The 72,089-nt window shown below is 37.6% G+C and overlaps 2 protein-coding genes across 2 annotated transcripts; one reads left to right on the top strand and one right to left on the bottom strand.

Moving 5' to 3' along the window:
• Window positions 1–13,358: 13,358 nt before the first annotated feature.
• On the bottom strand, window positions 13,359–52,352 carry HMMR (hyaluronan mediated motility receptor). The gene is made up of 18 exons (XM_047729001.1): window positions 52,212–52,352; window positions 46,957–47,055; window positions 46,413–46,492; window positions 42,699–42,746; window positions 42,344–42,532; window positions 40,872–40,958; window positions 40,682–40,782; window positions 39,200–39,274; window positions 38,854–39,032; window positions 38,266–38,414; window positions 32,643–32,857; window positions 29,066–29,182; window positions 23,371–23,517; window positions 22,491–22,643; window positions 22,312–22,411; window positions 21,075–21,251; window positions 14,909–15,071; window positions 13,359–14,213 (listed from the first exon to the last, which is right to left on the bottom strand). Exons 1-18 carry the CDS (start codon window positions 52,255–52,257, stop codon window positions 14,194–14,196), a joined length of 2,145 nt encoding a protein of 714 aa, XP_047584957.1. The 5' UTR covers window positions 52,258–52,352; the 3' UTR covers window positions 13,359–14,193.
• A 282-nt stretch (window positions 52,353–52,634) lies between these two features.
• Window positions 52,635–59,000, top strand: NUDCD2 (NudC domain containing 2). Its single transcript, XM_047729008.1, has 4 exons — window positions 52,635–53,097; window positions 55,124–55,172; window positions 55,399–55,550; window positions 58,511–59,000. Exons 1-4 carry the CDS (start codon window positions 52,909–52,911, stop codon window positions 58,592–58,594), a joined length of 474 nt encoding a protein of 157 aa, XP_047584964.1. The 5' UTR covers window positions 52,635–52,908; the 3' UTR covers window positions 58,595–59,000.
• The last annotated feature ends 13,089 nt before the right edge of the window (window positions 59,001–72,089 follow it).

The following is a 72,089-nucleotide window of genomic DNA, read 5'->3' as shown; positions in this document are numbered from 1 at the left end:
CATAAAATTCAGAAACCAAAAGTAAAAATAACGACATAGACTATATAGATTTTTGTAAATCTCTGCATACTATTGTTGGTATGCAACAATAATAGTGATCATTAACCAAGTCGAAAGACAAAACTGGGAGAAAATACATATGATGCATGAGAAATCCAGAGCTAATTGCAACGCTATATAAGGAAATTGAAAAATCAATTCAAAAAAATCAATTGAGGGGCGCCTGGGTGGCTCAGTGGGTTAAGCCGCTGCCTTCGGCTCGGGTCATGATCTCAGAGTCCTGGGATCGAGCCCCGCATCGGGCTCTCTGCTCAGCAGGGAGCCTGCTTCCTCCTCTTTCTCTGCCTGCCTCTCTGCCTGCTTGTGATCTCTCTGTCAAATAAATAAATTTAAAAAAAAAAATCTTTAAAAAAAATCAATTGAAAATTCAACATTTTAAAGTGTAGAATTCAATGGTTTTCAGTATATTCGGAGTTGTGCAACCATCACCACTATCCAAGGGACACTGCCAAATTCTCTGAAGTGGCCACTGGACTTGGCAGGTTAGTGGAGGACTGGTATAGAAGTTCAAGTAAAGGGTGAGAGAAAGGACTGGAAAAAAAGGACATGGGACTCAGTATTGTCAAAAACTCTTCCAAACACTGCTTCTGTGATGAGATCAAGGTGTGGAAGGGTGGAGGGTGCTATATGATCCAAGGAGGACTGTGAGTTTTGTTTGGCCTTGTTTTTTGTTCAGGTTTAGAAGGTCTACTACTAGAGCACGTTTGTAGGACAGTGGGGATGATCCATCAAACTAATAGGAGGTGTGTTACAGGTTGAATTGTGACAATGACATGTTGAAGTCCTAATCCCCAGCACCTGAGAATATGACCTTGTTTAGAAATAGGATTGCGGTCCAATTCACATTTACAGAGACAGAAATATAGAATTCTCCTGAAAGGAGGGGCACCGAAAGTCTCATGGCCCAGCCTGCCATCAGTGGAGTGGAGGATAATCCTCCCCTTCGAATTACTGTCTTTCAAACAATAATATAAGGTACTACAAGGAGTAAGAGAATATAAGAACACATGGTTTCAGATTGGAAAATTTAATAGAGGGAAAATGAGGAAGTCCTGTCTGACTGCTTCAATTTTCAGTTAAGTATGTGGTAATGCCATGAGTTGAGGGTAATGAGGAAGGAGGGATACATGAGTCCTAACTTTGAGGATAGGACTGAACTAAAATTGTACCTGTGTAACTTTTTAGCTAATGCAGGAGGATTTTATAAACTTTTTATTATAAAAATGTTCAAACTTACAGAAAATTTTAAAGAGCTTAATGAACATCCTTATACTTACTACCAAACAATTGTTGGTATTTTACTATAATGGCTTTCTCTATATAGATTTTATTTTATTAAAGATTTATTTATTTATTTTAGAAAGAAAGAGCACACAAACAGGGAAAGGGGCAGAGGGGGAGGAAGAGAATCTCATGAACTTCCGCTGAGCAGGTAGAGCCTGACACGTGGCTCGGGGCTTGATCTTACCACCCCGAGACCATGACTTGAGCTGAAATCAGGAGTCAGTAGTTTAACTGACTGAGCCACCCAGGCACCACTCTCTCTATATATTTTAAATTAAATTTGTTTTCCTGAAACATTTCAAAATAAGTTGTAGACATCATGACATTTTACTTTTTTCCCCTTAATGTCATGACATTTTACTTTTTAAAACATCAGCATTCATTTTCTAAGAATGAGGTCATTCTCTCATATGACTACAATACCACTGTCACACTTAAGAAGATTCACAATTCCATAACATCATCTATATTTAAATTTCTCTAATTGTATCAAGAATGTATTTTATAGCTTTTTAAAAAAATCAATATATCCCCAAAGTTCCCACATTTTGTTTACTATTTTCATCTTTTTTAAAAAGCTTTAAATTCGTGGGAAGGTACAGAGATCCCTCATATTGGCTGTCCTGTCATCCCCCACCCCTCACACTTGCAAAGCCTCCTTAGCAACAACCCAGCAAGAGTGATACGTTTGTTACAGTGATGAACCTACATTGACACATTGTAATCAATAAAAGTCCACAGTTTACATTAGTAAACTCTTGGGGTTGTACATTCTGTGGGCTTGGACAAATGTATAAGGGCATATAGCTGTCTCTTGGCGTCATACAGAGCATTTTCACTGCCCTAAAAATCCTCTGTGCTCCGCCTATTCATCCCCCCCCCCCCCCCCCCGCCAGCCAGCTCCTGGCAACCATTGATCTTCTTGTCTCCAGCTTTTGCCTTTTCCAGAATGTCGTATAGTGAGAATCACACAGTACACAGCCTTTTCAGATTGACTCTTTTCACTTCGTAATATGCATTTATTTCCCCCATGCATTTTCATGCCTTGATAGCTCATTCTTTTTAGCACTGATTAATATTCCATTGTCTGGATGCACCAAAATTTATTTAAACATTCACCTACTCAAGGATGTCCTTGGCTGCTTCCAAGTTTTGGCAATTATGAATAAAGCCGCTAGAAACATTTGTGTGCGGGTTTTTATGTTAACATTCATATTTTCCCCCCATCACATTAGCTTTTTGAAGAGACAATACCAGTTACCTGATGATTTTCTTCAGGGAGTCATATAACATTCCACTAAGCCTTGTATTTTCTGTAAAGTGATTTTTTTTTTTTTTGAGACTTGATTAGATCGATAGTGCTGTGCATACATATTGTATCGTATCAGGAGGCACCTGACAAAAGGTCATCCTAATATGAATGGTGTTTTACCATTTGGTGTGGTGGTCCTTCTCCTTTTCACCCTCCTTTCCTCCTTCCCTCCCTTTCTTCTTTCCTTTCTTTCCTTTAGTAATCTCTGCATCCAATGTGGGGCTCCCATTCATGACCCCATGATCAAGTGTCACATGCTCTACCGACTGAGCCAGCCTGGTGGCACATTCTTTTATCCTTTGCAATTAATAAGTAATCTTTAGAATCCTACTTTGGGACCTGTGAGTATCCTGTAACCTAACAACATTCACCTAATTGCCTCCACTGATATTCCTCTTCTAAACTAGTGATTATGTTGGAAGGGGCAAAGTCCCGAACACTTAATGAGGTCACCTAGGGAGAGAGTGAGTGTAGCTAAAGAAGAAGAGAGAGTGGGTGTGGCTAAAGAAGAGAAGAGAATCCAGGTTCAACTCCTTACTCTAGTAATTACAAACCGGATACAGGACAGTGCAGCAAAGGAGTGAGAAAAGCAATAGTTAGGTGAAAGGAAAACCAAGTACATGGCATCGGCTCTCTGAACAAAGAATTTCAAGAAAGAGGAAGTTCTGTTAGTATAAGATGAAATTAGAGAAGTGCCCATTGGATTTGGTAAGATAGCAGGAGCTTTGCAGAGGACTAGGGACAGAAATCAGACTACAGTGAGTTAGGATGAGAAAGACAAGGGAGAAAGAGCTATAGCATGTACTTTTTTAAGAGTTGGATTTATTTATTTATTAAGATTTTGTTTATTTCTTTGAGAGACAGAGCGCGTGCGTGTACGCACAAGGTGGGGAGGGGTAGGGGGATAAGACTCCCCACTGAACAGGGGAGCCCCACTTGGGTCTCAGTCCCAGGACCCTGAGATCATCACCTAAGCCAAAGTCAGACACTTGAAGGACCGATCCAGGCACCCTTCAGAGGTGGCTTTAAATATCTCTAGCACGTGCTTGTCAATAAATATTGTTTTTCACAAATTGTACACTTACTTCTCTTCCTTTGGTCATTTCTTTCAACATGAGCTTTGAAATACAGTGTAGTGACAGAAGATTTTGAAATATTAATCTTTGTATTTTTAAATTTCTTACAGCACCCTCCTAATTTTCTCCTACTCACTTTGCAGCATTCATAGAGCCAGGAGGAGAATTAGGATGGTTCAAGTGAAAATACACAAAAACAGCAAACAGTTGTCCTGCTATTGTTATTCTCTAGAATCTAAAGCTAATGAGGACTATGAAGTGGATGCGGGGGAGGTGGTGACAGATCAGTCCTTTCTCCCTGATTGAGGGAGAAGAGATAAACATTATTGTGACTGAGATGGGAAGAGAGAGTATTGGAGCCACGCTTTGTATCGTAAGAGTCTCCAGCAAATCAGTTGACAAAATTTGACAAAATTTGTGATTAAGGCTCCAGTGACTCCTAAGTTGAAGGAATATCAGACTTGGAGTCTCAATGAAAGCTTTTGTAAGGAGAATGAATGTCTCCCACATCTTTGGGCTCTGGGGCCTTCTCTCTTACTTTGCCACTACTTTGGGGGCCCCCGCCCTATTTCCAGGAGATAGTCCCATACAGTCATGAATAGCAACAAGAGATCTGGAGTGAGGGTTTCCAGGGATGGTGAGGAAGGAGGTCAGGGCATCCCACACAATGGTGCTCTCTTGTCAGTAGTGTGAACATGGACAGGTATTCAAGGTTAAGGGCTAATGTGGATATACAGGGCCTGAGTGGAAGTAGACATGGCCCTCCGTTCTGAAGCCCAGGCTTCCTATCACTTGGGTTTTTACCTGTCAGCCTCAGCACACACAGGCCAGGTCCTGCATGTTCCCTGGGAGGCAGCATGTCAAAAATCTTGAAGCAAAACTTGAAGGGTCAATAAAAAGTCGAAAGTTCAGCTCTTTCTTTCTAAAGAAAACTCATCCACACCTTCAGTACACACTAGCCTGGCACTCCCTCAGAAATGTAGTCCATTCATTTCACAGCTGACTTCTGAAAGGTCTAAAATTTCTCCCTTCGATATCCTCCTCCTTTGAGGAGAACTGGGACTGTGATGATGATGATGATAACGACTTTTGGCAACACTTTGGAAAGCTAACATCATTGGCCGCTCACTCATGTAGTCTTTGATGTAATCCATTGCTGGTCGTTTATTATCCTCCATATCTCTATCCTCATATTATGAAAGCTGTGCTACTTTTTCTTCAGCATAATTAAATCAGTTTGTAACTTTATGTATGCCTAAGTGTGACTGTCTTTCTTGCTAGACTGAAAGCTCTGTGAAGACAGGAACCACCTTCATACATTTCTTTGGCCTCTAGCATAGTAGTTATTTAAAAAAATCTTGGTAGTTGTTAAATGACTCTAACACTGGCAAATCTCACTGATCCATAAGAAACAGTTACCATCCACACATTCACCATTCCCAGATGTATCCTTTTGTTCAGGGCCTTCTCCCAAGCCACCTGTATATGCAATGTTCTGCCTGACATCGCCACTCCACCTCAAACTCAGTGTGTCCCAAACTGAATGTGTCCACCTCACTTGACAAATGTGCTCTTTCATCCAAGTACTTTATCTCAGGGAACAAGCTCATTCACCCATTGTCCAAGCCAGAAAGCCTTTAACTCTCCCTCAGGCTCATCTTCTGTTTTTACCTGCCTTACTATCTTTTTTTTCTTCTAAAGCAACTAGACGGTGTCTAATGGATACTAGGTCCAAGTAAATATTATTGGATAAATGATCTGACTTCTGGTTTATTTCCATAGAATTAATTTCCCACTCAGAGGTCAATGCAACATTTGGAAACATCTCATGTTGATCCATTGCCCTTTAATGGCTCACTATTGTCACAGGTTAAAGTTCAAATTTCATATTATACATTTTTCTCTTTATCATTCACACAATCAGATCCACTTATCCTTGCAGTTCAACTTCTTGCCACTTTTCTCCTGGTGATACTGAATGTTGTTTATCAAAAGGGGCAAACTCTCTTACTTTCCCATTTGATAATACATTTCCATTGAATCCTCATATCTCTGATCTTCCTGACACTCCTACCCATTTCTTCAGGTCCTAGCTTAGTACTCATCTCCTGACCTGACCTGGAAGGGTTGGAAACTCCTGCTAAGTACTAGATCGCTAAGTACTTCGCAAACCAAGATCTTAGTTAACTACTTAGCTAATCAAAGACCTACATTGTCTTTGCTTCCAAACAATTTTGTAGGGGGCATTCTTACACTGAAGTCTTTGCATAGATAGCTGAAAGACAAAGCCCTGGGAGAAATATTTCTGGATCAAAGGGCCAATGATTTTTTATTTTAGCAGATACTGTCCAGTTGATTTTTATATAGTGATATACCTATAGTGTATCATCATTGATCATTGTTAATCTGATATAGAAATGTTGGAATTTCATTTTATTTTGCATTTTCTTGGATGATAAGTCAGATTATCCTTTCCAAAATAAAGAACCCTTGCATTTCTTCTGGGTTCTATCTGCATAGATATTGCCTACTTTCAGACAGTTGGTGTTATCCTTAATTTATAAAACTCTCTAATCAGAAGAAATTTGCTTTGTTGGTCATATGTGCTTGTCAGTTGACCATGGAATTTTTCTCCATTTGGATTCTTTTACTTTTTATGAAATCACAGCTGTGTTTTGTGGCTTCAATCTTCTTTAGAAAATCTCTCCATTTTGAAATTATGAAGACACATTATTATGTACTATGATTATAGTGGCTTTTAAAAAAAAATATTTTAGTTATTTATTTGAGAGAGACCATGAGTTGGGGGAAGGGGAGAGGGAGAGAGAGAAGCAGACTCCACTGTGCGAGGAGCCCGATGTGGGACTTGATCCCAGAACACTGGGATCACGACCTGAGCATCACTGAGCCAGGAAGGCGCCTGGTTTTTTTTTGTTTTTTTTTTAAGATTTTTTAATTTATTTGACAGAGAGAGAGCACAAGTATGCAGAGTGGCAGGCAGAGGGAAAGGGAGCAGCAGGCTCCCCACTGAGCAGGAAGCCTGATTCGGGGCTCGATGCCAGGACCCTAGGATCATGACTTGAGCTGAAGGTAGACTCTTAACTGACTGAGCCACCCAGGCACCCCCCCCTTCTTTTTAAAAAAATTTAAATCAGTAATTTATTTTTGGTTTGAAAGTGACACAAAAGATACAACTTTTTCCCCCTAAATGGAAAGCTAGTTATCCCCAAACTACTTATTTTTTTTTTTAAAGATTTTATTTATTTATTTGACAGAGAGAAATCACAAGTAAGCAGAGAGGCAGGCAGAGAGAGAGGAGGAAGCAGGCTCCCTGCTGAGCAGAAAGCCCGATGTGGGGCTCGAACCCAGGACCTGGGATCATGACCTGAGCCGAAGGCAGCGGCTTAACCCACTGAGCCACCCAGGCGCCCCCCCAAACTACTTATTGAATAACCTGTATTTTGTAGACATTCCACCATTGATTATTTTTCTCTTTGTGAAGTGGAAGTAGCTCTCATTGGCTAAGGGTGGGGCTGAAGTCTGAGGTTTGAGAAAAATTAAAAATGGGAAAGAGGGGTGCCTCACTGGCTCAGTCAGTAGAGGATTCGACTCTTAAGCTTGTGAGTTTAAGCCCTACATTTTTTGCAGAGCCTACTTTAAAAAAAAAGTGGGAAAGAAAAAGAAACATAGAATTAGGTGACTTCAAGAGTCTAGTTAAGGTTGGAAAGCAGGACCTTGCCATGGCTACTAATTTTGATATTAGAGGATTTTATTTAGTACTTTTCAACAGCCTGGGTACAAAATCATAAGATGCAGACAGTTCAGTTTGTACATGTTGAATTTTAACAGGAAGGTGAGAGGAAATAAATGGAAAGATAGAGTAGTGAGCCATGACATCTAAGTAGTGAAGTGAATTAAACAGAAGGTGGTCTGGTAAGAATTTTAGGATCAATTATTGTTATATTTGATGTTATTTATTTTGCCCATGAATCTGTAATTTGGGCAGGGCTTGGACCAGGCCATTCAGTACTGCTCCACATCCATCATCATCCATCATCCATCACCTGGCTTTAAGGCAGGGAATCAACTGAAGAAGGCAGGATTCCAAGAGTGAGTGTTCTAGAACACCACAGAAATGCTGTAGCATCTTTGATGACTGTGGTAAACAAAATAATGGCTCCCTCAGAGATGTTCAGATCCTAATCTCTGGAACCTGTGGCTATTACTTTACATGACAAAAGGAATTTCATAGAGGTTGTTAGAGACTTTGATGATTTGTGTGGGTCCAATATAATCAAAAGGGACCTTAGAAGAGGGAGGAAGGAGTGTCAGAATAAGAAAGGTGTGACAACAGAAGCAGAAGTTGGAGAGTTATGCTTTGAAGATGGAGGAAGGGGCTATGGGCCAGGGAATGTAGGTGGTCACTAGAACTTAGAAAAGACAGGGGGCACCTGGGGGCTCAGTCAGTTAAACGACCAACTCTTGATATCAGCTCAGGTCATGATCTCAGGGTCATGAGATTGAGCCTTAAGTGGGACTCTGTCTAGTGGGGAGTCTGCTTGAGATTTCTCTCTCTGCTCTCTCCCTGCCCTTTCTCTCATATCAATCAATCAATCCGTTAAAAAAAAAAAATTTAGAAAAGACAAGAGAACTGATTTGTCACTGGAGCCACCAGAAGGTAGGTAGCCCCACCAATACTTAGATTTTAGCCTTATAACATTCATTTCAGACTTCTGACCTCTAGAATTGTTGGATAATAAATCTGTGTTCTTGAAAGCCATTAAATTTGTGTTAATTTGTTAGAGCAGCGATAACACTAATGTAGATGAGTTAGCTGCTGAAGTTGAATAGTGCCACTTCCACTGTAGTTATAGGCCCCACCCAGACTCATGGGGAGGAGAGACCACCATCTATCTCCCAATGGAAGTGTGTCAAGGTCACACTGAAGAAAAGCATGTTGGGTGGGAGATAGTAGTATAGACCATCTGTGGGGTGCCTGGGTGGTTCAGTCAGTTAAACATCTAACTTTAGTTCAGGTTATGATCTTGGGGTCTTGGGATCGAGCCCTGTGTATCAGGCTCCACACTCATGGGACAGTCCGCTTTTCCTTTTCCCTCTCCCTCTGCTCCCGTTCTCTCAAATAAATAAAATTAAAAAAAAAAAAAAGGAAAAAAATATTGTCGTCAATAGGAGGAAAACTGAGATCAACTCGATCACTTAAGGCCTAGATCAGAAGAAAGAAGCCTAGTCTTTAGGAGCGGAGTATCTGTAAATCTTCATTAGGCCTTAACTATAAACACTTTCCAATATGTGGAAGACTAGAAGCTTCTCAGAAGTTACTGAGGTAGTGTTAGCAAAATGCTAGGAATACACTTTAATAAAACTGTTCCAGATATCTACTATGGTATTTTCTTTAATGAGATGAAGATATTTATATCATACTTGAAGGATTATAATGTTGGGGATGATGAGGATTAGGAGAGGACAAAAAATAAAGTTTGAGACTCAACCTTCTCAGTCTGAAGCCATCACAAACGTGGTATTACAGATTCCTCCCAACAAGCTGTTCCATTTTCTTCATAATCTCAAAAGGGAAGAAACTGTTAGCTTCATATTGTTTATAGTCATTTTTGAAAATGCAATTTTAACAAGGGCATATTTTCTTTTCTTGAGAATTTTCTTTCAATGATTAAAAAAAATTTTGAAACCCTCCTCACAAAACTCAAATTAAAAAAAAAAAAATGCAAGAAATACCCCCACATCAGGCTCCCTGCTGAGTGGGAAACCTGCTTCTCCCTCTCCTTCTCTCCTTGCTCGTGTTCCCTGTCAGATAAATAAATAAAATCTTTTTTAAAAAAATGCAAGAATGCAACTTAATTTGATTTAAAACAAATATTAACAAAAAATAACACATACAAAAGTAAACAAGTCTTCATAAATAAAGCCATTTTATACCAGTAGTCCAAAAAATAATCCCAACATTAAGACTTTAGTTTGAGAATAAACTACTTAAGAGCTTTATTGAGGTATAAGTGACAAATAAAAAACTGTATATATTAAAGATACACAATTTGATGTTTTGACATATACATATACACACCCCCATGAGACCATCACCATAATTAAGGTAGTAAATATATTCATCACAAAAATAATACCTCTTTTATTCCTAATATTGGCAGTTTTTTCCCTGATCAGTCTAGCTAGAGGTTTATAAATTTTATTGATCTCAATAAATAAACTTTCATTGACTTTTCTCTATTATTTTTCTGTTTTCTAGTTTATTGATTTCTGCTCTGATCTTTAGTATTTCTTTTCCTCTACTTAGTTTGGGTTTAAGTTGCTTTTCTGTTTCTCATTCCTAAATTAAAAGCTGAGGGCATTGATTTGAGACCTTTCTTCTTTTGAAATATAGGCACTCACTGAGATAATTTTATTCTAAATCTGCTTTAGTAGATTTAGATAGAGCAGCATTCCCTATATTCTGATACACTGTGTCTTCATTTTGATTCTCTTCGAAATAGTTTCTAATTTCCCTTTTGATCTTTTCATTGACCCATGGTTTATTTAGAAGTGCATTATTTAGTCTCCCAACTATCTACTGGTTTCCCAGAGATCTGTTATTTCTCAGTTAATTCTATTGTGGAAGAGAATATACCAGGTATGACTGGAATCCAATTACACTGAGAACTGGTTCTGTGGCCTAGGATATAGTCAATATTGGTAAATTTTGTATGTTTACATAAAAAGAATGTGTATTCTACAGTTGTTGGTTAGTTTTTTATAAATGTCAATCTAATCAAGTTGGTTCAGGGTATTGTCCAAATCTTCAATATCCTTTCTGATTTTCTATATATTTATTCTACCACTTATTGAGTGGGGCTTTTTTTCCCCCCAACATAGGGCTTGAACTCACGACCCTGAGATCAAGACCTGAGCTAAGATCAAGAGTCAGACACTTAACCAACTGAGCCACCCAGGTGCCCAGAGAGAGGGTATTGATATCTCTAATTATAGATTTTTCTGTTTCTCCCTGCAAATCTATTTTTGATTTACACAATTTGAAACTATGAGTGGGTGCTTTGTTTACATTTTGTCCTCCTACTGATCTGACCCATTTATCATTATGAGATGAACTTTATATTCCTGGTTATATTCTTTGCTCAGAAATCTGTTTTATTTGTTCTTAATAGAGTCACTCTAGCTTTTTGTTTTCAATTGGTTTACATTATCCTGCCCTATCTTTTTTTTTTTTTTTTAATTTGTGGTAAGACTACTTAACAGATTTACTCTCTTAATAAATTTTAAGTGCAAGATACAGTGTTTTTAACCATAGGCATGATATTGTAGAACACAGCATTACAACTTACTCATTTAGCATGACTGGATTAAACGTTCTCCATTTCCCCCTCCACCCAACCTCTGGCAACCACAGTTCTACTCACCACTTCTATGATTTTAACAATTTTAGATAACTTATGTAAGTAGAACTGCATGTATCATTTGTCTTTCTTTGATCGACTTATTTTACTTAGCATAATATCCTCAGAGTTCACCCATGTTGTTGCATATGGCAGGATTTCCTTCTTTTTTTTTAAGGCCAAGTAATATTTCCTACGTTTTTTTTATCCATTCATTTGTCTTGGGCATTTGTTTACACACCTTGGCTACTGTGAAAAATGTTGCAATGAATATGGAAGTGCAAGTATCTCTTTGTGATTTTCATTTCAATTCTTTTGGATAAATACTCAGGAGTGGAATTCCTGAATCATATGGTAATTCTCTTTTAAATTTTTTGAGGAACCCCTATACTATTTCCATAGTGGCTGCTCTATTTTACATTCTCACCAACAATGTACATTGTTGCTTCCATATGTACAATGTACAATGCTTCCATATCCTTGCCAACACTTTTCTCTCTCTCTTTTTTTCTTTTTCTGATAATAGCCATCCTAACAGGGTGAAGTGATAGATCTGTGTGATTTTGATGTGCAATTCCCTGACAACTAGTGCCTCTGAGCATCTTTTCCTATATCTGTTTGACACTTGTATGTTTTCTTTGGAGAAGTAGCTATTCAAATTCTTTGACTATTTTGCAACAGGTTTTTTTTTTTTTTTCTATTGAGTTGCAGTTCCTTATACATCTTAGAAATTAACCCCTTTGATATACAGTTTGCAATTATTTTCTTGAACTCTGTAGGTTCTTTTCACTCTGTTGTTTGTTATGCAGAAAAAAACACAAAGTCCCACTTGTCTGGTTTTGGTTTTGTTGACTTTTAGTATCATAACCAAGAAATCATTGCCAAGACCAATATCATGAAGCTTTCCTGTATTTTCTTCCAGTTGTTTTATAGTTTAAGGTCTTTGAGATTTTTTTTTTTGTGTGTGTGTGTGTGGTTTGTTTTGCATTTAGATATCCAGTTTTCCCAACACTATTTGTTGAAGAGACTTTCTGATCCCTACTTATATTCTTGGCACTCTCAACTAGTTTCTGGATTGCTCACAAAGGGAATTTGTCTCTGCATTATCGCTGATTCAGTATGTTTATGGGGGAGAGGAGGGTCCAAGGTTTCTATTCTGCCATCTTGCTGATGTCATGTCTCAGGATGGTATATCTTTTAACACTCAAAGTTTTATGGGGCACCTGGGTGGCTCAGTCAGTTAACCATCTGCCTTAAGCTCAGATTATGATCCCAGGGTCCTGGGATCGAGTCCCATGTTGGGATCCCTGCTCAATAGGGAGTCTGCTTCTCCCTCTCCCTTCGCCGCTGCTCTCTCTTGCTTACTCTCTCAAATAAATAAAGTCTAAAAAAAAAAAAAAGTTTTAGTTTTCACCTATTTTTGTCTTTATATTTGAAGTGCATTTTTTTCTAATTTCTAATTTTTAAATTTCTAGTTTCTATATCATATGATCTCCCTGATATGAGGAAGTGGAGATGCAACGGGGGGGTGGTGGTGTGGTTAGGGGGTGTAGGAAAAGAATAAATGAAACAAGATGGGATTGGGAGGGAGACAAACCAAAAGAGACTCTTAATGTCACAAAACAAACTGAGGGTTGCCGGTGGGGGGGGTGTGGGGGGAGGGGTGTAGGGAGAGGGTGGTGGGGTTATGGACATTGGGGAGGGTATGTGCTATGGTGAGTGCTGTGAAGTGTGTAAACCTGGCGATTCACAGACCTGTACCCCTGGGGCTAATAATATATGTTTATAAAAAAATTTAAAAATTAAAAAAAAATTTCTAGTTTCTACATTTCTTCTGAACTTGTGGCTTATAGTAGCATACCAACTTTGTAAATCAGTTATTTTAGATGAAGAATCACCATTTTCTAAATAATATACTACCATGTGTGATTCTGGGGACAAGGTAGGGAGGGCAGAGCAAAGAAAAGAAATAAACCTTAAATAAAACCATTAATGTAGGGCGCCTGGGTGGCTCAGTGGATTAAGCCGCTGCCTTCAGCTCAGGTCATGATCTCAGGGTCCTGGGATCGAGTCCCGCATCGGGCTCTCTGCTCAGCAGGGTGCCTGCTTCCCTCTCTCTCTCTCTCTCTCTGCCTGCCTCTCCATCTACTTGTGATCTCTCTCTGTCAAATAAATAAATAAAATCTTTAAAAAAAAACTATTAATGTAATTTTATATAATACAAGTTGAATAATGCGTAAATGACTAATGTGTGGTTTTATTTCCTATTACACAAATATTAATCAAGCAGCCAGTTGTCAGAAGCCAAGCACTCTAAGACAAATTCTCTTGAGGACAGTTTCTTAGATTTTTAAGTGTATCTAAGAACTGACTGCACATTTTATTAAAATGCAGATTTTCAGGCGAAACTCTAGATTTTAATTTAGGAGGAATCTGCAAATTACTGACCAACTCATTGACCCTGATAAGAGACAAAGAAATTACTGTGGAGTTCGGCATAACCTTTTTTCTTATTTTAACTGGATAAATGGATGATGGGTATGACAGAATGAGCCTTATTAGACAATCCAAGTAGAGGCAGGAACAAACCAAGGTGTTTTAGCCTAGCTTAAGAGGTTCAGATTAGAAAAGGCCTCCGGTATCAAGCTAAAAATCTATGATTAGAATCTGGAAACCATCTAAGGTTTCAGAGTAGGGGAATAATAACCTGAAAATTTTTTAAAGGAATGTTGATTGGATGGGATGAGTTGTAAGTTGGAAAGCCTGTGAGAAGGTGTGGAATAAGGTGATAAAGGTAAGCATCGAGAAGGAGGTACAGACAATACAAAATAAAATATCAGAAGTCATGCTGGTAAAAAATATTGAACTTCCCTTCACATACTTAAAAATAGGAAGTTAATATTAAATACATTAAAAACATTCATTAAAAACATAGTAAAAGCAACAATAACAATAACAATAATAAAATAGTAAGAATAAAATAATTTTTAACAGGTCTTTCCGATGTTTACTTGCATCATTCTTAAAAGTCCATAGGAGCTCAAGAGCAGTTTGTATTGCCTGGAAGAATCATCAGAAAGAGGTATTAGTCTTCTAAGTTAAAACTAATCCATCAGTCATTATAAACTAAAAACAGGCATTTCTTATCTTCTATAAAGTAGGTGAAGCAATGTTTGCATTCTGTAGCATAATTATATTTCTATTTGAAAAAAATTTTTAAAGTTTTATTTAAGTAATCTCTATACCTAATGTGGGGCTCGAACTCATGACCTGAGATCAAGAGTTGCATTCTCCTCCAACTGAGCCAGCCAGGTGTCCCACATAATTATATTTCTTCATTCACTATTTCAACCAATGTTGATTTATTGTCAAAGATAAAAAGATTCATAGTCAAAAAAGAAAACTTTACTTCTCCACACCTACAAATTCAACATTAAGGTTAAAATTTTGAGGGTATGGAAGAGGGAACAATTCTGGGGGTAGGTGGGGTTGGTGGGTAGGTAGAAGCAAAAAAGTCAGACAAGGCTTCAAGGAAGATGGGACCTAAACTGGGCTTAAAGGTGGGACCTAGACATGTGGAAAATTGAGAGTAAAAAGGAGGAAAGAAAAGGCATTTACAGAAAAATCTTACAATGGATTTAGTACTTCAGAAATTGTCAACAAATTCTCACAGTTCATAAAAAAGGATAACTTGGGAAATGCTGTCAAAGCAAATCCAAAGGAAGATGTCAATTACACATTTATTCATTTCTTACCTTCTTTCAATGGTGTTTTGAGAGGAAAATTTTCTTTGCTTTCATGAAGAAAAGCCTTTGAAGGATCGAAATGTTTGATACCAAGAACTTTATTCAATTCCTCCTGAAGTTTTGTCTCATTTTGTTTTCTTTTAGCAAGCTGAGAGCGGAGTTTTGACACCTCCTATGTAAGAAAAATATAGACAGTAAATAATTAAAGTTCATGTTGCTGAAATGTGTTATCCACTTTACTGACGAATTCCAAAGTTGTTCTTTTACCAAATTAAAAGGCAAAAATCACTACTAGATACAGGCTTTAAGAATACAAATTAAGGGGCACCTGGGTGGCTCAGTGGGTTAAAGCCTCTGCCTTCGGCTCAGGTCATGATCCCAGGGTCCTGGGATCAAGCCCCGCATCGGGCTCTCTGCTTGGCCGGGAGCCTGCTTCCCTTCCTCTCTCTCTGCCTCTCTCTCTGCCTGTCTCTCTCCCTACTTGCGATCTCTGTCTGTCAAATAAATAAAATTAAAAAAAAAAATACAAATTAAAAATGACTCTGAAGGGCTGTGACAAAATGAGACATTTAAATCTGCTTGCCACTCTACAGTGACAAAGCTATGTTTCTGATAAAAGTTCATCTCCCAATTAAATGCAGAGATCAAGCACTGGAACGACAGCTCCACTAACCTGCTTCCCAGTGAAACCACGAGAGGCAGCTGAGAGAACTGCAGGCTGTTCCCCTTTCCCCTCTCCCCCAAGTCCACCAAGCACTCAGTTCCTATGCCAGATGTGTCACTCCGAGAAAAGCCGGTCATTTTCTCCAACTTCAGCTCCAGAACCCTGTCTCAGAGATTTTTTCTGGGGGATGGGGCCAGGGGAGGGGGGGAGAAAGTAGGCTATAAAACACATAGCTCCTAATTTCTTGCCAAAGGGGCTGATTTTACTTGGAATAGAACTGAGAGAAGTTCAAGCTGAAGGGTGCTGTGAATAATCATAGAGCTGGTGGTGAAAGGGAACTGGGCGGTGATTCAAAATGTAGGCTAAGGGGCACCTGGGTGGCTCAGTGGGTTGGGCCTCTGCCTTCAGCTTGGGTCATGATCTCGGGGTCCTGGAATCGAGACTGACATCAGCGGGGAGCCTGCTTCCCCCCCTCTCTCTTTTTGCCTGCCTCTCTGCCTACTTGTGATCTCTGTCAAATAAATAAATAAAATCTTAAAAAAAATAATGTAGGCTAAACTGTAGGTTTAAAACTGATGGATAAGACAGCTGGGAGGAGCCCTTCTGGAGTCAGAACATAATCACTGACCTCAGACACAATTCCAATGAAAGAGCAAGAATTTAATTGGGTTAGTTTGTAGAGCAATTATATACCAGGGCACTGCTTTAGATAATAGAGCAATAGCAACTAGTAATCTAGCAACTAGCAAGAGTTTAACAAGTGATCAGGGAAATAGAGGAAGAGCCCTACCAAAATCAGTGTCATGCCAGGGTGATTGTGGGCATATTCTAAACCAAACCATCCTGAGTAGCAACATCAGAGGGACAACACTACTTGGGGTGGAGAGAAGGAACAGAATTCACTGGCACAATCCAGCCAATTACCAAACAAATGAACAAGAAAATAACAACAGGCCTGGAAGGAGAGGGCTGTAACCAGAAGTGCTATAATATGTAACCTAAAATATCCACTACCTGACAAAAATGTACAAATACACAGGAAATCATGACCTATACAATGGAAAAAAGCAGGGGACCAAAACTGCCTGCAACAGTAACCAGATATTGGAATGATCCAAACAAGATTTTAAACTAGCCGTTACAAATATATTCATAGAGCTAAAGAGACATAAATAAATAAATAAATAAATAAATAAGATGAGAATATTCAAATTATTAGAATCAGAAATGAAAGAAGGGATATGATAACTGACCTTACCAAAATTATAAAGATTATAAAAAAAGTACTATGAACAGTTACATATCCATAAATCAGATAACTGAAATGAAATGGACAAATTCCTAGAAAGACACAAACTACCGAAACTGTCTCAAAAAGAGAGTAAATCTGAATAGATTCATAGTGAAAAGACTGAATAGTAATCAAAAACTAACCACAAAGAAAAGTCAAGGTCCAGATGGCTTCACTATTAAATTCTATTGCACATTTACTGAAGAATTAATACCAATTATTCACAAACTATTTCAAAAGGTAAAAAAGACAAAATTTTTCCCAACTAATTTTATAAGATCAGCATTACCTTGATACCAAAACCAAAGATATTACATAAAACCTATAGACCAGTATCTGTTGGGAATATGGATGAAGAAATCCTTAGCAAAAATTAGCAAAGTGAATCCAGCAACATAAAAAGGGAATTATACACCATGACCAAGTGAAATTTATCACAAATGCAAGGTTAATTACATATCCAAAAATCAATTAATTTAAGAAATCATATCAATAGAATGAAAGTCATGTGATTATGTTATAGACACAGAAAAGGGATCTGAAAAATTTAACACACTTTCATGATAAAAACACTAAAAAAACTAGTAATGGAAACTTTCTCAACTTGATAAAGAGTATCTGACAGACCCACAGCTAATAGCCTACTTAATGGTGAAAGGGTGAAAGCTTTCCCCCAAATCAGGACCAAAACAAAGATGTTTACTCTTTTCACTTCTTTCAACATTGTCTGGAGGTTCTATCCAGGGACTTAGACAAGCAAAAGTAATCAAATGCATTGTTAGAAGAGAAGTAAAACTACCTCTATTTATGAAAGATCTTCTATACAGAAAATCCTAAGGAAGCCACTAAAAAAACTATTACAACAAATAAATGAGTTGAACAAGATTGGAGAATACAAGACCAGTACACAAAAATCAATTTTATTTCTATATACTTGCAACGAACCACCTAAAAATGAAATTCACATATAACTTCATATACAATATCATTAAAAAGGATAAAATACTTAGGAATAAATTCAACAAAAGAAGTATAAAACTTACATTTTGAAAATGCCAAAACATTGTTGAAAGAAATTAAAGATCTAAATAATTGGAAAAACACCTCACTTTCATGGATCAGAAGACGTAACATAGTTAAGATGGTAATACCTCATGCCTATCTACACACTCAACATAATTCCTATATGAATCTTAAATGACTTCTTTGTAAAAGTTGAATAGCTGGTTCTGGAATTCATATGGAATTGCAAGGGACCCAGAATAGTCAAAACAATCTTGAAAGAGGAGAAAGTAGGATGATTCAAGCTTTCTGGTTTTAAAATTTATTACAAACCACTAGTAATCAAGACAGTATGGAAGTACAAGGATAGATCAGTGGAATATATTTGAGAGTCTAGAAATAAACCATAAATAAACGGTCAGTTGATTTTCAACAGGGTGTTAAGACTATTCAATAGGGAAAGAATAGTATCTTTAACAAATGGCAAGAGAACAACTAGAGGGGTGCCTGGGTGGCTCAGTGGGTTAAAGCCTCTGCCCTCGGTTCAGGTCATGATCCCAGGGTTCTGGGATTGAGCCTTGCATTGGGCTTTCTGCTTGGCGGGGAGCCTGCTTCCTCCTCTTTCTCTGCCTGCTTCTCTGTCTACTTGTGATCTCTGTCTGTCAAATTAATAAATAAAATCTTTAAAAAAAAAAGAAAAGAGAACAACTAGATATCCACATGCTAAAGAATAAAGTTAGACCATTACCTCACACTGTATATAAAATCCTCAAATGGATCAATGACCTAAATGTAAAAGCTAAAACTGTAAAACTCTTAGAAGAAAACAGAGATAAATCTTCATGACCTAGGATTTGGCAAAGGATTGTTAAATCCAAAGAACAAGAGACAAATGAAAAAAGAGATATGTTGGGCTTTGGCAAAATTTTGTGCTTCAATCAACATCATTAAGAAAGTGAAATGAGGGGCACCTGGGTGGCTCAGTGGGTTAAAGCCTCTGCCTTTGGCTCAGGTCATGATCTCAGGGTCCTGGGATCGAGCCCCATATCGGGTTTTCCTTCTCAGCAGGGAGCCTGCTTCCTCCTCTCTCTCTCTGCCTGCCTCTCAGCCTACTTGTGATCTTTGTCTGTCAAATAAATAAACAAAATCTTAAAAAAAAAAAAAGTGAAATGACGGGGTGCCTGGGTGGCTCAGTGGGTTAAGTCTCTGCTTTCAGCTCAGGTCATGATCTCAGGGTCCTGGGATCGAGCCCCGCATTGGGCTCTCTGTGCAGCTGGGAGCCTGTTTCCCCCTCTCTCTCTGCCTGCCTCTCTGCCTACTTGTGATCTCTCTATCTGTCAAGTGAATAAATAAAATCTTAAAAAAAAAAAAAGTGAAATGACAATGTACATAATGAGAGAAGACATTTTCAAGTAATAAATCTGATAAGGAACAAACACATATAAAGAACCTCATAGTTTAATTAAAATAAACAAACAAACAAACAAACAAACAGTAATCCAATTAAAAATGGGCAAAGGACATGAATAGATAGTACTTCCAGGAAAGAGATACAAACAACTGATAAGCACATGAAAAATGGCCAACATCATTAGTCATCATGGAAATGCAAGTCAACCACAATTAGGTATCTTTTCACAAACACTACTATGGTCAGAATGAAGAAATAAGGTAACAAGAAGTGTTGATAAGGATGTGGAAAAACTGGAACCCTCATATATTGCAGGTGGAATACAGAAAGATACAGTTGCTTTGGAAAATAGTTCTTCAAACAAACACAAAGTCACCAAGTTACCAAGCAATTTCACTTTTAAGTATAACCCAAGAGAAACCAAAACATGTCCACACAAGAACTTGCATATGAATGTTTATAGTAGTGTTATTCATAATAGCTTAAAGGTGGAAACAAGTAAAATGTCTATCAACTGAAATGGATAAATAAAATGGGACATATCCACAAAATGAAATATTATTAGGTCATAAAGAAGAATGAAGTACTGATACACACTACAACATGCATGAACTTTGAAAACACTGTTAATCAAAAGAAGCTAATCACAAAAGACCACATATTATTTGAGTGCACCAAGAGAAAATATCCAGAACAGAGAAATTTATGGAGACAGAAAGTAGATAAGTGATGGGAGGGGTGAATGAGGAGATGGGGAGATGACAGTTAAAAGGTAAGGGGTTTGGGGCGCCTGGGTGGTTCAGTGGGTTAAAGCCTCTGCCTTCCGCTCAGGTCGTGATCCCAAGGTCCTGGGATCAAGCCCTGCATCAGGGCTCTCTGCTCAGCAGGAAGCCTGCTTCCCCCACTTTCTCTCTGCCTGCCTCTCTACCTACTTGTGATCTCTGTCAAATAAAAAAAATAAAAAATAAAAAATCTTAAAAAAAAAAAAAGGTAAGGGGTTTCGGGGCACCTGGGTGGCTCAGTGGGTTAAGCCTCTGCCTTTGGCTCAGGTCATGATCTCAGGGTCCTGGGATTGAGCCTCAAATCAGGCTTTCTGCTTGGCGGGGAGCCTGCTTCCCCCTCTCTCTGCCTTCCTCTCTGCCTACTTGTGATCTCTCTCTGTGTCAAACAAGTAAAATCTTAAAAAAAAAAAAAAAGGTAAGGGGTTTCAATTTTCATTTTGATACAAATGTTCTAAAATTGTGGAGATGGTTGCATATCTGTGAATGTCCTAAAAACCACTGACTTGAATACTTTAACTGGGTGACTTGTATGGTATGTGAATTATATCTTAATAAAGCTGTTAAAAAAAAAACCTTAAATACTTAACTATCTTTTTCTTAAGTAATCTCTACGCCCAATGTGGGCTTGAACTCATGAGCCTGAGATCCGGAGTCATATGTTCTACCAACTGAGCCAGCCAGGTACCCCAAATGCTTAAACTATTTTTGAATACTGCTTGTCTTTATATTTATTTATACCAAGGACTTTGCTGTTTTGTAAATCGAAATGGATGTGTAAAGCTTTACGAACTCTTCCAATTACACTAGTGATTTCCATTATACTAAGGAGGTAGTTGGAAACCTGAGAACATAAATAGCCATCTGGTCAACACTCTAAAATAAATCTGTAATTCTCAGATGGATGTTCCTCTATAAACTTAGTTTTTTCTGATACCAAAGTCCTTCCTTTAACTTAAATTTTATAGTTAGAATAACAAATGCCCCACCCTAATACCTTCAAGAGAACGAAGTGTTATTGTACAAACCGATTTGAGTTGGCTGTTTTCATCTTTCAGTTTCACAACATGCTTGATTTTTTGCTTTAGATTTTGATGACCCAGTAATTTAGCATACGAATCTCTTAGTTTATTTAGTTGTTCCTGAGCTTCACCATGTTCATTCAACAAAGCCTGTTTCTCTGCTTCAAATGCATCCAGTTGTAGCTGAAAGAGTTTTTTTTAATAGACTTAGAAATGTTAAATTTACATGTCTCATATGAACTACAAAGGAAACTCAAATACAAAAAAAAAAAACAAAAAACAAAACAATGGATGAAAGCAGATCATGCTTCCATATTCTCAGGGCTCTCCATAATTCCGTGAGACTCCTTAAACAAACTTTGGTGTATTTCACTTCCAAGATCACTAAAACACAGGGAAAGAAGGCAAGCTAGACAGCCTAATCTGTGTGTCAGCTGGATCACCATGTTATAATCAACACTCTCACCTTTTTAAGTGGTAAGATTAGTGTTTATCTTTTTTCAAGATCAGTATATATATATATATATTTTTTTTTTTAAAGATTTATTTTTATTTACTTGACAGAGATCACAAGTAGGCAGAGAGGCAGGCAGAGAGAGAGGGGAAGCAGGCTCCCCACTGAGCAGAGAGCCCGATGCGGGCTCAATCCAAGGACCTGAGATCATGACCTGAGCCGAAGGTAGAGGCCCAACCCACTGAGCCACCCAGGTGCCCCTTAAGATCAGTATATTAATTTGAGAAACACAGAAAGAGTGTAACAAAATTAAGGATCACAGATTTACATAAATTATCAAAAATTTATATCAGGACAGCCTGCTAAGCTATTAATGTCTCTTATTAGAAAGTAATTTTTAGAGGCGCCTGGGTGGCTCAGTGGGTTAAGCCTCTGCCTTCAGCTCAGGTCATGATCCCAGGGTCCTGGGATAGAGCCCCAAGTCGGGTTCTCTGGTCAGCGGGAAGCCTGCTTCCCCCTCTCTCTCTGCCTACTTATGATCTCTGACTGTCAAATAAATAACTAAAAATTTTTTAAAAAGTAATTTTTAGCCTATAAAGACTACACAAAAAAATGTATGCATAAGAATTTTAAAAAATTTATAAGTCTCCTTTAGTAGGAGTTAAAATGGCACTGTAAATATACAGCAAAGTGATCTTTCAGAAAAATCAAGTCACTGTGTTGACTGTGACAGGGAACAAAGTGAATGCCTAAAAGAAACAAAAGTGAGCATAGTCCCAATAGACAAACCTGAAAAGGTTTTGTTTTATTATATAGTTCTTCATAAAGGAGACGCCACTTATTCATTTCCTCAGTTAACTCTGCCACTGTGTTTTCTTTTCCAGCTTTTCTGTAAGGAGAAATGAAATTTTAAAACATAGTGCATTAGAAAAATTAACTGAGGCAGTCAGGTTCTAAACCTAGATTACCTTGCTTCTTCCTCTTCAAGTTGTTTCTTGAACTCTTCACCTTGTTGCTTGAGTTGGTTCTGCAAATCAGTTATTGTTTTAAGAGAGGAGACTGTGATTTCTTTAATTTCTGCCTCTTTAAGTGCTGACTTGGTCTGCAGATCTAGAAGCATCCTTCAGTTTGAGAAGAGTCCATTAAATATTTTATAGCCACTTTAGTAACTTTTCCTCTTTCTTTTACTTAACAAACAAACAACAAAACAAACTCAAGGAACTCCCCCAAATTGTACTTTTTAAACTATGTAAACTTTTATTTATTTATTTTATTTTATTTTTTTAATTAAACATTTTATTTATTTATTTGAGAGAGAGAGAGAGACAGTGAGAGAGAGCATGAGCGAGGAGAAGGTCAGAGGGAGAAGCAGACTCCCCGTGGAGCTGGGAGCCTGATGCGGGACTCGATCCTGGGACTCCAGGATCATGACCTGAGCTGAAGGCAGTCGCTTAACCAACTGAGCCACCCAGGCGCCCTAACTATGTAAACTTTTAATTTGTAATTGAAGATCACCCAAAGCAAGTCATGAAATTACAATTCCCTGCATCACTTAGTAGTTGGCTTTCAACAACATTAAATTATATTAACAGTTGTAAGGCTACAAGTGTGGGCAGGTTTTAGTTCTCCCACATACCTTGCATATTCTTTTTTTTTAAAGATTGTATTTATTTATTTGACAGAGAGAGAGCTCACAAGTAGACAGAGAGGCAGGCAGAGAGAGAGGAGGGGAAGCAGGCTCCCTGCTGAGCAGAGAGCCTGATGAGGGGCTCGATCCCAGGACCCTGGGATCATGACCTGAGCTGAAGGCAGAGGCTTAGACCCACTGAGCCACCCAGGCGCCCCTACCTTGCATATTCTTGATTTGCATTCTCAGTTGCCAATATCTGATGATGAATGTCCTCTGCACTTTTCTCAGCCTTGGCCACTTTTTCCTGAAGTGATGAATTCTCCAGCTTAAGATCTTCTATCTCACTAGCTGTTAATGCTTTATATCTTATTAAAAGGAAAATAAAAAGTTGAAGGATTTTTCTAACTATTGTATGCATGATAAACATATAGCTCATTAGTTTTATTTTATACAGTTTAAGGTAACACAAACAAACCCCTTATAACCCATGCATTTACGGAGGTAAAAATTCAGTTGTGCATATGTGCAAGTATGCTTTCTCTCTCATAAATAAGTGTATAAATAAATCTTAAAAAAAAAAGGAAAAGAAAACATTTAACAAAGTACAACATCCATTCATGATAAAAACTCTCTGCAAAGTAGGTCTAGAGGGAACATACCTCAACATAATAAAGGCCTTTTATGAAAAACCCACAAGCAATATCATAGCCAATATTGAAAAACTGAGAGCTTTTCTTTTAGGAAGAGCTCTTCCTTTAAGAAAAGAGCTTTTCCAGGGCGCCTGGGTGGCTCAGTGGGTTAAGCCTCTGCCTTCGGCTCAGGTCATAATCTCAGCGTCCTGGCATCGAACCCCAATTGGGCTCTCTGCTCAGCAGGGAGCCTGCTTCCCCTCCCCCTTTCTGCTTGCCTCTCTGCCTACTTGTAATCTGTTAAAAAAATAAAATCTTTAAAAACAAACAAACAAGAAATAAATAAAAGAGCTTTTCCTTTAAGGTCAGGAACAAGACAAGGATGTCTACTCCATCCCTTTTATTCAACATAGTACTGCAAATCCTAGCCACAGCAATTAGACAACAGAAAGAAATAAAAGGCATCCCAACTGGTAAGTAAGTACATGACATTATGAATAGAACACCCTAAAGACCGCACCAAGAAACTACTGGAACTGATAAATGAATTCAGTAAAGTCACAGGATACAAAACTAATATACAGAAATGTGTTGTATTCCTTTACACTAATAATGAAGCAGAAGAAAGAGAAATTAAGAAAATACCATTTATAATTGTACCAAAACAATATCTAGGAATAAATTTAACCAAAGAAGTGAAAAACCTGACTCTAAAAACTATAAACTTGATGGAAGAAATTCAAAATGACACAAGGAAACGGAAAGGCATTCCATGCTCATAGGTTGAAAGAACAAATATTGTTAAAATGTCTATAACTGCCCAAAGCAATCTACAGATGTAATGCCATCCCTATCAAAACACCAAAAGCGGGGCGCCTGGGTGGCTCAGTGGGTTAAAGCCTCTGCCTTCAGCTCGGGTCATGATCTCAGGGTCCTGGGATCGAGCCCTGCATCGGGCTCTCTGCTCAGCGGGGAGCCTGCTTCCTCCTCTCTCTCTGTCTGCCTCTCTGCCTACTTGTGATCTCTGTCTGTCAAATAAATAAATAAATAAAAAATATAAAAAAAAAAACAAAACACCAAAAGCGACGGTATGTGATATGGTAAGTGCTGTGAAGTGTGTAAGCCTGACAATTCACAGACCCGTACCCCTGGGGCAAATAATACATTATATGTTAATAAAAATTAAAAACAAAACAAAACACTGAAAGCTTTTGCATAGAACTAGAACAAACAATCCCCAAATGTGTATGGAACCACAAAAACCTCAAACAGTCAAAGCAATCTTGAAAAAGAAAAACAAAACTTGAGGTACTACAACTTGAGATTTCAAGTCATATTACAAAGTGGTTGTAATTAAAACAGTACGGTACAAGTATAAAAATAGACACAAAGATCAATAAAATAGGACAGAAAATCTGGAAATAATCCCACAATTATATGGTCAATTAATCTTGGACAAAGGAGGAAGGAATATACAATGGGAAAAAGACCATTTCTTCAATAAATGTTGTTGGTAAAACTGGATAGCTACCGAAAAAGAATGAAACTGGACCACTTTCTTTCACCATACACAAAAATAAGCTCAAAATGTATTAAAAACCTGTATGTGAGACCTGAAATCATAAAAATCCTTGAAGAGAGCATCACATTAATCTGACATTGGTTATAGTAATATTTTTCTAGATATAGTCTCCTGAGGTAAGGGGAATAAAAGCAAAAATAAACTACTGGGATCACATCAGAATAAAAGGTTTTGGCATAGCGAAGAAAACAATCAACAAAACTAAAAGGCAACCTACTGAGTGGGAGAAGATATTTGCAAATGACATATCCGATGATGGGTTAGCATACAAAATATATAAAGAACTGATACAACTCAGTATCTAAAAAACAAATACTGCAATTAACAAATGAGCAGAAGACATGAACAGAAATTTCTCCAGAGATCCAGATGGCCAACAGACACATGAAAAGATGCTCAATATGACTCATCATCAGAGAAATGTAAATCAAAACTACAATGAGATATTACCTCGCACTTATCAGAATGGCTAACCTCAAAAACACAAAAAACAACAAGTGTTGACAAGGATATGGAGAAAAAGGCACCCTCTTGCACTACTGTTGGGAACGCTAACTGGTGCAGCCACTGTGGAAGACAGTATGGAGGTTCATCAAAAAATTAAAAATAGAAATATCCTATGACCCAGTAATCACACTACTGGGTATCTTCCCCCTAAATACAAAAGCACTAATTCAAAGGGATACATGCACCCCTCTGTTTACAGGAGTATTATCAACAATAGCCAAACTATGGAAGTGGTCCAAGTGTCCATTGATAGCTGAATGCATACAGAAGATGTGGTAGATATATACAATGGAATAATATTCAGCCATAAAAAAGAAATGAAATCTTGTGATTTGCTACAACATGGATAGAGCCAGAGAGTACGCTGCTAAATACAGTAAGTCAGAAAAAGAAAAATACCATATGGTTTCACTCATCTGGAATTTAAGAAACAAACAAGCAAAAATAAATAGATTAACCAAGAAACAGACTCTTAATTATAGAGAATAAACTGATTGTTACCAGAGGGGTGGGTGGGGGAGATGGGCAAAATAGAGGATTGGGATTAAGGAGTACACTTATAATGATGTAAAAAGATAAAATGAAATAAATAATAAAAGAAATGAAAAACCACCGAAAAGCCCAAAGTGAGAATGGGTAAATTATATTAATAAAATCAAATATTCTACAGCAGTTTTTATGAACAAACTATAACCTCAGTCAATAATGTGACTCAATTCTTGAAACATACATACTGCAGAATATAAAGACAAGTCTCAGGAAATGACATACAGCATAATGACATTTTTTGGCAAGATTTAGGAAAAAGGCAAAATTACAAAATATATTTGTATGGAAATACATGCTATAAAATTATACACAGGAAAAAAGTGAGGAAATTGTTAATGTAGGCTTTAAATGGTGTTATTTGTTGGTGGAAAGCAGGCAGATGGGATAGTAGCAGAACTCCTATATAATACCAAATTGTTGAAATCTTTTGGCTTACTGGTTTGGTTGTCTTTTTTTGACTCATACATTTTTTTTTTAAAGATTTTATTTATTTATTTGACAGAGAGATAAATCAGTAGTCAGAGAGGCAGGCAGAGAGAGAGGGAGAAGCAGGCAGAGAGCCTGATGTGGGGCTCGATCCCAGGACCCTGAGATCATGACCTGAGCTGAAGGCAGAGGCTTAAGCCACTGAGCCACCCAGGTGCCCCTGACTCATACATGTTGATTTTATCTTTATGTTTTATAATTTATGTGTTGTATACCATTTGCATTTATTAAATATACTAAAAAAGATATAAGAAAAAGAGACTTCATCCCAAAATGCTCTAAATATAATAAATATGTTTGTATCAATATGCTCTTGGTATGAGATGCACACAAATTTCTTAAATTATCCCTGAAATTCATAGTTCTCCCCGAAATAAAATTTTTTTTAAAAAGGAAAGTAAGTAGGGGTGCCTGGGTGGCTCAGTGGGTTAAGCTGCTGCCTTCGGCTCAGGTCATGATCCCAGGGTCCTGGGATCGAGTCCCACATCGGGCTCGCTGTTCAGCAGGAAGCCTGCTTCCCTTCCTTTCTCTCTGCCTGCCTCTCTGCCTGCTTGTGATCTCTCTCTGTCAAATAAATAAATAAAATCTTAAGAAAAAAATAAAAAAATAAAAAACAAATAAAAAGGAAAGTAAGTAGATAGAATAGGAAGTGAGGAAATGGATATAGTAGATATAATCTTCTATCAAGACAATCTATAAAGATGAGTACAATTTTGGATTAAGAAGGGTGTTGTGAGTGAGAAGTGTTGCTGGATAGCTGCAAAAGAAAGTGGGGGAGTGAAAGGAATTAATAAAATTTATGTATTTTAAAGATTTTATTTATTTATGTGAGAGAGAGAGAGAGAGAGAATGTGTGTGAGTGAGTGGTGGGGAGGTGAGGAAGAGACAGAGAGGCAGGGAAAGGAAGAAGGAAAGAATTTCAAGTAGACCACATCTTGAGCGTGGAGCCTGAAGTGCAGTTTGATCTAATGACCCTGGGATCAAGACCTGAGCTGAAACCAAGAGTCTGATGCTTAAAAGACTGAGCTACCCAGGCACCCCTAAAACTTACATATTTTATATATATATATATATATATATTTTTTTTAATATTTGAGAGAGTACGCTAGCGGAGGAGGGGTAGAGGGTAGGGGGTGGGGAGAGAGATAGAGAGAGATTGAGAGAGAGAAGCAGACTCCCTGCTGAACACGGGGCTCTATCTCGTGACCCTGAGATCATGTCCTGAGCCGAAACTGAGTCAGACGCTTAAATGACTGAGCCACCCAGATGCCCCTAAAATTTATGTATTTTATTTTTAAGATTTCATTTATTTATTTGAAAGAGAGAGAATGAGAGAGAGAGAGCAGGAGAGTGGGGAGGGTCAGAGGGAGAAGCAGACTCCCGCTGAGCAGGGAGCCCAATGCAGGACTGGATCCTGGGACTCCAGGATCATGACCTGATCAAAGGCAGTCACTTAGCCAACTGCCACTCAGGTGCCCCTAAAATTTATGTATTTTATTTTATTTTCTTAAGATTTTATTTATTTATTTGACAGAAAGAGACACACAGAGAGAAAAGGAACACGAGCAGGGGGAGTGGGAGAGGGAGAAGCAGAGCCTGATGCGGGGCTCGATCCCAGGACTCCGGAATCATGACCCGAGCCGAAGGCAGACACTCAATGACTAAGCCACCCAGGTGCTCCAAATTTATGTATTTTAAAGATAAATGCACATTAACATTTTTTTATACTGATTGAGACAAATTCAGTAGAAAGGTTGAAAAGGACAAATAGAATAATGTTACTGAAGGCTAAAAGACTGGAACACTCCTCCTGTAATAGGTGAGATGATAGGATGAGCATAAATGCAGGTGTGTTTACAGGTTTGGTAATGAGGAGATAAAACATTAAATTCTTTGTGAGGAAAAAGATGGTGCCAGGAGAGTAAGACAGAAGTGCCAATGGTTTGAGAGTACATGAAATTTGATGGGGATGGCAGGAAAGGAAATTGTATACATAGTAAGATTACCAGATGATAATCCTAAATGCCCATTTATGGCTGGTAATTATGGAATTTAGAGTAATACCAACGCCTCTATTAGTGTGGTTATTTCTTCAGATTTCGCTAAACATGCCTCCCCACTCATATTATATTTAAGAGTGCAGGCTCCTGATAAAAATACCTTTCAAACTGAGCAGTAACATCTCCAAGGTTTTGCATTGTACTATCATACTTCTCCTGTAAAAGCAGGGTAGTCTGACTGAGAGTAGCATTCATTTTTTCCAGTTCAGCTTCTTTCCTAAGAAACAGTGAAAAGATAAAACACTAATTACAAATCATTATTCTAAGGAAGGGATTAGTATTTACCTTTTGATACTGTGAATCATGTATCCAATGTCTGCATCTTTGTATCCACTACTGGATAGCTTAGATCTAATTTTACAGTCTGCTTCTAATAGCATGTTTACTTATGCACTAACTTCTCTTCTGGCTTCATCTTATCTTTCCTGCCCTTATCTTACTTTTGTTTTTATCCTAATTTACTCATTTCTAAATTTATCTTTCAATTTTACATGTACTTATATAGGTAGTTAAAACATTCTTTTTTGAAGAAGGTAGGGTAAAAAGACTAAATCTTAACAACAGCAACCAAAACTAAAGAAAAATTACCAGTTAAAAAACACTTGGATTGAATAAAGTCTCTGCATTTAAATATTTAAGAAATAGGGGCGCCTGGGTGGCTCAGTGGGTTAAGCCTCTGCCTTCAGCTTAGGTCATGATCTCAGAGTCCTGGGATGGAGCCCCACATCGGGCTCTCTGTTCGGCGGGGAGTCTGCTTCCCCCACTCTCTCTCTGCCTGCCTCTCTGCCTACTTGTGGTCTTTCTCTCTGTCAAACAAATAAATAAAATCTTTAAAATAAATAAATAAATAGATAGATAGATAGATAGATAGATAGATATTTAAGAAATACTAAGTGTCTTTAACTATACTTGGTATTTCTTTGAAAAAAGTTTATAGGGATCCCTGGGTGGCTCAGTCAATTAAGTGTCTGCCTTCAGCTCAGGTCATGATCCCAGGGTGCTGGGATTGAGCCCTGCATTGTTTCTTCCTCTCCCTCTGCCAGCTGCTGCCCCTCCCATGTGTTTTCTGTCAAATAAAGAAATAGAATCTTGAAAAACAAAAAAGAAAAGAAAAGAGTTTTTAGGACTATATAGATTTATTTTAGTAATCTTCATAATAAATTGTTATTACTTAAAGATTCAGTAACTTATTTGGTAGATTATTATTCATTTATAGGCTGTCAGACACAGAAAATAAACAGCTAATCAAATTCCTTGATTTTTTTAAAAGATCTTTTTTTAAAAAAAGATTTTATTTATTTATTTGACAGAGAGAGAGATCACAAGGAGGCATAGAGACAGGAGGGGGTGGAGGTGGGGTGGGGAAGGCTCCCTGCTGAGCAGAGAGCCTGATGTGGGCCTTGATCCCAGGACCCTGAGATCATGACCTGAGCCGAAGGCAGAGGCTTAACCCACTGAATCACTCTGGAGCCTCAAATTCCTTCCTTTTTAAAAATTTTAAATTATTTATTTATTATGTTCAATTAGCCAGCATATAGTACATCATTAGTTTTTGTTGTAGTGTTCAACGATTCATTAGGTGCATATAACACCCAGTGCTCATCACAACACGTGCCCTCCTTAAGATCTATCACTTGGTAACCCCATCTCTCCTCATCAAATTCCTTCTATAATGAGCATGGGTTTTCAAAAGTATATATACCAATAGCCGAAAGCAATCACATAGGAGTATAGGATTTATGACAAAAATATTCTCTTCCCTATCCCATAGAGAAATCACTTTCAATTTTCTTAGTTTTTTCTTATGCTTCTAAAATTTCCAGGCTGGAAGGGACGTTAGAGATCATGTCATTAAAACCTCTTAATTTTGTATCTAATGAAATAGAAAATTAAAGAAATTAGAATTGTCTTGCTTAGGATCACAGAGCTGGTTAGCAGATCCAGCAATAAAATCCTTATCTCCTGACCTCTGTACCCAGCTCCTTGAGTTCGCATAAATGATTGTCTCAACGTCCTTTCCTCCCCGAAACTGACATCATCTACTCAGTTTCTTAAAGTGCCTGTTCCCTGAGCCTGGCTCCAGTATAGAATAATTCCCATAATAACACTTTGGTACTTACTGCCCCCTCAAAAGCAGGTTATATATAAAAGCTTTGTGTCCTTTTTATCTCTGATTACCACAAGAAAACAGAAAAAGGATTTTAGTAAAAATATGTTAACAGGAAAGAGATACACAGTTAGATACATTATAATTCTGTGGACTCATGTATAGTCCTTGGTTCCTTCTGAGAAATATTTTTAGTACGGAAATCCCAAGGACTAAAATAACAATTATTTTAGGTGCAACTTGAACTTAAGAATCAACCTGGATATTTTAATTTAAATAATGTGGTGCAGAAGGATGCATATGTAATAAAAATAGGGGATTAGAATTAAAAGCAAAGTCCAAGGGGAACCTGGCTGGCTCAGTCAGTGACTCTTGATCTCGGGGTTGAGTTCAAGCCCTACAGTGGGTGTGGAAAATACTGAAAAAAAAAGAAAAAAGAGGGGCTCCTGGGTGGCTCAGTGGGTTGGGCCTCTGCCTTCAGCTTGGGTCGTGGTCTCGGGGTCCTGGGATTGCACCCTGTATTGGGCTCTCTGCTTGGCGTGGAGTATGCTTCCCCCTCTCTCTCTCTCTGTCAAATAAATAAAAATTTAAAAAAAATTTTAAAAGAAAAATTAAAAAAAAAAAAAAAAAGATGGGTGCCTGGATGGCTCAGTCATTAAGCATCTGTCTTTGGCTCAGGTCATGATCCCAGGGTTCTGGGATCGAGCCCCACATCGGGCTCCCTGCACAACAGGAAGCCTACTTCTCCCTCTGCCCCTTGCTTGTGTTGTCTCTCTTTCTGTCAAATAAATAAATAAAATCTTAAAAAAAAAAAAAAAATGAGGGCGCCTGGGTGGCTCAGTGGGTTAAGCCGCTGCCTTCGGCTCAGGTCATGATCTCAGGGTCCTGGGATCGAGTCCCACATCGGGCTCTCTGCTCAGCAAGAAGCCTGCTTCCCTCTCTCTCTCTGCCTGCCTCTCCATCTACTTGTGATCTCTCTCTGTCAAATAAATAAATAAAATCTTAAAAAAAAAAAAATGAAAAAAAAAAAGAGAAGTTTGAGATCTCTTAAATTTCTTATTTTTGAATATTTCCCAGGGTTTGGTTATTCTTTTCTATTCTTTTGCTTTTTTGATTGCTACTTCTGAGAGCACAGGTACTCAGTAATTAAAGGTGCAACTTATGCAACGTAAACTAATGTACACATAGGTGAAAAGCAGAAATGTTTCTTATTCAAGGGTGGGATTCTGACCTTTGTTTTCTTTCTAAATCTGTTATTGCTATAATGTTGACATCCAATAATTTTAGACAACACACGAACAGTAAGGGAACCCCAAATTTTGGTCATTTATTAACATCCTTTTAAACTTTTGGCCTGAAAAAAAAAGAAGCTACGCTTCTGACTTCGGCTGTCATACTTGTTTGCATAAACATTCTATAGATATACTTTACTTCTCTCTATTCCTTACTTGTGAAATAATTCCAACTTCACTTACTTGCATAACTGACCTATGAATCCTGAGAGAATGTACTGGAAAACACTTTTTAACATCTGAAGTCATATCAGACACAAGGTCTTATTAATACAAACCCTCTCAGCTTTTCTTCTAGGAGTTTCAGTTCTTCAGCTCGAGATTTTGTTTCCTCTTCCATCTGTCTGACTAGCCTTTCAGCTTGTTCCTCCTTTTGCTGTAATTTATCTAGTTCATCCAGTGCTTGCTTTAATTCTTCCTCAAAGAGATTCCTCTCTTTCATCATTTCCTCTTGAAAAGAACATAGCTTCTGTTGAAGACTGGAGGACAATTCCTACATCCAAACACAAAACCACTGAAATAGTATGAAATGGCCTTCTGAGGCTTTTACTAAGCACAAAAAAGTACAGATAATAAAGTATGAATACTAAATTCGAGAACTTCAAAGAAACTTGAAAAGTACAGATGTCACCTGCGTGTCATCATGGATTATATCCTGCACCATGTTAACACTGCGGTAAATGTTGTTTCAGTCTTTATTCTATGTATCACACACCCACAACACATTTCTCGTAAAATTAAAATTATAATTTACAACTGAATTTTAGCATTTATCTTTCTCAGATGATACTATTTGAAAGGTATACTGTGATTTCAATAGTATAAAAATGTATTTGAATGTTATATTATAAATCACTACTGTCAAAAAGTTTTAACATTAAAATAAAGAAGGGGCACCTGGGTGGCTCAGTGGGTTAAGCCTCTGCCTTCGGCTTGGGTCATGATCTCAGGGTCCTGGGATCGAGCCCCGCATTGGGCTCTCTGCTCACGGGGAGCCTGCTTCCCCCTCTCTCTCCCTGCCTGCCTCTCTGCCCACTTCTGGTCTCTATCCGTCAAATAAATAAATAAAATCTTTAAAAAATAAAAAATAAAGTAAAGAAGACACAAATAAATGGAGGGATACTCTGTCCTTGTGGATTGGAAAATTAATATTGTTAAAATATCTTTACAACCATAGCAATCTATAGATTCTACACATTCCCTATCAAAATGGGAAATTTTACAGAAATAGAACAATACTAAAATTTGTATTGAGACATAAAAGACCCTGAATAGCCAAAGTGATCTTGAGAAAGAAGAACAAAGTTGGCGGCATCATGCTCCCTGATTTCAAACTCTCTTACAAATCTATAGTACTCAAAACAGTATGGTATTGGCATAAAAACAGACACATTGAGGGGTGCCTGGTGGTTCAGTTGGTTAAGTGTCTGCCTTTGGCTCAGGTCATGATCCCAGGGTTCTGGGATCAAGCCCTACATTGGGTCCTTTGCTCAGCAGGGAGCCTGCTTCTCCCTCTGTGTGTGTCAAATAAATAAAATCTTAAAAAAAAAAAAGACATATCAATCAATAGAATAAAGCCCAGAAACAAAAAAATCAGACACATCAATCAATAGAATAGAGCCCAGAAACAAACCCATACATACAGTCAATTAATTTATGATAAAAGAGGCAAAATATATACAATGGGGAAAGAACAGTTTCTTCAATAAATGGTATGGGGAAAACTGGAAAACCACAAGCAAAGAAGGAAGGTGGACCTACTACCTTATACCATAAACAAAAATTAACTCAAAATAGATTAAAGACTTGAATATAAGACCTGAAAACATAAAACTTCTAGAAGAAAACATAGTAAGCAACTTGACATTGATCTTGGTGATGATCTTTTGGATATGACACCAAAGCAAAGGCAACAAAAGTAAAAATAAACAAATGGGATGGTATTAAACTAAAAAGCTACTACAAGAAGGGAAACCATCCAGAAAATGAAAATGTAGCCTACTAAATGGGCGAAAATATTTGCAAATCATATATCTGATAAGGGATTAATATCCAAAATATGTAAGGAACTCTTACAGTTCAAAAGCAAAAAAAAAAACAAAAAACAAAAAACAAAACCAAAAAACCAAAAAACCCTAACAATCTGATTGAAAATGGGGCAGCAAGTGTGAATAGATGTTTCTCCAAAGACATATAGACAGCCAACAGGTACATGAAAAGATGCTCAAAAACACTCATCATCAGGGAAATGCAAGTCAAAACCACAGTGAGATTTACCTCATACCTGTCAGAATGGTTTTTATCAAAAGGACAAGAAACAGGAGTGCCTGGCTGGCTCAGTTGGTAGACAATGTGACTCCTGATCTTGGGGTCATGAGTTCAAACCCCACCTTGGGCAGTGAAATTCCCTCCCCCCAAAAAGGACAAGAAATAGTAAAAGAGTAAGTGTTGGAGAGGATATAGAGAAAAGCGAACCCTTGTGAGCTGTTGGTGTGAATATCAGTTGATGCAGTCACTATGGAAAACAGTATGAATGTTTCTCAAAAAATTAAATACACAACTGCCATACAATCCAGCAATTCCACTGCTAAGTATTTATCTGAAGAAAATGAAAATAGAAAAGATATATGCATCCAATGTACACATCAGCATTATTTACAATTGTCAAGATATTGATAAAACTTAAATATCTACTGATGGATGAATGGATAAAGAAAATGTGGTATATACACAATTGAGTATTATTTATCCGTTAAATAAAGAAGGAAATCTTGCTATCTATGATGTTATGGATGGACTTTGAGGATATTGTAATAAATGAAATAAATCAGACAAAGAAAATTACTATATGATCTTACTTATATGTGGAATCTAAAAACAAACAAATAAAAAACCCAGCTACAGAGAACAGACTGGTGCTTGCCTGAGGCAGGGGTGGGCAAAATGGAGAAAGGAGTCAAAAGGTATAAACTTCCAGTTATAAAATACTCAGTCATGGGGATATAATGTACAGTGGGGTGACTATACTAAACAATACTGTATTGCATATTTGAAAGTTGCTAAAAGAGTAGATCTTGGGGCGCCTGGGTGGCTCAGTGGGTTAAAGCCTCTGCTTTTGGCTCAGGTCATGATCCCAGGGTCCTGGGATCGAGCCCCGCATCGGGCTCTCTGCTCAGCGGGGAGCCTGCTTCCTCCTCTCTCTCTGCCTACCTCTCTGCTTACTTGTGATCTCTGTCTGTCAAATAAATAAAATCTTAAAAAAAAAAAAGTAGATCTTAAGGGGCACCTGGGTGTCTCAGTGGTTAAGTGTTGGCCTTCGGCTCAGGTCACGATCCCAGGTGCTGGGATTAAGCTCTACATCAGGGTTTCTCCCTCTCCCTCTGTCTCCTGCTCTGCCTACTTGTGCTCTCTATCTCTCTGTCAAATAAATAAATAAAATCTTAAAAAAAAAAAAAGAGTAGATCTTAAATGTTCTCCTTAGAAGGAAAAAAATTCTTTAGCTATCTATAGTGACAGATGCTAACTAGGCTTATTGTGATAATTTTGCAATATACACAAATATTGAATTGTTATGTTGTTTACTAGAAACTCATATACTGTTGTATGTCAATTTATACCTCAATCAAAAACAAAAAGAAAAACCTGAGATAGATGTGCCCAGAGAACTTTGAAAGAAAACCGGACCCTTTGCCTTTAAGAAGAATGGTCACTGTAAACAAGCATTCTCTCTACACTTTATACTCCTAACAATGCATTTAGGATCTTAAATACTAAGATACAAAAAAACATTTGAAAGGTCTGCCAACAATAACTGCAGTTGCGGGACTGGATGGCAGAAAAAAATAACAAAAAACAAAAGAACCCAGGTAAAGTGAAAATTGCCTCTGAATATACACCATCTCAATCCTAACGTTTTCTCAATGTAGAGATAACCATTAGTTTGGTATATATGCCTTCTGGTCTTTTCCTACACACTTATGTACTTAAAAACACACACACACACACACACACACACACACACACACACACACACACACATATAAATAACATAAACTACATATGTAAAGATCACACAAAAAAATCCTAAAAATGATTGTTGAAATCTTTAAGTCAGTATATATAGATCTACTTAATTCCTTCAGTTGTTGCAGGTTGCCCAACAATATTTCATATCAATGCATTCGAGTATCTATTTGCTCCACTCTCACTAACATGTTATGTATTATCAAATGTCTTAATTTGTACCAATCTTTTAAGGGAAAAACAATTATTTCCATTTTCCATTTCTTTGATTATTACTAAGGTAGAACATCTTTTCATGTTTACAGATTATCTGAATTTTGACCTCTGAGAATGATGAATTTCCATCCTTTGCTCATTGGTTTTTGAGAACTTTTTTTCTCACTAATATGTACATTATTCTTTATGTAATCTAGATTTTTAAAAATGTCACTTTCGTTTCACATGCATTTAGATACCATTTTAAAACATAACTGTAAATGCCCAAGTAGTAATCTAACACATGTGCCAGGAAAATACATATTTTTAAGATTTTAGTTTTAAGACTTTATTTTATTTTTTTAGAGATTTATATATTAAAGTCAATCAGAGAAAGACAGTTATCATGTGATCCTCTGATATGAGGAATTTGAGAGGTAGGGTAGGGGTTTGGGGGGGTAGGGAAGGAAAAAATGAAACAAGATGGATCAGGAGGGAGACTAACCATAAGAGACTCTTAATCTCACAAAACAAACTGAGGGTTGCGAGGAGTGAGGGGGCAGGGAGAGGGTGGTTGGGTTATGGACATTGAGGAGGGTATGTGAAATGGTGAGTGCTGTGAAATGTGTAAGCCTGATGATTCACAGACCTGTACCCCTGAGGCAAATAATACATTACATGTTAATAAAAATAATTAAATAAAAAAAAGGTTTTATTTATTTATTTGACAGAGAGAGAGACAGCAAAAGAGGGAACACAAGCAGGGGGAGTGAGAGAGAGAGAAGCAGGCTTCCCACTGAGCAAGGAGCCTGATTCAGGGCTTGATCCCAGGGCTCTGGGATCATAACCTGAGCTGGAGGCAGAGGCTTAAAGATAGAGCCACCCAGACACCCCAAGATTTTACTTTTAAGTAATTTCTTAACCCAAGGTGGGGCTGGAACTCATAATCCTGAGATCAAGAGTCATATGCTTGACCAACTAAACCAACCAGGTGCCCCCACAAGAAAAAAATTTTTTTAAAGATTTTATTTATTTATTTGACATAGAGAGAGAGAGAGAGCAAGAAGGGGAATACAAAGTAGGGGGAGTGGGAAAGGGAAAAGCAGGCTCCCCACAGAGCAGGAAGCCCTATGCAGGACTAAATCCCAGGACCCTATGATCACCGCCTGAGCTAAGGCAGATGCCTAATAACTGAGCCACCCAGGTGCCCCAAGAAAAAATTTTTTAACAATTTTCTTATTTTGGTTCATTAGTTGCTTATAATTTTTTCACATTATCAATAACCCTGTCATAAACATCGCTGCAGATAAATCTGCAGCATAGACAGGACAATTTACTCAGGATAAGATTCTAAAAATAGGGGCGCCTGGGTGGCTCAGTGGGTTAGGCCGCTGCCTTCGGCTCAGGTCATGATCCCAGGTCCTGGGTTCGAGCCCCGCATCGGGCTTTCTGCTCAGCGGGGAGCCTGCTTCCTCCTCTCTCTCTGCCTGCCTCTCTGCTTACTTGTGGTTTCTCTCTGTCAAATAAATAAATAAAATCTTTAAAAAAAAAAAAAAAAGATTCTAAAAATAGAAATGTCAGAGTGAAGCACATATACAATTGAAAGGTCTTCTGATACACAGGGAAATGTATGACATATAATAAGCACAAGTTGTTTTCTTTTCTTATATTGTAGTAAACTACCTTCTCTTGTTGCAGAAGTGAATCAATCTGTAATTCTTTTTGTTGTAGTTTTTCATGTTCCTGTTTTTCAAGAGTAAGTTTCTCCTTTAAGTTCTGCATTTCAGAATTTAGAGTTTCATTCCGTCCTCTATCCCTCTTGACAAGGTCTTCTATAAAAGTGAAAAACGCTGAAATTAGATACTAACTTTGAGAAACCAGATTTCCATATTTTCTGCTATTAGCATGTTACACAGATCAAGTATTTGCAAAGAAATAAAGCCAAAACATGACTCAGAAGTTTGTATCATTTACTATATAGGATATAGTAATTCTATAATAAATAAATAAATTCTATAATAAAACCTTGAAAATTGGTTCTGTATCTTCTCATTTTAAATGGCCACCTAATGGGGAAGTCAAAAACTGCACCACTGCATGTACTTCAATGAAGACAAGCAATATATTGAAATAAACAGAGAACAAACATTATAAAAGATAAAAATTCTCACATAGAGAACAGGATTTTTATGTTGTTTACATAATTATTAAAAAATGTTTTCATATAGCAGTACTTTCTTTAAATATTGTACATATTATTTCTTTAAATACCTTTTTCTTTCTCGAGCAGCTGACACTTAGCATTCAGGTCTTCTACTTGTTTAGAAAGTAAAACAACATTTTCCTCAAGAGACTGCTTAAGGCTTACAACTTCATGATTCTTCTCTTTCAAATTTTCCTCTAACTGGGCAATATCTAGCTTGTATTTTTCCACTTGATCTGATGCACAACTGCATTAAAACAAATTATTTTGAAGAGCACATGATTTAGGCACAAGGAAAATGAACTAAAAAAGTATGAAATGATGTACTCATCACTATTCAACAAACTAAGGTCCAATTAAAAACTACTATTCAAAAAAAAAAAAGAAAGAAAAAAAAACTACTATTCATATTACCTAATTTCTTCGATGTATTCTAAGAGTTTTTCTGTTTCGGATTTTTCGTCAATCTTTTCCTTCTCTATTGAAAACCTGAAAAAAATGGCATATGTGAATATATACAATAATCACACGTAATGCTTAATCTGTACCAAATACTGACATATTGGATATGCTGTTTCTAGAGTCCAAATACTTTTTTTTAATGTGGGTTTTTTTTTTTTCAAGATTTTATTTATTTGACAGAAAGAAACACAGTGAGACAGGGACCACAAACAGCAGGAGTAGGAGAGGGAGAAGCAGGCCTCCCGCTGAGCAGAGAGTCCGATGTGGGGCTTGATTCCAGGACCCTGGGATCATGACCCGAGCCGAAGGCAGACACCCAACAACTAAGCCACCCCGGAGCCCCTAATGTGGGTTTTTCTAATAAAGATTTTATTTTTAAATAATCTCTACACCAAATGTGGGGCTCAAATTTACAACCTTGAGATCAAGAGTCACATGCCCTACTGTAGCATCCAAATTCTAAACCATTATTTTATGTGACCTCAGGTTGACAATTTAAAATATACAAATAGGAAACTGAAGTATTTTTTTTTTAAGATTTCCAAATAAATTCTGATAAAATGGCTAAGATGATGAGAATTATCACCTATAACAACCTAAGTGTTAGAAATGATCTTTCCTATAGTTTTCCTGGCTTCCCTACCCACAACACGTAGAAAACAGCACTTTATTGCTATAAAGCCTTTGTTTAGGTTGCCTTTTATCTAATTGCTCATGGGTTACCTCCTCCAAACAATTCAATTTAAAAAATGAGCAAATGATTTAGACACCTTATAAAAAGATTTTTATGAATGGTCAGTGAGCACAGAAGGAGAAGCTTGACCCTTATAGTAACAAAATTACAAAGGAGACACTACTTCCTACCTACTAGAAAGGCTAAAATCAAATAGACTGACAATATCAAACCTTGGAGAGGAAGTGGAACTGGAATTATATCATATACTGCTAAGTATGACTGTAAAATGTGACAACCACTTTTGAGTTTTTTAACACATTATATGTATACTACACTACCCTATGATCAGGAATTCTAATCCTAGATGTTTATTCAAGAGAAATAAAAATCTATGTCCACAAAGACATACATAGTAGTCTTATTCACACTAGAAACTGGAAATCCAAATAATGATCAACAGAGAAATAGTCAACAAATGGAGGTATATTCAGGAGGTATAATCATGGTGCTACAACAAAGATTATGAGGCCTTTCCTCATCATTTATACGGAAGATAGACAAAATTAAGACATTCATACATCTTTTCACCATAAAATGTTTGGGAATCATCAGGGCTCAGTTGAAGAAGAGAAACAGGGCAAGCAGGGAGCAATAAGTTAAGTGAAGGAAGGTTTAGTCTTGGTAAACAAGAGCAAGGTGAGAGAGGAAAATCAAGAATTAGTTACACTTAATAATTTCTTTCTTTTTTAGTCACTCACAGTTTCCCCTCAAGTTGTGCTATTTTCCCCTGAGACTCCTCAAGATTCTTCTGAGTGACCTGTAGCTTCACCTCCATGCCTTCCTGTTTAGCCATCATACTCTACACAACAGAAATAACTGTTTTAGGAAATGAGAGATCATTCAGATCCCCAGATCCAGACACAGCAAACTCACCAAGATATCACTCACCCTCATCTTCGTTTCTCTTTTGTTTCTAAGTTTCATTAACTCAAGGCTTAGAAGTCTCATAGTCTTCTGGTTATTATCTTCAGAAAACTAAGTACAAGAAACATAAAAAATTCAGAAATATTTTCTACAAGGTCTTATATAAAAATCACAGAAATATTGATTATTCTCTTATTGGGCCCATTATTTACCTACATTATACTCTGGTAGAAAAAACAGGCTTTGACCACACCCAGTTACTGATTTTACACTACTACTGTTCTTGTCCCTCTCTTTGATTAATATGACTTTCTGGTTCATTTATTTAATTTTTTGGGAAGGTTTTATTTTTAAGTAATCTCCACCCAATGTGGGGCTCGAACTCACAACCCCGAGATCCGGAGTTGCATTCTCTACAGATTGCGCCAGACAGGCGCCCCTTTCTGGTTTATTTTTGAGAGTGTTTGGGTGGTCACCTACCTCTGCATGCTGCAGAGTCCACTGCAAGCCTCTATAACAAGCTTCTTGGGGAGGATTCTGTCAAGTGTGCTTGCTTAATAAAATGCATCTGAATTGCCTGATCTCTTTGGAAATATGTAGATTACAGGGTCCACCCCAGGCCTACCAAATCAGAATCTCCCTCAGTGGGGTCTAGGAATCTGCTCCCTTCCACAAGCTTGATTCTTATGCACCCTCATTCTCTTTGTGATCAAAGAGCTCAGCACATTACAGGCCCTGAATAAATGACTGTTATTAAACTGAACAGTGATTTACAGCCTCCTTATACTTCAGACAAAAGCAGATGACCATATGATGTCCTTTAAGATCTATTAGTATGGTAATACTAATAGACAAATTTATCTATTAAAAATAGTTAGTCCACAAATTTATTCATTTCCCACTTCATTTCCAAAAGGATTTGCGATGGAAGCCTGCTGTTCTGCTATTATTTATTTCAGAGAAAGATCTTTACAGTGGCTTCTAGGTGTAAATTTTGTAAGTTTTATTAATGGTCTTATTTACTGGGGGTGACTATGAAGAAGGATGAGAAAATGTCAGACATTAAAACAAAAGTAACTTGTTTATCACCTCTTATATGTCAGGTACCATAACAAAAAGACCATAATAATTCTTCTTGGAAACAGTTTAACATTTAAAATACATTTGCTGGGGCGCCTGGGTGGCTCAGTGGGTTAAAGCCGCTGCCTTCGGCTCGGGTCATGTTCCCAGGGTCCTGGGATCGAGCCCCGCGTCGGGCTCTCTGCTCACCAGGGAGCCTGCTTCCTCCTCTCTCTCTCTGCCTGCCTCTCTGCCTACTTGTGATCTCTGTCTGTAAAAAAATGAATAAATAAAATCTTTAAAAAAAAAAATAAAATAAAATACATTTGCTGAAGGCAAAATACTAAACTAGAGCCTAAAATTCCCAAACAACTATATAAGAAAAAAACATGTTTAGAATTTATTCCATAGTAAATATTCTTGTCAGGTTCAAATACCTTTGATTTTAGTAGTTCATTAGTCCTGGTTAACTCAATAAGCTGTTTTTCTAGTGAAGCATTACTTGCAGAGAGAGATGTTTTCTCCCTGACTGTAGCATTTAGCTTGGCCTCCATTTTTTCCAACTCAGCTTCCAGATCCTGGATCCGCTTGTCCTGAGAACCACGTTCTTGCACAAGAACACGAATCTGGACATAAACAAGGTGATAAATGAATGAATCACCAATACAGTGCCAACATAACTATATGCTATTGATAATGAAAACAATGCTTAACTGATCGAGCCACCAGGCGTTCCAACTCTTTCCATTTTATAGCACATTTATTTTTCAGTTAAGTTGAAGTACTGCTTACCTCTTTTTCTAGTATCTTCAAATCTTTATCATTCTTTTGAGATTCCCTCTATTTAAAAGTCAAAGAACAGAGACAAACAAATTTAAATGCCACAAATATCACAAATTTGATTTTCAGCTATAAAAAAACATTAAAGTTTAATTCCTCTTTTCTTTTTCTTTCTCTTTCTTTTCTCTCTCTCTTTCTTTTTTTTTTAACTAAACTCTACCTACCAATGTGCAGCTTGAACTCACAACCCAAGATCAAGAGTCACATACTCTACTGAGTCAGCCAGGCACCCCTTTGTTTTTTTTTTTTTTCCTTAAAGATCTAATTGGCTTCATTAAGTGATCATGAATCAGTGCAGCAACCTATCTAGCAAGTGGAGGAAGCTCCTCACCAAACAGCTAATTTCTATTAAACATTTTACTAGCCTAGGTAAACATTTTGTAGGAGACTTATGGTAGAAGAAGGAAAATGTCTTTAAATCTAAAATATTTCAGGTTTAAGTTTTCATACTACTAGATTATTAGGTTTTTCCTAATAAGTCCAGGGAAAAAGAACAGTGGAGCTTCATGAATAAGCTACTGAATGCCTTCTTTCTAATGTCAACATTAATACATTTTGAATATTTAATTATGTTATTCCAGAAAGAAAAGAATCTTACAAAGAGAAAAAAAGTTAAACCTTGATACCCAAAGAGGGAAAAAAAGTTACACATGCAAAGACATAAAAATTAAAATGGTGTAAGCGGATTTTTTTTGTAAAAGATTTATTTGGGGTGCCTGGGTGGCTCAATGGGTTAAAGCCTCTGCCTTCTGCTCGGGTCGTGATCCCAGGTCCTGGGATAGAAGCCCAGCATTGGGCTCTCTGCTCCTCGGGGAGCCTGCTTCTTCCTCTCTCTCTGCCTACTTGTGATCTCTGTCTGTCAAATTAAAAAAAAAAATCTTTAAAGATTTTATTTATTTGTTTGAGAGAGAGAGAACACAAAGGGGGTAAGGTCAGAGGGAGAAGCAGACTCCCCACGGAGCACAGAGCCAGATGTGGGGCTAGATTCCAGGATCGAGACCTGAGCTGAAGACAGACGTTTAATCAACTGAGCCACACAGGTATCCCTTGTCAGCTGATTCTAATTTACTTATTGCCTTTATTCTAAATAAGACACACAATTTTGCTCTATGTATTTTTATATCCAACAGCTTTTCTGACACAATAGCCCTAAACAGAATATCCATCTTTTCCACCTAAAATGGAATAAAATGGATAAACATACTGCACACAACTTGTTTTATGTGCTTCTAAGTTGAGGGGGCCTACATCATTCTCATATTTATTAATTTTCCACAGGATGGCATTTTCTATCAAGGATGGCCAATTTTTTAGGGGTTTTATACAAACCTGTATGCAATTTAGTTTTCTAAGAGTTCTGTAGTCAATCCGAAATTTTAGAACCGTTTCTTTAAGAAATTCAAATCAGGAAATTTAAATCAACTTCTTTAAAAAAATTTTTTTAATTTTAATTCCAGTACAGTTAATATACAGTGTAATATTAGTTTCAGGTGTACAATATAGTGATTCAACACTTCCATACAACACCAGGTGCTCATCAAGACAAGAACACTCCTTAATCCCCACCCCTATGTCACCCATCTTTCCACCCTCCTCCTCTCTGGTAACATCAATTTGTTCTCTAAGTTAAGAGACTGTTTCTTGATTTGTCTCTCTTTTTTTCCCCCCTTTACTCATTTGTTTTGTTCCTTAAATTCCATGTATGAGTGAAATCATATGGTATTTGTCCTTCTCTGACTTATTTCGCTTAGCATTATCCTTTCTAGGTCCATCCATGTTATTGCAAACAGTAGGATTTTATTCCTTTATATTGCTGAAGAATATCTCATTGTATATACATTTAAATCACTGTGTAAGAAAAGACTGTCTATATCAGTGCTGCCCTATAATATATCACAGACCACATACATATTTTCTTTTAGAGAAGAAATGGGGAGGAGCTGAGCAGGGAGCCCAACCTGGGGCTCAATCCCAGGACACTGAGATCATGACCTGAGCTGAAGACAGGCGCTAAACCAACTAAACCACCCAGGCACCCCCACATATGTATTTTCAAATTTTCTAGTAGTTACATATATGTTTTAAAGTTATTTATTTATTTAAGCAATCTCTATGCCCCGTGTGGGGCTCAAACTCATGACCTCAAAATCAAGAGCCGCACACTCTTCTGACTGAGCCAGCCAGGCACCCCTCTAGTAGTCATATTTAAAAAGTAAAAATTTGGGGCGCCTGGGTGGCTCAGTGGGTTAAGCCGCTGCCTTCGGCTCAGGTCATGATCCCAGGTCCTGGGTTCGAGCCCCACATCGGGCTCTCTGCTCAGCAGGGAGCCTGCTTCCTCCTCTCTCTCTGCCTGCCTCTCTGCTTACTTGTGATTTCTCTCTGTCAAATAAATAAATAAAATCTTAAAAAAAAAAAAATAAAAAAAAATAAAAAGTAAAAATTTTAGTAATACATTTTATTTTACCCTAAATGTAAGAAGTATTATTTCAATTATTGTCATTAGTATAAAATTATTAGTGAAACATTTTATGTGTTTTGTATTAGGTCTTCAAACCTTGCTGTGTATTTTATATTTATGGCACATCTCAATTCAAATGCTAGATTTTTATCAGAAATAGCTATCTATGGGGCACCTGAGTGGCTCAGTTGTTTAAGCATCTGACTCAATCTCAGCTCAGGTCTTGATCTCAGGGTTGTGAGTTCAAGCCCCACACTGGGCTCCAAACTGTAATGCTGGGTGAGGGACTACTTCCAAAAAAAAAAAAAAAAGAGAGAGAGAGAGAAAGAAATAGCTATCTATATTTAGATTCCATAAACTGTGCAGATGAAGAAGTAGATTCATATCCTCAATATGTTCCAAAAAAAAAATTTGTGTTTTCCAACAACAGAATCAAGTACTGGTTTTTAAATATATATTAATTAAAATTAAATAATATTAAAAATTTAGCTCTTCAAGTTCTCAATAGCCACATGTGGCTAATCACTTCCATATTGGATAATGAAGCCCTTATTATAAAATGAGAGACTTAGGTAATTGCTGAACAAATGAACAAGGCTAAGCTTAACCTACAGCCTTGGTTTCCTAACTTTGAATCTTTTCCATATTAACAGATTTCTTTTGTAACTTCTTAAGAAACTACAACTTGCTTTATGAACTAATGGAAACAGTAACAACATGTAGGCTGTTGCACAAGTCATAACATGAAAGTTAAGAATTAATCTCCCACCACTCAAAAACTGAGAGTTTTTGAGCACACATCTCTTTAAGGCATTAGAATTTTTTTCCGTTTTCTTCACCTATACTTACCTTTCCACACAAATAAACAAACTAAAACAACTCAAATGATATTAACTACCAAATCAAAGAACTGCAAACTTTTTAAAGGCTTACAAGGAGTTAGACAAATTACCTAGATAGAGAAATGACTGAGAAGTGGGTACCATATTGTAATTCTGAGCTATGTGCATGTTTAAACAATATATTTAGTAATGATGCAGGCAGAAATGAAATCTTGGTATAGTCCTAATGATAATATTTTTATTAACTTATAGGTTTACTTATAACCTTACTTTATACACTTAATCCATTCTAGTCAAATAAAAAACCTTTCAGAAATATTTTCATGATTTAGGTGATAAACCAGCTAGAATATCAGAGTTCCTCACCTTTAATCCCAAAGTCTTAACTTTTCTTGCTGAAGCAGGCAGGGTAGTATCTTTGTCAACATTAAGATTTTGTTGAGATTCTACAATAAAATAAATTGTACAGATCCTGGTTGGTGCTTACACGTTTGAAACACAAACAAAATCCATTTCTAAATTTCTTATTGTAATTATTAGTGAAGTAATATAAAGTTCTTTTCTTAATTGTACATGTCCAAATAATTAGTTGCACAACACAATTTTCACATTCAACATTTTTCTGATTTTCCTAATATTCCCTGACAGAAAGTTAAGGTGATTACCAAAAGGAAAACTATATATTTATGTGAGTATCTTGCTTAATTTTTCTGGTTATACAATAGTGAAATGATTAAAGCATTATTCTATAGTTGACTCATTTGTAAATGCATCAAATAAGAAAATCTAAATATAACTGTAGCTCCACCTTTTTACAAATAGTATAGAATCTTCTAATTTAAATACTAGTAGTCATAACTTTAAAACTTAAGAGATCATATACCCATGATTTTACTTTGGAATCCATTACCTTTTTGTTTTTTAAATCTTTGTGATTTCTGAAAGGACACTGGTCCTTTCAATACTTCTGAAGTCTTAACATCATAAGCACCTGGAGATGGTGCACAACCTAAAGGAAACACAGAGAACATTAACGTCTCATCTAATGTTCCTTATGATCTTACATGGTGATGAATGTAAAACAGTTATTGGATGTGAAACAGTTAAAAACCGTGTCATAGTAAAGTAATACAAATTTAAAATGCCATTAATAAATTGTTTATTTTTTCAAATGTAAAAATAGCACCCATCTGATATTACAAATAGGTCTCTCTATGAAAAACATCATTATCTTCCCAAATGCTCTTTATTTCAATGAGTCAAAGAAACACAGGTAATTCAACAAAACAGCAAAGACAGTCTTGAGATAAACATTATTAAGAACAAGCAACATGGCTTTGTTATTAAGGATTAAATCTAAGAAAAAAATATTTGGAATCAATTCTAACTCCAAGAGCGTCAATGAGGCAACCACCATCAGATTCTAGAAATGAAGCAACTAAAAGTCTAGCCTTCAAGGTTTAGTGTGAATAAAAATTTATAGTGATAATTCATCTCCGGCTAATATTGACACAACTGGAAATTTATAAAGTCATGTTATACGAAGTACAAACTACTAGACAATATTTCTTTCTCTCTCTTTTTTTTAAAGATTTTATTTATTTATTTATTTATTTGACAGAGAGAGAGAGAGAGAGAGAGAGAGCACGCGCGCACACACAAGCAGGGAGAGCAGCGGGAGCATGGGTGGGTAGGAAGCATGCTCCAGGCTGAGCAGGGAGCCTGACCTGGGACTCGACCCCAGGACCCCGAGATCATGACCCGAGCTGAAGGCAGCCATTTAACTGATGGAGCCACCCAGGCATCCCTGTACTAGACAGAAATTTATACATTATAACCTCACTTAACTGGAGTCTCAAACTGAAGGCATTTTGGAGTGTTTATGCATAGTCAACTTGAGATCTTACTCTCAGGACTTAACAATAATAAAAATCTCGTTTTTATTATTGTTAGCAGAAGGGGAGCCTGAGTGGCTCAGTCAGTAGAGTATGTGACTCTTGATCTCAGGGTATAAGTTTAAGCCTCACATTGGGCATAGAGCCTACTTAAACAAAAAAGGTAAAAATATCATTAGCATAAAGCTTTAACTGATTGAGAATAGATTCATACTGTTCACTGAAAAACTATTTTCTTCAGCATAGAGTTTCATGCAAGTGAACAGGAACTAAAAGGAGTTCGAACATTAAGGTAACTCCAGCTGTCCCTTAAGTGTTTTCTAAATGGAATGATAGGGGTGCCTGGGTGGCTCAGTAGGTTAAAGCCTCTGCCTTTGGCTCGGGTCATAATCTCGGGGTCCTGAGATCGAGCCCCACGTGGGGGGGGGGGGGGGTCTCTGCTCAGCAGGGAGCCTTCTTCCTCCTCTCTCTCTGCCTGCCTGTCTACTTGTAATCTCTGTCAAATAAATAAATAAAATCTTAAAAAAAAATAAATGGAATGATAGATAAGAACTTGTTGGTACACCTTGACTAGCATTAAAAAAAGTGAAACACAGGGGCTCCTGGGTGGCTCAGTGGGTTAAGCCTCTGCTTTCCGCTTAGGTTATGGACTCATGGTCCTGGGATCGAGCCCCACACCTGGCTCTCTGCTCAGTGGGGAGCCTGCTTCCTCCTCTCTCTCTATGCCTGCCTCTCTGCCTACTTGTGATCTCTCTCTCTCTCTCAATCTGTCAAATAAATAAATAAAATCTTAAAAAAAAAGTGAAACATAATAGAAAATATCAGCATGACTCAAATGTAGCAAAGTGAAGCACTGTTTTGTAGGACTTCTTGTTTCAGTGATAGCTGTATAAATATTAAACAATCTATCCTGGATAGAGATACACAATTTATTTCTCACTCTAGGACACAATTAAAAAGTATTAAAATCACCCCTTTCATCAATTCTAAGAGGCCATAAAAACATCAAGGCAAGTTTCCATTCCTCTACCTGGAATTAAGGTAACAAAAATAATGACACAAAAATTCCAATCCTGGGAGCTTTTTGATCTAAATGTGGTCAATAAGGAATTGAGATAGTTTCTAATCAGTTTCTAATCAGAAGAGAGTCTCAAAATGAAATACAGAATTCAATGGAGTATCTAAGGTAAAGACAGACTTACCAAAAAACATTAATCTTGATTAGCTCAAATCTCTCACACTTTACAAACTGTTTACAACCTGGGGTGAATAGGAGGCTGGCAGGGGTTTCCCTAAAATCAGCTTAAGGATGGTGGCACATCTTAGAGCACCTATGTTACTCATTTGCGATAGGGGTTGAGGGAGGCAGTGGGGAACATATTATGTTTTAAAACAAACTAGAGATTTCCACCATTACTGTTAGCAATGCTTTTGGGAGGAAGAGGGGATGAGGGTATGCAGAGCCTATGGTTATTCTGTGCTTTCTGCTTTTATTATATTATTGTTATTTTTAAAGTTAAGCTCTAGGCCCAACATGGGCCTTGAACTCACACTCCTGAGATTAAGAGTCACATGTTCTACCTACTGAGACAGCCAGGGGCCCAGCTTTCTGTTTTTAGGAATGCTTCTGTGGGAAAGCGTGAGAAGCACCAGTCTAGACTCATCAAAGCAGCCAGAAAATAAAATGATGTTGAAATTTTATATTCTGGGGAACTTGGGTGGCTCAGTGGGTTAAAGCCCCACATCTGGCTCTCTGCTCAGCAGGGAGCCTGCTTCCCTTCCTCTCTCTCTGCCTGCTTGTGATCTCTGTCTGTCAAATAAATAAATAAAATCTTAAGAAAAAAAAAAAGAAAGAAATCTTATATTCTGGTTCATCATTAGGTTTACACTCTCAAAAGGGGATATGGGCCAGCAAACAATGGGATGGTGGACACTGACTAAAGAGCATCAAGAGAGTTGAAAACAATTAAAACCACACTTAACAAAAACTTCCTTAAAGACTAAAGAATCAAATTTGGTTGTTAGATTTAGGATTTAGATTGGAGAAATAGGTTGAAATCCAGCCTGTAGGTCTAGCTTTTAATATACTTATCCACCTCACACCTCAGATAATGTACTTATCCATCTTCCATGTTAGACAAAACTGCCTGAAGTTAGGAACTCTCTTGATCATGCCTGTACCCCCAGTATTTAGCTTACAGTTGAGTTGGGGAGTGTGGTAAAGAAAACATAGAAAGTCACTGGGGATGTGGAAATGGAAATAGAGTTTTGTGATTATCCTAGTCAGGATTCAAATCCAGCTTTATATGCCAATTAATAGACATTACTATGGGCCAAGTACTTTTTAGTCGGAGGGAGAAGATGGTGAATAAGAACATTATACTCTCTCCTTTTCGAACCTATTTTCAAGACCCCTGGAAAGTTATTTATTTATTTTTCAAAAAGATTTTTTTTACTTATTGACAGAGACAGAGAGAGAGGGAATAAAAGCAGGGGGAGAAGCAGAGGGAGAGAAGCAGGCTTCCTGCTGAGCAGGGAGCCCAATGTGGGGCTCGATCCCAGGACCTGAAATCTTGACCTGAGCCGAAGACAGACGCTTTACTGACTGAGCCACCCAGGCGCCCCTGGAAAGTTATTATTATTTTTTTTTAAAGATTTTATTTATTATTTGACAGAGAGATCACAAGCAGGCAGAGAGGCAGGCAGAGGAGAGGAGGAAGCAGGCTCCCTGCTGAGCAGAGAGCCCGATGCGGGGCTCGATCCCAGGACCCTGAGATCATGACCTGAGCCGAAGGCAGCGGCTAACCCACTGAGCCACCCAGGCGCCCCGGAAAGTTATTTTATTTGAGGTTATGATTCTCCGCTTATGAAACAGGAATAAAAAGAGTATCCACCTCATAGTTGCTGGGATTACTGGAGTAATGGAGAACTCACTACAGTGCCTCACATATGCATAAGAGCATCAATAATGATAATACTCCTGAAACAGTGAACCTGGAATATTGTGGCATTGGTAAAGCCAGTTTCATCTATTATAAAGAAAATAAATTCTCCTTAAAAGACACACTGCTGAGAGAACTTAGAGAAGTTCTTTGAATATCCAGGAAACAATATATGCTTTGATCTTTCAATTAAGAAAATAAGCTTGTAAAAAAAAAGAAAGAAAATAAGCTTGTGCTGATCCATTTGCTCTCTTGGCCTTCCTATGTGAGCAGAGTGATTCTTATTTACATTTGCATTTTGGCTAACAAGCTAAAGATGCAACAAGTGACCGCTAAAAAGGGTGTATTATAATGGCTAAATCATGGGCTTTGATGTTCAACCAAACCACTTACTGGCTGCTCAGAACAGTGACAAAACCTCTCTGTTTCCTCACATGCAAAATGAGGACAGTATCAATACCTTCCTCACTGGGCTGTTGGACTAGATAGAATAGGGAACCAGTCAGAATAGGGAACACCATAGCATACAGTTTGCATGCATTCAATGATGAGTGCCTCAGTAACCCTATCAGGCTTCCAGGTTAGTGTGCTTACTATGAACCACAGTGGTTAAAAAAAAAGCACACGATGGATTCATGGAGGCTTGATTTCTTGATTTCCTGTCTCAGTTCTGCTGGTTTGGTTCTGTAACACTGAGCAAATCTTTGTCTCGGCTTTTTTATCAGTAAATAATGAATAATAGGATAACCTCTCAGGGATGTTGGGGAGTAAAAAAAGAACTAATAATCAATGTAAATACTTAGTACGGTGACTGGGGTACTATCTTGTTATTACTTCATTACTAATGTTTTCAGTAAGTGCTGCCACCATATTCTCACCCATAAACTGCTTTTACCAATCATCCTTCTTTTATTCCTGAATGGAATATCCAAAAGAAATCCACAAGTTCATGCGAAAAGCCGCTGGTCAAATGTTTTATCAGTGAGGTTTCCGCACATGACCATCACACAGCTGCCAACAGTTTCCTTGTTCCGATTCCCTTTCCTCCGCTTTAATTTCTACACCGCACTGTTTATTGGTTGTATTCTCCAGTTGAATGTAAACTCCACGAGGCAGGGGTTTTGCCTCATTCACTGCTGTATCTTTATCACTCTGAATAGTATTAGGCACGTAGTAAATGCTTAGTATGGTTTTTAGAAAAACTAATCAATTGAATGAGACCCATCGCAACCCTAAAATTGCCTGTTAGCCTCGGATAAAGGGAACCAAAAAGGGCAAGTGCGTCGTGACAACATATCCCGACCCCCAGCTCCTTTCCCCGTACGCACCGGAAGGGTCATTGAATCGTTTCAAGGGCGCTTTAGGAAAAGACATGCTGACGATCAGCTCCACAAACAGAAGGTCACTATCTCCCCTCCGCAACTTTGTGCCGCTTAATACAGCCTACTTGCTCCGAATTCAAACCTCCCGGCTTATTCCCCGCCCATCTCTAACGTAAGCAAATTTGAAAACCAAAATCCTGGGCACACCAATCCAGGACGGGAACACCTAAGAGCATGCGCACCTGTCCTCGCCGCGCCCAATTAAGGCTTCTGTGAGTTTAGGTAACCAGCCAATAGGAGACTAGTATTGCGTCCTCCCACCCTGTGTCCAATCAGTCCTGGCGTTACTCAATTGTAATTTACGTACTAGCAACATTTGCGCAAGCGCATTTTATAGCTGAGAAGTTTGAGGGTACGCTTTTGGCGTCATATTGGTGGCAGTGCAGGGAGTTCTAGTTTCACAGGTTCCGACCTTCTCCCACCGTTCTTTGGGTGTAAACTTCCCCGGATTTTTAATTCTTTCAAACTGCCAACGTCCTAAATGGCCACTGAAAAGGAAAAAGGAACATGCCGAGACATCAGCCTGCATCCCTGCGCATGTGCAGTGACCTGAGCTGCGAATCCTGGGCGTGGCCTGAGCGTGGATACTTCGCGCTTGCGCTCATCTCGCTCCGTGCGGCTGCCGCCGGGAGGCTATTGGAGTATGTCGGCCCCGTTTGAGGAGCGCAGTGGGGTGGTTCCGTGCGGAACGCCGTGGGGCCAGTGGTACCAGACCTTGGAGGAGGTGTTCATTGAAGTTCAGGTGCCGCCTGGCACTCGCGCCCAGGATATCCAGTGCGGCCTGCAGAGCCGGCATGTGGCGCTGGCCGTGGGTGGTCGCGAGATCCTCAAGGTAGTGGCAAGTCGGGGCTTGTGCTCAGTTTCTTCCCGGCTTCTAAGTCCCAAGACCCTAAAGTGCATTTTTTTCCCGTGAAAAGACTGTTGGAAGGCCGAATAGCTCCTTTGGCCGAAAGAGCGGTATCATTGGCCTGGTTTTGGTCTGGTCGGAGCCCCCACTCTTACGGCTAGTCCTGAGTTAACGTAGAGATTTGAGGAGCTCGGTTTTCCGGCTTTATTTCTAAACCAAATGAAGCTGCTGCTTTTGTGCCTCTGCGGGTCGTCACTTAGATCTTTAAAGGAACGACTATTTATAGTACGTATATTCCAGGCACTGATGAGTGTTGAGAGGTCAGCGGTGAACAAGACAAGTTTCCTGCACTCAGGTCATGTTCTTGCAAGGAGGCATAATAAAGCTCACCTAATAAATGTTCAGGGAGTTATAGGACAGTAAAGAAGAAAATAATAAGGATATCGGGATGAGGATTCAGAGATGTTGTCAGGTGATTTATTTTTTTCATCAAACTAAGAAAAATTTTGCATGTTCGTGGAGTGGTTGAGGTAGTTAAGAGGTGTTTGAAGAAAATAATACCACTTTTATTCTCATGTCCGTTGGACCTGTTAAATTCAATAACGTTGAAGTTAGATTTCTTTCCCACATTAGATGCTCAAGATGTTTGATGACAGTGTAGTGAAGTGGTGAAGGGAGATTCCTCAATGTAGGATACCTGGCTGTGCCATTTTTACAATTTTGTAACCTCAGGCAAGACGTTTTTCAGTATCTCTATGCCTTCACCCACAAAGTATGGTAATTATAGTAACTTTCTGATAGGATTGTTTTGAGCATGACATGGTATCCAGGGGAATTAAGAGCTTGGACTTGTTTCTGGCATGTAAGGAGTGTACACTACATATTTATATGGAAATGATTTAAGTGCCTCAGAGGAAAGGAATATTCATGTGAAAGACATTTGATTTGTGTCAGCTTGGATCTTACTGACTTTTCTGGATAGTTGTATAATCATAGTTTCCTGAACAGTGGTTTAAGATTACAATTCAAATTTCTTTTAGTAATTCCAGTAACTTTGGGAATTTAGCAGTAATTTTAGGATTTTAGGTATGCATTTAAACCAGTAGGATTTTTTCACACTAGTACTGACATATTGAAAAAATGTGTGTGTTTTTTTTATATGACCTTTTAATCTAATTTCCTAAAACTTAAATTTGACAAGTAGCAGCAAATCAAAATGGATTTGAGCAGGTGTATTCTCTTTTAAACTTAACGTTTTACTGATTTCTTTCTTAAAACAACAGTTTCTGAAAAATCAGTCACAGCTAATCTGTATTAGAACTACAGTATGCACTTTGAAATTTTTTTGGTGCTGCATTGCCCAACAAAGAGATTGAAACAGTTTTTTAATGTTTAAGAGATACAATTTATTAATTTCAGCCGGAAAGCTCTTCTAGTAGTTCTTTTCAATAGGTAAAGTTAAATCATTTCAGATATTAATTCACATTTGGCCCTCTGATCAGTAATATTTATTCATCTTCTAAAAATTAAGGAGCCCTGATCTTTCTTTAGAGAGCTCTGTGGTTTTTTTTTTTTCTTTTAAAGATTTTATTTATTTATTTGACAGAGAGATCACAAGCAGGCGGAGAGGCAGGCAGAGAGAGAGGAGGAAGCAGGCTCCCTGCTGAGCAGAGAGCCCGATGCGGGGCTCCATCCCAGGACTCTGAGATCATGACCCGAGCCGAAGGCAGCGGCTTAACCCACTGAGCCACCCAGGCGCCCCGAGCTCTGTGTTTTTTATCATAGTAAATATTTCAAGCAAGGTAAACTTGGTTCCATTCCACTTTCTAGGAGGAAAGATAGGGTTGTGAACCCAGCAGTATGTTGGAATGGTATAAAGTTTTGTCTCCTTACTATAACCAAACTAGTTACATGTGGATTAGATAGAAAATTAGGAAAGTCAAATCATGAAAGCCTTATAAAAATTAATGAAATATCTATGTTTTTAGTACCTTATGTATTTATTTTTCAGGGCAAGCTCTTTGATTCAACAATAGCTGATGAGGGAACATGGACTTTGGGTAAGGGTAATCTATAATTCTTGGAATCTTTTTTTAGAAATTAATTTTGTCTTGGAACTTAGTAGGTTTCCCTCTGTTGTATTAGGTCCTTTGTCTTTGCAGCTTTGGAAGAGAATAGTAATGGAAATGTATTGAAAATAATTGTATGTCAAGATTACCTAATGTTGTTTGAAAATACAAAATCCGATGATGAACTCTAATTTATTTGTGATTTTCATTTGTTTAGAGGACAGGAAAATGGTCCGTATTGTTCTTACAAAGACAAAGAGAGATGCAGCAAATTGTTGGACTTCTCTTCTGGAATCTGAATATGCAGCTGATCCTTGGGTGCAAGACCAAATGCAGAGAAAACTTACATTAGAGAGATTCCAGAAGGAAGTAAGTCAGATGAATGTATGAATATGTATTGTTAAACATCTTAAAATCATAGAATAATTATTATTGAAATTAAAACTCAAATGTAGTTACAAAAAAATTACAAAAGTTCTTTAGAGGAATTTAAGTGAAATTGTTAGAAAAATGACTGGTCTTTCTTTGTGTGGATTTTATTTTTTCAAATTTTCTGTAGAGGAATTTCTTTGTACTGTCTTGATTTCTAAGTTTAAATTTATTTAATGTACACCAGTAGGGTAAGTGAACTCAAAAAATTCAGTCATTATAGGGGTGCCTGGGTGGCTCAGTGGGTTAAGCCTTGCCTTCAGCTCAGGTCATGATCTCGGGGTCTTGGGCTCAAGCCCTGCATCAGGCTCTCTGCTCAGTGGGGAGCCTGCTTCCCCTTCTCTCTCTCTCTGCCTGCCTCTCTGCCTACTTGTGACCTCTGTCAAATAAATAAAAAAGTCTTTAAAAAAAATTCAGTCAATACAGACTTACATAGTGTAATAAAGTAAAAGTTCCTTTCATCAACATCTCTCCATTATGTGCTTCTGTCTTTTTTTTTTTTTTAAGATTTTATGTATTTATTTGACAGACAGAGATCACAAGTAGGCAGAGAGGCAGGCAGGGAGAGAGGAAGGGAAGCGGGCTCCTGCTGACCAGAGAGCCAGATATGGGGCTCGATCCCAGGACCGTGGGATCATGACCTGAGCTGAAGGCAGCTGAGCTGAAGGCAGAGGCTTTAACCCATTGAGCCACCCAGGCGCCCTCTTTGTGCTTCTGTCTTATTCTTATCTCATTGATGTATTGGTTTGCTACTCTGTCTTTAACATAAATGCAGGATTACACTATGTGTATTGTTCATGTTGTTTTTTTTTTCCATTTAATAATATGTCTTGGGTCTCTTTTCCTACCAGTACATATAGATAAAACTTGTTCCTTTTAACTGTTTTAGAGTGTTTTCTAGCTTGAATGTACCGACATTATTTATTTAGCCATTCCTTTTTGATAAGATTTGGATTTTTCAGTTTGTATCTGTTTGAAACAAAATTTGTGCTTTGATCTCTGTAGAACTATCCCATGTTCTGTTAATTTATGTAGGAGAAGAATTACTGGACCAAAGCACTGTTAAAGTTTTGATGGATAATTTCTTTCTGTCTGACGGTGATTTCCAAATATGTATCTCTAGTCTAGACTTTTTTCCCAAATATTGGAGTCACATTTCCAATTCAACATCTCCACTTTACAGTCTGACAGACATATCAGACTCAACGTATTCAACATGAACTCTCTAACTTCCTGCTACCCATTTCTACCTCTAGTCTTCTCATCTTGGTTGATAGAAACTACTTGATCAGACCAAAAAACAAAAATGGGGAGTCATCCTCCACTTCTGTCTCTCTCTCACACAATGTGGCCAATTTGTTAGGAAACCTTACTGGTAGTACCTTCCAAGTATATTCAGAATTTGTCTACTTCTCACCACCAACTCTACTACCATTTTGATCTAGACCATCTGTAATGACTTGCCTAGATTACTCTTACAACCTTCTATTTGTTCTCTTTTACCCTTGCCAAGCTACAGTGTTCTCAAAATAGTATAATAGTCCTTTTAGCATGCAGGTCAGAACACATCACTTCTCTTCTCAGAACTCTTTCATTCTATCCAATCTGGTCCTCATGATCTCTCTGACTTCTTCTCCTACTAGTCTCCCCTTACGTTATTGTGATCTAGCCATACTGGTCTTTTTGTTGTATTTGAACATTTTAGGCCATTCCTTTCTGTCCTTTTGTCTACAGTGTTATCCCAGAACTTGGCTAACTTCTTCACTGTTTTGAAGTTACTGCTCAATGAAGTGTACTTTTGGGGCGCCTGGGTGGCTCAGTGGGTTAAAGCCTCTGCCTTTGGCTCAGGTCATGGTCCCAGGAGCCTGTGATGGAGCCCCAAATCTGGCTCTCTGCTCAGCAGGGAGTCTGCTTCCCCCTCTCTCTGCCTGCCTCTCCGCCTACTTGTGATCTCTCTCTCTTAAATAAATAAATAAAATCTTAAAAAAAAAAAGTGTACTTAATCTTTGTTCATCCTATTTAAATACTTAATTTTCTCATTTTCCTTACTCTGCTTTTCTTTCTTTTCTTTTTTCATCTTCTGTAGCACTTGCACCAACTTTTAACACTCTGGATCAGGGGCTCGCAAACTGTGGCCTACAGGTGAAATCTAGCCTGCTGGTTGTTTCTGAAGTAAAGTTGTACTGGAATACATCTGTGCTCATTCATTTGCATACTGTCTATCTTATAGTAATACCAGACTTAAGGAGTTATGGCAGAGTATATGGCTTTCAAAGCCCAAGATATCTAATTACTTGGCTCTTTACAGAAAACTTTGCCAACCTCTGCATTAGATAACTTCTGGTTCATTATTTGTGTCCTCCTGTAAGAATGTCAGCCCACCAGTGCAGGGATCTTTGTTATGTTCACTCTTGAATTCCACATGCCTCTAATGGTGTCTTTTAAACAGTAGGAACTCTTAATAAATGTTTGTTGAATAAATGAAATGCCCTCCAAAAAGACTAAAGTATGAGATAGTACTTCCTAGGATTGTTATGAGGATTGAATATGCTGATAAATGCATAGCTCTTAGAACTCTGCTTGGCATGTAATAAACTCACAAATGAAGCTAGTTATTAAAATCTGTTTTTTACACTCGTACTAAAGTATATGTGTGCCCATACACTTGTCAACTTGTAATATACATACTGATCTTTTAAGTATTTGTAGATCTGAAAGTTGAAATATACATCCTAGTTTTAAGTTCTGTTTTGGTGATTACATCTTTTGACATATTTATTGGCCATGTAGATTTCCTCTTTTGTCAATTGCTAGTTTATATCTGTACCATTTCCCTTTTGAGTTACTTATATTTTTCCTTAAAAGATTTATTTTATCATAGTTTTTTTCATGTCTTTTAGAATCCTGGTTTTGACTTCAGTGGAGCAGAAATCTCAGGAAACTACACTAAAGGTGGACCAGATTTCTCAAATCTTGAAAAATAACTACTACTTTTCTTTCACTGCATTCTGTGGATCCCAACAAAGTTGCCAACATAAAGGAACAGATTATGTGGGGGAAGGAAAATGTGGATACCTGCAGTTAACAAATTGCAAAATATATTTAACTATGGTTCTAAAAATTGCATTCAAATATCATTTACATAGGAAACAAATACTGTGGAAACTATTCTACTGATATAGAGTAACTTTTTTTTGGACTTGTTTTTTTGCTCAGCATGAAGTTTTATATGCTGCATTTTACTAATTTCATATTTAACCTGTATTTTTAATACAAAAAACATTAGGATATAGATCATGTGAAATGACCGGTGCCTTCAGGGACAATTAAATTTTTCTTTCAATAAGTGTAATGCAGGAATAATGTTCAATAAACTTTTCTAAATAGGAATTGTGCACCCCTTTGTGTAAGTATGCCAGTTCACACCAGGAATTACATTACTGAGAAAAATTTTAAGGAGGGAAAAAGCCCACAAATATATTCTGAGTAAGTTCATTTTAAGAGCTAATGAAAATTTTTGAAGTAGTACATTATTCCTTGGGAGATGAATTTGTCAGGAATTGAAAAATAGAAACTTAACAATAGGAATGGATTAATATAAAACAGAAACAGTGAAGTTAATGTGATCATTGGGTGAGTCCTTTGTATGAGACAAAAAGCAAATAATGGTTAACGTTTATAAATCAGGAACATAATTTTGCTCTTCAGGTATCCAGACCTATAAGGAAGGATTGTCTTAAAATTTTATTTCATTATTTTTATGTCCTTTTGAATTTTAAAATCTCTCTCTTTTTTAAAGATTTTATTTTTAAGTAATCTTTACAACCAATATGAGACTTGAACCCGCAACCCTGAAATCAAGAGTTCCACACTTTATGAACTGAGCCAGCCAGGTGCCCCTGAAAAATATTTTTAATAATCCCAAATGTATAGCCAAGTTATATGTAAAGTAAAAAGGACTGTTTTCTTCCTGACTTGTTTGTAAGTTTATGATATGACACTGCATCATCTCTGAGTACCTTAGTGTATATTTCCTTTAGAGGACATGCTAGTACATCACTACAATACAACCATTAAAATCAGGAAATTAGCATTGGTACATTATGACCATCTAATCCTCAGATCTTTATTGCATTCAAATTTAACTAATTGTTTCAGTAATGTTTGTGTGGCAAAATGGTCCAGTCAGAATCATGTGTTGTCTTTAGATTAGATGTCAGTTGTCTGGTCTGCTTCAGTCTGCAACAAGTCTTCATTTTTTTCTTGACTTTTACAACCTTGGCACTTTTGAATATTATAGGCTAGTTTTGTACAAAATCCTCATTTTGAGTTTTTCTGGTACTTCATGATTAGATTCAGGTTATGCATCTTTGGCATATTTTGTGGGAAGGTAGCTTCAGAGTACTACCCTCTTTCTCATCAAACTTCCAGCTTATTTGTATCTTTATTGATGTATAATTTCCTACTTTATTCAGTAGATTAGAATCTATTACTTGCATTATTGTGATGCTAAACAGTTTTTCTTGACTTAGCTAGGGGAAAGCTATTTTAGATGGTTTCTATGTCCTTTTGACATGTCCTGTCATTATTTGAGTAATTTCTTATTTTCTGGCACAAGTTATACCAGGCTTATGCTTTCCCTGCCCTAACTGAAGAGTAAGCCATGTTTTTAAGGTGCCATGCGTCTCTTAAATGGAGAATGGTATTTAGAAGCCAAGATTTGGGAGTGCCTGGGTGGCTCAGTTGGTTAAGCACCTGCCTTTGGCTCAGGTCATGATCCCAGGGTCCTGGGATCGAGTCCCGCATAGTGCTCCCTCCTCAGTGGAGAGCCTGCTTCTCCCTATCCCTCTGACTGTCGCTCTGCCTACTTGTGCGCTCGCTCGCTCGCTCGCTCTGTCAAGTAAATAAATAAAATCTTAATTATTGTGCTAGTGAAAATTGCTGTTTGTGTATAATGTTTATATGTACAGCTATATTTATTTCTATATATTGAGAACCATGAGTTCACACTTAAACTTTCATATCTAATCCCATGGAGTTCATTTTTCTTTTCTCCCTTTCTATATTTATAACAACAGTGAGAAGTCTGATTCCAATTATCCTCAATATATTTGTTCTCTATTCTCGGTCATCTCAACATGAATGCCTTCCTTACTCTACTCAGGCTCCAACATCCTGCGGCAAAAAGGGATAGCCTCACTGTCTTGGACCCAAACACACCCCATTGTGGGCCACTGAATCCGTCATACCCTTTGACAAAATGGCCATCTTTTTCACTTTAACCAATAACTTTAGGAATAAGTTTTTGGAGAAGAGGCTTTTTTTTTTTTTAATTGGCTTCTCTTCTTGACTTTCAAAGAAATTCATATTTTGAATAAGCAGAGTAAAATTAACTCTCCTATTCATAGTATGTTTTTTGAATTTTTAGCATGTAGTTTCTGTTTATAGTTTTGTGAATTTTAACATGTTAGAGGCATCTGTAAGCACCTTCAAAGTCAGGTGATTGAACAATTTTTGTTTTTTGTTTTTTTTTAAGTGAACTCCACACCCCACATTGGGCTCAAACTTGTGACCTTGAGATCAAACGTTTCGTGCTCTACCAGCTGAGCCAGCCAGGTGCCCCAAGAGTTTTAATAGTTGAATCACTACAAAAACTTAATGCTCTCTCTTTGTAGTCATACCACACTCCTAGCCTCAAATGCTGGAAACCACTGATTAAGACCTGTCTTTATAGTTTTGTCTTTTCAAAAGTGTTTATCAGTGGGATCATATGTAATCTTTTTTTCTTAAAGGTTTATTTATCCATTCTAGAGAGAGAGAGTGAGCGAGCTTGGGAAGACTGGGTGGAGGGGCAGAGGGAGAGAATTCCCCAAGCAGACTCCCAACTAAACACACATTCTGATGTGGGGCTCAATCCCTTGACCCATCAGCCCATGACCTGAGGGGAAACCAAAAGTCATGCCCAACTGACTGAGCCACCCAGGCACCCTATTTTTCTTTTTAAACAGCCTTATTGAGATATAATTCACATACCATACATTTTACCCATTTAAAATATATTCAGTGATTTTTAGTATAGTCATCTATTCAACCATCATTATAGTCAATTTTCATTCTCATCACTTCAAGAAGCCCCATACCGGCTCAGTGGGTTAAGCCGATGCCTTCGGCTCAGGTCATGATCTCAGGGTCCTGGGATCGAGGCCCGCATCGGGCTCTCTGCTGAGCAGGGAGCCTGCTTCCCTCTCTCTCTCTCTCTCTCTGCCTGCCTCTCTGTCTACTTGTGATCTCTCTCTGTCAAATAAATAAATAAAATCTTCAAAAAAAAAAAAGCCCCATACCTTTTAGCTATCAACTCCCTCCACCCCCAACCAAGTGACAACTAATTTGTTTTCTATCTCATAAATTTCCCTCTTAATGATATTTCATATGCGTTGAATCATAATAATGTGGTCTTTTGCTACTGGCTTCCTTCATTTAGCACAATGTTTCATCCATGTTCTAGTATGTCTATTTCATTCCTTCAGTATGGCTGGGTAATATTCCATTTATCCATTATCCATTTGTCAGTTGATTGACATTTGGGAGGATTCTACCTTTTGGCTATTATGAATAATGCTGCTATAAACATTCAAGTTGGGGCACCTGAGTGGCTCAGTTGCATAAGTGTATGCCTTCGGCTCAGGTCATGATCCTGGAGTCCCTGGATCAAGCCCTAAGTCAGGCTCCCCGCTCAGCAGGCAGCCTGCTTCTCCCTCTCCCTGCCCACCCACACTCATGCGCCTGTGTGTATGCTCTGTCGAATAAATAAAATCTTTAAAAAAAATAAACATTCAAGTATTGGTTTTTATGTCTATGCATATTTTTCTTATCTAGTAATAGAATTTGGAGTTACATGGAAACTATGTCTGATCATTTGAGGAATTTCTAGATTGTTTTCCAAAATGGCTACACAATTTTACATTCCCACCAGTAGTGTTTGAAATTTCTAATATCTCCACAAATTTGCTGACACTTTCTACATGATTTTTTAAATTTTAAATTTTAAATTTAAATCCATTCTAGTGGATATGAGGTGGTATCACACTGTGGTTTTGTTTTCTGTTTCCCTGATGACTATGTTGAGCATCTTTTCTTGTGCTTATGGACCATTTATGTATCTTCCTTGGAGAAATGTTCATTAGTATTTCCCATTTTTTATTGGGTTATCTATTAGTGAGTTGTAAGAGTTCTTTATATATTCTGTTTACAAGTCTCATATATATTATTTGCATTTATATTCTTCTATTGTATAGGTTTTTTTCATTTTCTTGATGGTGTCTTTTAAAGCATGATTGTTTTAAATTTTGATGTATTCTAGTTCATTCTAGTTCATTATGCTTTTGATATCATGTCTAAGAACGTGGTGATCCCAGGTTATGAGGATTTTTTCCAGTGTTGTTTTCCAAAAGTTTTATTATTGTGTGTTTTACATTTAGATATATGACCCATTTTAAGTTATTTTTTGTGTAAGCTGTATAATATAGATGGAACTTCATTTTTTGCATGTGGATGTCTATTTGTTTCAAAATTTGTTGAAAACACTGTCCATTCTTCAATAAATTGCTTTTGTACTTTTGTCATAAATCAATTGCTGTTTATATGGGTCTGTTTTTGGTTTTTCTCTTCTCTTGATCCATGTGTCTGTCCCTTCACAAATACCAAATTGCCTTGATAATTGTAGCTTTATGCTAAGTCTTAAAATTGGGCAGCATGATTCCTTCAACTTAATTCTTTTTCAAAGTTGTTTTGGCTGTTTTAACTTTCTTTGCCTCTCTGTATAAAGTTTAGAATCAGCTATATTCAGTCCATCTCCAAAAGGTCCTGCTAGGGTTTTCACTGGTATAGCATAAGTCTTACAATCCGTTAGCATGAGGCAGCTCTCTATTTAGGATCTCTTTTATTTCAATCATGAGCATTTTGTGATTTTCAGCTTATAGAATACTTACATCTTTTCTTAGATTTATTCCCAAGGGTACCTTTTCTGGAGCTATTGTAAATGATATATGTTTTTTGAAATTTGTTTCTAGTTGTACATAGCTAGTGCATAGAAATGTTTGATTTTTGTTTGTTGAGCTTCCTCTGACCTTCCTAAACTCGCTTGTTCTAGGAGTTTTTTTTGTTACGGATTTCTGGAATTTTCTTCATAAATCACAAACAGGAGGTTTTATTTAATCTGTACTGCTCCATATGTCTTTATCTTTTCTTGCTTCATTGCACTTGCTAAAGAACAGAAGTGGTGGGAGTGGCCATCCCTGTCTTGTTTGGTTTTCAAATTTTGATTTGATTGATTCTCAGATTTTGAACCTGCTTATATTTTAACACATCCCAAACTTGGTCATGGAGTTTTCCTGCCATTTATGTATCTGGATTTGTTTGTTGAAGATTTTCGTGTCTATTCACTGAGATACTGGTCTCATTGATTAATTTGAGATATTGGTCTCATCAGTTGTTACCTTTGTCTTGGTTTGGTACCAGGGTAAATCTAGCCTTATAAAATGAATTGGGAAGTGATTCTTTTACTTCCTAGAAGAGATGTGTAGAATTTGTGTTGTCTTCTTTCAGTATTTTATGGTATTTGCCAGTAAGATTTTAAACAACAAATTCAGTTTTTAAAAAAAGAGCTTACTCAGGAATTCTAGTTTATTTGTTTTAGTTTGGTTTAGTTAAGTGCTGGTAGTTCTTGTATTTCAAGGAATTAATTTATTTAACTTGATGTGCATTGTATGCATTGTTTCTTTAGTGCCCTTTTAATAGCATTATCTCTTTTAGTCCTGAGATTAGGCATTTCTTTTTTTGTCATTCTTGCTAGAGATTCATCAGTTTTATTGCTTTTAAGGAAGAATTAGTTTTTGGATTTATTGATTTTCCTTATTTTCAGTTTCATTGATTTTTTACCCCCTCCCTTTTTTATGACCTTTTCCCATCTGCTTGCTTTGTGGGTTTATTCTGCTCTTTTTCTAGTTTCTTTATGTGGAAGCTTTGAGACTTTTTTTTTTTTTTCTTAATAAAAGCCAATTGATGATGTGAATTACTCTAAGCATTCGTTTAGCTACATTTCATACATTTTGGTATTTTCATTCAGTTCAAAATATTTTACTCTTTAGAATTCCCCTTAGAGCTCTGAATTATTTGAAAGTATGTTATCTCCAAGTGTTTATAAATTTTCCTTTTACCTGTATTAACTTCTAGTTTATGATCAGAGAACATACTTTATAATTTTAGTTCTTTTAAATTTCTTAAGGATTGTTTTGTGGCCCAGGATATCGTTTGTCTTGGTGAATATTCCCTGTGGATTTTTAAAAATTAACATATAATGTATTAGTTGCCTCAGGGGTACAGGTCTGTGAATCATCAGTCTTACACAATTTATAGCACTCACCATAGCACATATCCTCCCCAATGTCCATAACCCAGCCACCCTCTCCCTCCCCCCAACCCCCTAGCAACCCTCAGTTTGTTTCCTGAGATTAAAAACCTAATAGTTTGTCTCCGTCCTAATACCATCTTGTTTAATTTTTTCCCTCCCTACCCATCATGACACCCTCTGCCTCTCAAATTCCTCATATCAGAGAGATCATATGATAATTGTCTTTCTCAATTGACTTCTTTTGCTTGGCATAATGCCCTCTAGTTCCATCCACGTAGTTGCAAATGGCAGGATTTGTTTTTTTGTTTTTTTTTTTTTGTTTTTTTTTTTGCTGGCTGCATAGTGTGTGTCCATATACATGTATGTATGTATGTATGTATGTATGTATATATGTGTATATGTGTATATATGTATGTGTGTGTGTGTATACCACATCTTTATCCATTCATCTTTTGATGGACATCTAGGTTCTTTTCATAGTTTGGCTATTGTTGACGTTGCTGCTATAAGCATTAGGGTGTACGAGCCTCTTTGCATCACTACATTTGTACCTTTAGGGTAAATACCCAGTAGTGCGATTTCTGGATCGTAGAGTAGCTCTACTTTCAACTTTTTGAAGAACCTCCATACTCTTTTCCAGAGTGGCTGCACGAGCTTCCATTCCCACCAACAAATTCCCCTTTCTCCTCATCCTCGCCAACATCCATCATTTCCTGACTGGTTAATTTTAGTCATTCTGACTAGTGTGAGGTGGTATCTCACTGTGGTTTTGATTTGTATTTCCCTGATGCCAAGTGAGGTTGAGCACTTGTTCATGTGTGTTTTGGTCATCTGGATGTCTTCTTTGCAGAAATGTTTGTTCATGTCTTCTGCCCATTTTTTGATTGGATTATTTGTTCTTTGGGTGTTGAGTTTGCTAAGTTCTTTATAGGTTTTGAATACTAGCCCTGTCTCTGATACACCATTTGCAAATATCTTTTACCATTCTTTCAGTTGTCTTTTGGTTTTGTTGACTGTTTCCTTTGCTGTCCAAAAGTTTTGATCTTGTTGAAGTCCTGATAGTTCATTTTTGTCCTTGCTTTCCTTGCCTTTGGTGATGTTTCTAGGAAGAAGTTGCTGCCTGTGTTCTCCTCAAGGATTTTGATGGATTTCTGTCTCACATTGAGGGCTTTCATCCATTTTGAGTCTATTTTTGTGTGTGGTGTAAGGAAATGGTCCATTTTCATTCTTCTGCATGTGGCTGTCCAATTTCGCCAACACCATTTGTTGAAGAGACTGTCTTTTTTCCACTGGACATTCTTTCCTGCTTTGTTGAAGGTTAGTTGACCATAGAGTTGAGGGTCCATTTCTGGGCTCTCTATTCTGTTCCATTAGTCTATGTGCCTGTTTTTGGCCAGTACCATACTGTCTTGATGATGACAGCTTTGTGATAGAACTTGAAGTCTGGAATTGTGATGCTGCCAAGTTTGGTTTCCCTTTTCAACATTCCTCTGGCTACTCAGGGTCTTTTCTGGTTCCATATAAATTCTAGGATTCTTTGTTCCATTTCTGTGAAAAAACTGATGGTATTTTGATAGGGATTGCATTAAATGTGTAGATTGCTTTAGGTAGCATAGACATTTTCACAATATTTGTTCTTCCAGTCCATGAGCATGGAATGTTTTTCCATTTCTTTGTATCTTCCTCAATTTCTTTCATGAGAACTTTATAGTTTTCTGTGTACAGATTCTTTGTTTCTTTGGTTAGGTTTATTCCTAGGTATCTTATGGTTTTTTGTGTGACTATAAATGGGATCGACTCCTTAATTTCTCTTTCATCTGTCTTGCTGTTGGTGTATAGAAATGCAACTGATTTCTGTGCATTGATTTTTATATCCGGACACTTTACTGAATTCCTATATGAGTTCTAGGAGTTTTGGAGTGGAGTCTTTTGAGTTTTCCACATAAAGTACCATATCATCTGCAAAGAGTAAGAGTTTGACTACTTCTTTGCCGATTTGGATCCCTTTTATTTCTTTTTGTTGTCTGATTGCTGAGCCTAGGACTTCTAGTACTATGTTGAATAGCAGTAGTGACAGTGGACATCCCTGCCATGTTCCTGACCTTAGGGGAGAAGCTCTCAGTTTTTCCCCATTGAGAATGATTTTTGCTGTGGGTTTTTCATAGATGGCTGTGAAAAGTTTTGATCAAGAAAGGATGCTGTACTTTGTCAAGTGCTTTTTCAGCATCTATTGAGAGTATCATATGGTTCTTGTTCTTTCTTTTATTAAGGTATTGATTGATTTGTGGATATTGAACCAACCTTGCAGCCCAGGAACAAATCCCTCTTGGTCATGGTGAATAATCCTTTTAATGTACTGTTGGATCCTATTGGCTAGTATTTTGGTGAGAATTTTTGCATCCGTGTTCATCAGGGATATTGGTGTGTAATTCTCCTTTTTGATGGGGTCTTTGTCTAGTTTTGGGATCAAGATAATGCTGGCCTCATAAAATGAGTTTGGACGTTTTCCTTCCATTTCTATTTTTTGGAACAGTTTTAGGAGAATAGGTATTGATTCTTCTTTAAATGTTTAGTAGAATTCCCCTGGGAGGCCGTTTGACCCTGGGCTCTTGTTTGTTGGGAGATTTTTGATGACTGCTTCAATGTCCTTACTGGTTATGGGTCTGTTCAGGTTTTCTATTTGTTCCTGGTTCAGTTTTGGTAATTTATATGTCTCTAGGAATGCATCCATTTCTTCCAGATTGTCAAATTTGCTGGTGTATAGTTGCTCATTGTATGTTCTTATAATTGTTTGTATCTCGTTGGTGTTGGTTGTGATCTCTCTTCTTCCATTCATGATTTTATTCATTTGGGTCCTTTCTCTTTTCTTTTTGATAAGTCTGGCCAGGGGTTTATCAGTCTTATTTATTCATTCAAAGAACCAGCTTCTAGTTTCGTTGATCTGTTCTATTGTTCTTTTGATTTGTTCATTTGTTCATTGATTTCTGCTCTGATCTTTATTAATTTCTCTTCTCCTACTGGCTTTAGGCTTTCTTTGCTGTTCTTTCTCCAGCTTCTTTAGGTTCAGGGTTAGGTTGTGTACCTGAGACCTTTCTTGTTTTTTGAGAAAGGCTTGTATTGCTATATACTTTCCTCTCAGGACCTTTGCTGCCAAAGATTTGAACAGTTGTGTTTTCATTTTCATTTGTTTCCATGAAATTTTTAAGTTCTTTTTTAATTTCCTGGTTGACTCATTCATTCTTCAATAGGATGCTCTTTAGCCTCTATGTATTTTAGTTCTTTCCATCTTTCCTCTTGTGGTTGAGTTCTAGTTTTTAAGCACTGTGGTCTGAAAATATGCAGGGAATGATCCCAATCTTTTGGTACCAGTTGAGACCTGATTTGTGACCCAGGATGTGATCTGTTCTGGAGAATGTTCTCTGTGCAGTAGAGAAGAATGTGTACTCTCTTGCTTTGGGATGGAATGTTCTGAATATATCTGTGATATCCATCTGGTCTAGTGTGTCATTTAAAGACTTTTTTTCTTGTTGACCTTTTGCTTAGATGATCTATTTCAGTGAGGGGGGTGGTTAAAGTCCCCTACTATTACTGTATTATTGTTGATGTATTTCTTTGATTTTGTTATTTATTGGTTTATATAATTGGCTGTTCCCATGATAGGGACATGGATATCTAAAATTGTTAGATCTTCTTGTTGGACAGACACTTTAAGTATGATATAGTGTCCTTCCTCATCTCTTATTACAGTCTTTGGCTTAAAATCTAGTTTATCTGATATAAGGATTGCCACCCCAGATTTCTTTCTTTTTTTTTTTAAGATTTTATTTATTCATTTGACAGACATAGATCACAAGTAGGCAGAGAGGCAGACAGAGAGGGAGGGGGAAGCAGGCTCCCTGCTGAGCAGAGAGCCCAATGCGGGGCTCAATCCCAGGACTCTGAGATCACGACCTGAGCCAAAGGCAGAGGCTTAACCCACTGAGCCACCCAGGTGCCCCCCAGATTTCTTTTGATGTCCATTAGCATGGTCAAATGTTTTCCACTCCCTCACTTTAAATCTGGAGGTGTCTTTGGGTCTAAAATGAGTTTCTTGTAGACAGCTATCAATGGATCCTGTATTTTTTATCCATTCTGTTACCTGTGTCTTTTGATTGGGGCATTTAGCCCATTTACATTCAGGGTAACTATTGAAAGATATGAATTTAGTGCTATTGTATTGCCTGTAACGTGACTGTTATTGTCTATTGTTCTGTTCCTTTCTGGTCTGTTACTTTTAGGCTCTCTTTGCTTAGAGGACCCCTTTCAATATTTCCTTTAGGGCTGGTTTGGTGTTTGTAAATTCTTTTAATTTTGGTTTATCCTGAAAGCTTTTTATCTCTCCTTCTATTTTTATTTATTTTTTATTTTTATTATTATTTTTAAAAAGATTTTATTTATTTATTTGACAGACAGAGATCACAAGTAGGCAGAGAGGCAGGCAGAAAGAGAAAGGAAAGCGGGCTCCCTGCAGAGCAGAGAGCCCAATGTGGGGCTCAATCCCAGGATCCTGGGATCATGACCTGAGCTGAAGGCAGAGGCTTTAACCCACTGAGCCACCACCTTTTTTTTTTTTTTTTTTTTTTTTGGATTTTGAGGAGGTTCTCTGTGCCTCCTGGATTTTGATGCTTGTTCCCTTCCCCAAATTAGGGAAATTCTCAGCTATAATCTGGTCCCATATACCTCCTGCCCCCCTATCTGTTTTTTCTTCTTCTGGGATCCCAGTTAGTCTAATGTTGTTTTGTCTTATGGTGTCACTTACCTCTTGAATTATCCCCTCGTGGTCCAGTAGTTGTTTGTCTTCTTTTGCTCAGCTTCTTTATTTATCATTTGGTCTTCTATATCATTAATTTTCTCTTCTGCCTCATTTATCCTAGCAGTGAGAACCTCCATTTTTTCAATGCACCTCATTAATAGTTTTTTTTTTTTTTTTAATTTCAACTTGGTTAGATTTTAGTTCTTTTATTTCTCCAGAAAGGGATTCTCTAGTATCTTCCATGCTTTTTTTGAGCCCAGCTAGCACCTTGATAATCATCATCTGAATTCTAGTTCTAACATATTACTAATGTCCGTATTGATTAGGTCCCTAGGTGTTGGTACTGCCTCTTGTTCTTTTTTTTGAGTTTTTCCACCTTGTCATTTTATCCATATGAGAATAGATGAATGAGAGAACAAAATACAAAAAGGGTAGCAATGACCCCAGAAAGATACACTAACCAAATCAGAAGAGACTGTAAATCGGGAAGAGAAGAAAGGAGGGGAAAAAAAAAAAAAAATATATATATATATATATATATATATATATATATATATATATATATATATGTTAGGCTGGTGAATATAATAGAGCCACACACTTGATTCTGGGTGTATTTTGGTCTGTTAGAAACTGCCTCCCAAAATTTTAAAGAAAATAAGGATAAACATGATGAAGGGATGGAATATGACTAAAGATGAGAATTTAAAAAGATTCTAAAAACGGAATTGATGAGATAAGAAGTTGGTTGAGAAAAAGAAAAAAAAAAGGAAAGAATGTTATTAGTCTGGAGACTAGAACAAAGCCATGCACTAGGTTGAGGGTCTATTTTGATCTATTAGAAGAAACTGTATTCCAAAATTTTAAGGAAAGAAAAACCTATATGTATATAAAAAATACGATTAAATACAATGTAGGGATAGAATATGACTATAACAATGAAAATTATAAAAGATTTTTAAAATGGTATTGATAAAATAGTTAAAAATGTTAAAATAGAGGAAAAATTTTAAAAAATAGAATAAGAGGGCGCCTGGGTGGCTCAGTGGGTTAAGCCGCTGCCTTCGGCTCAGGTCATGATCTCAGGGTCCTGGGATCGAGGCCTGCATCGGGCTCTCTGCTCAGCAGGGGGCCTGCTTCCCTCTCTCTCTCTCTCTGCCTGCCTCTCCGTCTACTTGTGATCTCTCTCTGTCAAATAAATAAATAAAATCTTTAAAAAAAATAGAATAAGAAAAAATAAAATTAAAAAATTTAACTTTGTAAGACTAAAGCATCATGGGAAAAAAGCCATGACTTCTTTGTGCTGTATTCCTGTATTTCTGAGGTTTTGCATTTCTCATTGATCGGTTGTGGAGTTTGTCTTGGCTGGATATTCTTTTTTTTTTTTTTTAAGAATTTATTTATTTATTTGACAGACAGAGATCACAGGTAGGCAGAGAGGCAAGCAGAGAGAGAGAGAGAGAGAGGAGGAAGCAGGCTCCCTGCTGAGCAGAGAGCTGGACGCGGGGCTCGATCCCAGGACCCTGGGATCATGACTCGAGCTGAAGGCAGAGGCTTTAAACCACTGAGCCACCCCAGCGCCCCTTGGCTGGATGTTCTTGCTGATTTTCTGGGGGAGGAGCCTATTGTAGTGATTCTCAAACATCTTTCCCCAAGGCAGAATTGCACCGCCTTGCTAGGGGCCAGGCTAAGTAATCTGCTCAGATTTACTCTTGGGAACTTTTGTTCCCTGAATGCTTTCTGTAGAGCTCTGGAGGACGGTAATGAAAATGGCGGCCTCCCAGTCTCCGGCCCAGAGGAGCCTAGAGCTGGGGCCCCACTCCTCAGTGTGCCTTCAGAGAAAAGCAGTCAATCTCCCCTGTCTCCTTGGTCTCCGCCTGCACTTCGTGCTCACTCAGCCTCTGACTGAGCATTTCTATCTCTGGCGCACCACCCCTTTTGGATTCTTTAAACCCAGCAGATTCCTGAAGCGGGTTCCCGCTCCCGGAGGAGGAAGCAGGGAATCTCCCCAGATCTGCCACTTGTGAGGTCTGTGCTTGAAGAATAGTGGCCTGACTGTGCTTTGGATCATGGTTTAAGGTAATCCTGAGCTGAGAGCGCACTCCTCGGCTCCATCTCTACAGCCGCTTCCCCCATCCCATACCTGGGCACTCTGCCGCACTCAGACAGCCCTAGTCTTTTTGTGACTCTGCGGGTCCTGAGACCACACTGTCCCTGCCAGGGCTTCAACCCCATTTAGCCTCTGGAGTGACATCCCTCAGTGGAGTCGACTTCTGAA

Source organism: Lutra lutra, chromosome 5 (assembly GCF_902655055.1).
Source record: "Lutra lutra chromosome 5, mLutLut1.2, whole genome shotgun sequence".
In the NCBI taxonomy this organism is placed as follows: Eukaryota; Metazoa; Chordata; class Mammalia; order Carnivora; family Mustelidae; genus Lutra; species Lutra lutra.
The sequence above is the reverse complement of the archived record's forward strand: the minus strand, read 5'-3'. Positions and strand labels throughout refer to the sequence as shown.

Bases quoted from the DNA above. Each gene is read 5' to 3' on its own strand.
- HMMR (XM_047729001.1), bottom strand. From the start codon at position 52,257: ATGTCTTTTCCTAAAGCGCCCTTGAAACGATTCAATGACCCTTCCG. The intron at 40,959-42,343 runs GTATTTGAACCT...TCTTGTACTTAG, and splicing joins ATGAACTACTAAAATCAAAG to TTTTCTGAAGATAATAACCA. The intron at 39,033-39,199 runs GTAATATGAATA...GTTTTAATGCAG, and splicing joins GAATACATCGAAGAAATTAG to TTGTGCATCAGATCAAGTGG.
- NUDCD2 (XM_047729008.1), top strand. From the start codon at position 52,909: ATGTCGGCCCCGTTTGAGGAGCGCAGTGGGGTGGTTCCGTGCGGAACG. The intron at 55,173-55,398 runs GTAAGGGTAATC...TCATTTGTTTAG, and splicing joins TGAGGGAACATGGACTTTGG to AGGACAGGAAAATGGTCCGT. The intron at 55,551-58,510 runs GTAAGTCAGATG...CATGTCTTTTAG, and splicing joins TAGAGAGATTCCAGAAGGAA to AATCCTGGTTTTGACTTCAG.